The sequence below is a fragment of the Schistocerca piceifrons genome, chromosome 1, assembly GCF_021461385.2.
Source record: "Schistocerca piceifrons isolate TAMUIC-IGC-003096 chromosome 1, iqSchPice1.1, whole genome shotgun sequence".
Lineage (NCBI taxonomy): Eukaryota > Metazoa > Arthropoda > Insecta > Orthoptera > Acrididae > Schistocerca > Schistocerca piceifrons.
Genome location: NC_060138.1, coordinates 1,095,816,300 through 1,095,888,388, shown reverse-complemented (window position 1 = coordinate 1,095,888,388; position 72,089 = coordinate 1,095,816,300). Strand labels below are relative to the sequence as shown.

At 41.1% G+C, this 72,089-nt stretch overlaps 1 protein-coding gene across 1 annotated transcript; it reads right to left on the bottom strand.

Annotated features, from left to right (window-relative positions):
* Nucleotides 1-33,753: 33,753 nt before the first annotated feature.
* Nucleotides 33,754-52,689, bottom strand: LOC124777871 (dentin sialophosphoprotein-like). Its single transcript, XM_047253414.1, has 3 exons — nucleotides 52,564-52,689; nucleotides 44,106-44,186; nucleotides 33,754-38,670 (listed from the first exon to the last, which is right to left on the bottom strand). Exons 1-3 carry the CDS (start codon nucleotides 52,687-52,689, stop codon nucleotides 33,754-33,756), a joined length of 5,124 nt encoding a protein of 1,707 aa, XP_047109370.1.
* Between the last annotated feature and the right edge of the window lie 19,400 nt (nucleotides 52,690-72,089).

Below are 72,089 nucleotides of genomic sequence, written 5' to 3'. Positions count from 1 at the left end.
TATTATTATTATTATTATTATTATTGAAAAGACAGCTGTTACAACATATTTCGGCCTTTTCCAGAACTGGTTCATGCCCTTTGGCCTCCGCAATGCTGCACAAACTTGGCAGAGATTCATAAACAAGGTGTTGTTTCATCTGGATTTTTGTTTCGTTTACTTGGACGACATTCTTATTTTCAAAGACACTCTTTCCACTGCCGGTGTTGAACTGAATAATAAGAAGCTCCAGTTACACCAGACTTCGGTAAGATTCTTAGGCCACATCGAGTCAGCTAAGGGCCTCACTCCTCCTGAGGATAAAATCAAACCTGTTCTAGATTTGCCACACCCTCACTCATTTAAGGAGCTGCGCAGGCTCATCGGAACAGTTAACTATTATAGGAAGCACTTCCCTGCCGCAGCCGAGGTTCAGGCTCCCCTAACAGACACCCTTGCTGGCAAAAATACGACCGGTACCCGCCCGGTCCCCTGGACCCCTGCCATGGAACAAGTTTTTGACAAACTGAAGCAACTACTAGCAAATGCAGTGACTGTTGCCCACCCACATCCAGACGCTACATTTTTTATTACCGCGGATCCCAGTGATACCGCAGTAGGTGCTGTCCTCAGCCAAACCATCGAAGATACTACCTCTCCTTTGCAGTTCTTTTCTAAGAGGCTCAACGGCACTCAATAAAAGTACACAGCCTTTGATAGGGAGCTCTTGGCAGTATACGAGGCTGTGAAACACTTTCACACTGAGGTTGAGAGTAGGGACTTCTATATTTTAACCGACCATAAACCTTTGGTTGCTGCTGTAAAGAACCCCCCGACCGACTCTCCACCTAGACGCTTCTGTCATTTGGACTTTGTATTGCAAGTTACCTCTGACATACGATACATCAAGGGTGCAGATAATGTGGTTGCAAATTTTTTGTTTTGTGTCAGCGCTCTCACATCTCTGATAGATCTCTCTAACTTGCTTCAGCTGCAGTCTGCCGACACGGACACTATGGACCTTATTTCTCATCACAGCTCGTCACTCAAACCTGTGCGATCCACCTTTCCCGGTGTCATTGGCAAGGTTTGGTGTGACGAATCAACTGGTACACTGCGTCCCTTCATACCCAAACCTCTACAGAGACAAGTGTTCGACAAATTACACAACCTAGCTCATCCAGGTGTGAGAGCCTCTACCAGACTTATTTCAGATCACTTTGTCTGGCGCGACATGCATCGTGGCTGCCAGGCCTGGGCCTGTGCCTGCATTCCGTGCCAACAAAATAAAGTTTTGCGGCACACATCGCCCCCACAAGGCAGCTTCACTGCTCCTCCCAGTCGCTTCCAGCACATTCACATCGACTTGGTGGGCCCCCTCACCCCCTCTGAAGGTTACAGATACGTGCTATCTATTATAGACACAACCTCTCATTGGGTAGAAGCTGCACCGCTACCCAATATTACATCTGAATCAGTGCCACAATCGTTCATAGACACTTGGATTTCCTGCTTTGGCTGCCCTGTTTACTTGACGACTGACCAAGGCCGTCAATTTGGGTCTGCCTTGTTTTCTGAACTATGTAGGCATCACGAAAATTCATTCAACAACATACCACCCCCAAAGCAATGGCCTTGTGGAACGTTGGCATACGACGCTTAAGACGGCCCTACGTTGCCATGGCCTCCTTTGGATGGAAGCACTGCCATTCGTCTTACTCGGTTTGCGGACCACTTTCAAGGAAGACCTTAAAGGCTCAGTGGCCGAGTTCGTCTATGGCCAGTCCCTTACACTGCCAGGTGAACTTGTTGCTCCTACTCCAGTCGCCAAACCGTCTGAACTGCCGTCCTTGGTAGAATGGGTGAGGTTACACTGTAACAAGCTTCAACCGCCGCCCCCTTCCAGCCACACTCCGCCGCACACATATGTTCCCAAGCCGCTCAACACCTGCAAATTTGTTTTCCTTCGTGATGACACTGTAAAAGCCCCATTACAGCGCCCTTACACAGGCCCATACAGAGTTTTCAAATGAATCAGTTACACAATGGACATCGTAATTAAGTGCTCAGTAACTACTGTCTCCCTCAACAGGGTTAAACCCGCTCGCGTCGAGTTTTCCCCTACCTCACCCACCGTTGAAGAGACCACGCTCTCTGGCCACCATTGGCCTTCTTCCTCTGCTCATGATTCAAGTAAACTCACGCCTAAACTGGCTCCATCAACAAGCCCACACTCATTCTGGGGTTTTCCGCCTCCTGGCTCCCATAGCAGAGGCCCCAGCCCCCAGGGCTCTAATATAACAGTTCCATCTTCGTGCGACAGCACACCGTGCCGCTCTTCTAACCGGTGCAGCCCGCAGGTTCCTGCCACGCCCACTCAGACCTCACCGTCTGACCCTCACCCCTCTACTCGCAGCACACCGCCCTTACTGTGCTACGGTTTCCCACCCCACCGGCTCAGCATACCTCTCCGTTAGCAGGCACCACTTACAAGATCTCTATCCATGTTCATCCTAATAACATTTGTGGTTTATCTGTCATTGTTAGTGGTGATACCACATTAGTGCTGCTTGCGTGTGACGATTCGTGTGACTCATTAGGTGGAGTGTCAGGACATGTAGTGAAGTGTTTCAAAATCTCTCGAAGTGCTACGTGTGGCAACCTACATGCTTACGTTAGGCCAAGTGGAAAGGTGATCATTAGGTTCCCTGCCGACGACACCCTTCCGCACCAGCGCTCCCACACTGGCTGACGACTATGACCGCCGACGTCACTTCAAGACTTCAGCATCAGCATTCCAGGATTTGCTCCACATTCTCCTCCCACAAGGCCCATGCAGTTAGACACGGAGGAACTCATTGTAACCCACTTAAACTCTCGCCAACCCCCACCTCCACCTTCGGGTACGTACTCCATACTGCACGGGGGGGGGGGGGGGGGGGGGTTGCTATGTGGCGTCGATCCATGGATCGATAGACCAGAACATCATCATATGTGTATTATGTCTTCGAGTTGATCTTTGTTTGTATAGTTCCGGGATCTTAGTTCCCGCCTAGTCTTAGAGTCTTCGAGCTGTATGTTTGTTGTGTAATAAAAGTATTGACGATTAGAAGGGAGAACCGTGGTCATTACCTTACCACCTTGACACTCCTTTCAGGCTGATGGACAGATAGTTGTTGAGAATGACTTTTTGGTGGAAATATCTGTTGCTCCTAATATACTCTGCATGAATATGAAAATAATAAATTTTCTTTGGTGTAGTTCTGTGTATCATTATTATTATTATTATTGTTGATGTTTTTGCTATAATGATATGTCAATGGCCTCCATCTGTAAGAAAAATACATGTGAGCAGAAGCTTGTTTTCAGCATTTTATGATGTTGGGTCATATTGAACCGAACAGTACATATGTATAGTAAAAGTGAACAGAACAGCAGGGTAGCTTTGGTGCTGGGTACACATTTTTCTCTGTCTTGATTACATTTCGTGCTTTGTTTATGATCTCTTCTTCACTGCTGTTTTGAAGTGAGTTCATCCCTATGTGGACGAAAACACCTTGATAGTTTTCATTGCAATTTTCCAGTGTTGTCTGCATGTGATTATTTAACTGATTTATACTTATCCCTGGGTGGATGTCAGTTTTAGTAGTCAGTACTTTCTTTGTTACTTTCTTGATGCTTTCTTCCTTTGTTTTGTACATTTCTGCAATCCACCTATATTTATTTCTAGGTTCGACATATTTTGTATTTCTTTCTACATCACCTTTGTCATTAGTATTGCTTATTTTGATTGCATATCACTTTTAACACTTCGAATCTGACTGATTTTTTGCCCATTTTCCATCACTGATTCACTGTTTCCATGAATCCTTAAACGTTTTTCATTTAATAGTTTTGTGTTTTCTCTCTTCAAGATCACTAATTGTTTTAGTCTCAATGTCACTCTGCAGTAACTTGATAATTTCATCTTTTGAATGTATCATATTGAGAAAATCTTCATGTTCATCACTAACACAGTTATGACATGACCATTTAATATCATCATTTATAAACCTGAGATTCACATTCACACACTTTTCATGTAACCAGAAGTTACATTTCTCACACAGGGGGCAGTGAAGTGAAATGGAAAGAAGACAAGGATTCTGGTCAGATGACTAAAGGGTAATAACAGAAAATAGTATAGTGGGAGTAGGTTTTGTTATGAATAGGAAGGTACGGCAGAGAGTGTGTTACTGTGAACATTGCAGTGGTAGGGTTGTTAACAGAATCAACAGCAAACCAACATCGACAATGATAGTTCAGGTATATATGTTGACATTGCAAGCTGAAGGTGAAGAGATAAAGTATATGAGGATTCTGAAAGGGTAATACAGTACAAAAAGAGAGATGAAACTCTTACAGTTGCAGGGGACTGGAATTCGGTTGTAGGGAAAGGAGTACAAGAAACAGTTACTGCAGAATATGGGCTTGGGACAAGAAATGAGAGAGGAGGAAGACAAATTGATTTCTATAATAAATTTCAGCTAGTGCTTGCGTTAAAAAGGGTGTAAGACAGGGATGTATGGTAGTCTCTCACCTGTACTGTTCATCCTGTACATAAAAGAAGCAATGGTGGATATAAAGAAAGATTCAGGAGTGGGATTAAACTTCAAAGTGAAAGGATATCAATGATACGATTCACTGATGACATTGCTATCCTGACTGAAAGTGAAAAAGACTTACATGCTATACAGAATGGAATGAACAGTCTAATGAGTATGTAATATGGACTGAGAGTAAATCAAAGAAAGATGAAAGAAAAGAGAAGTAATAGAAATGGGAACAGCAAGAAACTTAACATCAGAATTGGTGGATACACAGTAGATCAAGATAAGGAATCTGCTACCTACGCAGCAAAGTAACCAATGATGGACAGAGCAAGAAGGACATCAAAAGCAGATTAGCACTGGTAAAAAGGACATTAAAAGCAGATTAGCACTGGTAAAAATGACATACCTGACAAAGATAAGTTTACCAATTTCAAACATATGTCTTAATTTGAGAGAGAAATTTCTGAGAATGTACATTTGGAGCACAGCATTGTATGGTAGTGAAACATGGACTGTGAGAAACCTGGAACAGAAGAGAATCAAAGCTTTTGAGTTGTGGTGCTACAGATGAATGTTGAATATTTGGTGGACTGATAAGGTAAGGAATCAGGAGGCACTGCACAGAATCAGAGAGAAAAGGAATACATGGAAAAAATTAACAAGAAGAATGGGCAGGACAATAGGACATCTGTTAAGACATCCAGGAATAACTGCCATGGTACTAGAGGGAGCCGTAGCAGGGTAAAAATGGTGTAGGAAGACAGAGATTGGAACACATCCAGCAAATAACTGAGAACCGAGGTCACAAGTGCTACTCTGAGATGAAGAGGTAGACACAGGAGAAGATTTCATATTGGGCCACATCAAACCAGTCAGAAGACAAAAGACAAAAAAAAAACGTCAAGTGAGTTGTATGTTTCCTCTTGGTTTTGTGGATGGTGTGTTCTCTAAAACCCCGATTTTCCACAGCTGTCTCATTTGTTTCATTTTATTGTTGGAGCAAGAGGTTATTATGTTGTTTTTATTTTGGTTCATGTTTACTGACATGTGTATGTAATGAGGATATAGTCACCATTTTGCATACTTTGTAAGTAGGTGTTTCTGTCATATTGATAAGGTATTTGGGCCAAAGTAGACGGGTGGAATCAGATGGTTCCCTAATGCCACTGAACCTAAACATTTCAGCAAATGATGGTGTTTCTTCTGGTTCAGTTTCTCAGGATGAGGCTATTGTTGCTACCATCCCTCATCAACATGGTTTAATGTACAACTAGTGTGTTAACAAAGAGATAAGAAAAACAAATGCAAGAATAAAATTTTTATGTTCAACTTATGAAAAATGTTTAATTTTAGATATAGGCACATTCCATAAGACCACGAACACTAAAAATGGACTATCTCTGAACTATGTGGGTAAGAGTTTTCTGTTTGAAAACCTAAGAAAATTGATTAGAGGAAAGGTCAAACTCAGACGCTTAATATAGGAAAACAGTTTGTTATAGAGTCAAACTGTCATCCCTTCTTTTAGTGCAAACAGGCTTCATTGTGCAAGCATGAAGGCAAAGGACTTACTGATAGCATCAAGATACACAAAAAATCTTCCAAAATGTCCAGTACATCACTAACTAAATAGAACAAGTTGATGAAATTCTAGGAGAAAGTAAACCGCATTTATATATTATGAATGAACTAGAATGCAAGAATGAAAAGGCTTGTAGTTTTCAGTTAAACAACTACAAAATTATGAGTGAATATTACAGAAAGATACGCAAGGGTTGGTGTTTATGTTAGAAATAAAATTCATTGTGAAGACACTGATTGGATTGATAATCTTGTAATGGAGATAGCCTTTGAAGCAACAGCAGTTAAAATTAAGATAGGCAAAAACAGTGTAATAATTACTGGCCTGTATAGGTCCACAATCAAAAAACATCTTATAAGAATAGGAGATGTAGATGCAGACTCTTTAAGCTATAATATAAATTATCTCAGATATTCTGACCTGTTGCATTGCTATAAGCACATGAAAATAAATGAGGAACCAACCTGAATAACACATAACTTGCAATCCTGTACTGACCTTGTTTTACAAATCTAGATACACTACTGGCCATTAAATTTGCTACATCAAGAAGAAATGCAGATGACAAACCGGTATTCATTGCACAAATATATTATACTAGAACTGTCATGTGATTACATTGTCATGCAATTTGGTTGCATAGATTTTGAGAAATACGTACCCAGAACAACTACCCCTGGCCATAATAATGGTCTTGATAGGCCTGGGAATTGAGTCAAACAGAGCTTGGATGGCATGTACAGGTACAGCCACCCATGCAGCTTCAACACGATACCACAGTTCATCAAGAGTAGTGACTGGCGTATTGTAATGAGCCAGTTGCTCGGTCACCATTGACCAGACGTTGTCAGTTGGTGAGAGATCTGGAGAATTTGCTGGCCAGGGCAGCAGTCGAACATTTTCTGTATCCAGAAAGGCCGGTACAGGACCTGCAACATGCGATTGTGCATTATCCTGCTGAAATGTAGGGTTTCGCAGGGATCGAATGAAGGGTAGAGCCACGGATCGTATCAAATCTGAAATGTAACGTCCACTGTTCAAAGTGCCGTCAATGCGAACAAGAGGTAACCGAGACAAGTAACCAATGGCACCCCACACCATCACGCCGGGTGATATGCCAGTATGGCAATGATGGATACATTCATCCAGTGTGTGTTCACCGCGATGTCACCAAACACGGATGCGGCCATCATGATGCTGTAAACAGAACCTGGATTCATACGAAAAAATGACGTTTTGTGATTCATGCCCCAGGTTTGTCATTGAGTACACCATTGCAGGTGCTCCTGTCTGAGGATGCATCTACATCTACATCTACATTTATACTCCGCAAGCCACCCAACGGTGTGTGGCAGAGGGCACTTTACGTGCCACTGTCATTACCTCCCTTTCCTGTTCCAGTCGCGTATGGTTCGCGGGAAGAACGACTGTCTGAAAGCCTCCGTGCGCGCTCTAATCTCTCTAATTTTACATTTGTGATCTCCTCGGGAGGTATAAGTAGGGGGAAACAATATATTCGACACCTCATCCAGAAACGCGCCCTCTCGAAACCTGGCGAGCAAGCTACACCGCGATGCAGAGCGCCTCTCTTGCAGAGTCTGCCACTTGAGTTTGTTAAACATCTGCGTAACGCTATCACGGTTACCAAATAACCCTGTGACGAAACGCGCCGCTCTTCTTTGGATCTTCTCTATCTCCTCCGTCAACCCGATCTGGTACGGATCCCACACTGATGAACAATACTCAAGTATAGGTCAAACGAGTGTTTTGTAAGCCACCTCCTTTGTTGATGGACTACATTTTCTAAGGATTCTCCCAGTGAAACTCAACCTGGTACCCGCCTTACCAACAATTAATTTTATATGAACATTCCACTTCAAATCGTTCCACATGCATACTCCCAGATATTTTACAGAAGTAACTGCTACCAGTGTTTGTTCCGCTATCATATAATCGTACAATAAAGGATCCTTCTTTCTATGTATTCGCAATACATTACATTTGTCTATGTTAAGGGTCAGTTGCCACTCCCTGCACCAAGTGCCTATCCACTGCAGATCTTCCTGCATTTCGCTACAATTTTCTAATGCTGCAACTTCTCTGTATACTACAGCACCATCCGCGAAAAGCCGCATGGAAATTCCGACACTATCTACTAGGTCATTTATATATATTGTGAAAAGCAATGGTCCCATAACACTCCCCTGTGGCATGCCAGAGGTTACTTTAATGTCTGTAGATGTCTCTCCATTGATAACAACATGCTGTGTTCTGTTTGCTAAAAACTCTTCAATCCAGCCACACAGCTGGTCTGATATTCCATAGGCTCTTATTTAGTTTATCAGGCGACAGTGCGGAACTGTATCAGACGCCTTCCGGAAGTCAAGAAAAATAGCATCTACCTGGGAGCCTGTATCTAATATTTTCTGGGTCTCATGAACAAATAAAGTGAGTTGGGTCTCACACGATCGCTGTTTCTGGAATCCATGTTGATTCTTACATAGTAGATTCTGGGTTTCCAAAAACGACATGATACTTGAGCAAAAAACATGCTCTAAAATTCTACAACAGATCGACGTCAGAGATATAGGTCTATAGTTTTGCGCATCTGCTCGACGACCCTTCATGAAGACTGGGACTACCTGTGCTCTTTTCCAATCATTTGGAACCTTCCGTTCCTCTAGAGACTTGCTGTACACGGCTGTTAGAAGGGGGGCAAGTTCTTTCGCGTACTCTGTGTAGAATCGAATTGGTATCCCGTCAGGTCCAGTGGACTTTCCCCTGTTGAGTGATTCCAGTTGCTTTTCTATTCCTTGGACACTTATTTCAATGTCAGCCATTTTTTCATTTGTGCGAGGATTTAGAGAAGGAACTGCAGTGCGGTCTTCCTCTGTGAAACAGCTTTGGAAAAAGGTGATTAGTATTTCAGCTTTACGCGTGTCATCCTCTGTTTCAATGCCTTCATTATCCCGGAGTGTCTGGATATGCTGTTTCGAGGCACTTACTGATTTAACGTAAGACCAGAACTTCCTAGGATTTTCTGTCAAGTCGGTACACAGAATTTTACTTTCGAATTCACTGAACGCTTCACACATAGCCCTCCTTACGCTAACTTTGACATCATTTAGCTTCTGTTTGTCTGAGAGGTTTTGGCTGCGTTTAAACTTGCAGTGAAGCTCACTTATCTTTCGCAATAGTTTCCTAACTTTGTTGTTGTACCACGGTGGGTTTTTCCCATCCCTCACATTTTTACTCGGCACGTACCTGTCTAAAACACATTTTACGATTGCCTTGAACTTTTTCCATAAACACTCAACATTGTCAGTGTCAGAACAGAAATTTTCGTATTGATCTGTTAGGTAGTCTGAAATCTGCCTTCTATTACTCTTGCTAAACAGATAAACCTTCCTCCCTTTTTTTATATTCCTATTAACTTCCATATTCAGGGATGCTCCAACAGCCTTATGATCACTGATTCCCTGTTCTGCACATACAGAGTCGAAAAGTTCAGGTCTGTTTGTTATCAGTAAGTCCAAGATGTTATCTCCACGAGTCGGTTCTCTGTTTAATTGCTCGAGGTAATTTTCAGATAGTGCACTCAGTATAATGTCACTCGATGGTCTGTCCCTACCACCCATCCTAAACATCTGAGTGTCCCAGTCTATATCTGGTAAATTGAAATCTCCACCTAAGACTATAACATGCTGAGAAAATTTATGTGAAATGTATTCCAAATTTTCTCTCAGTTGTTCTGCCACTAATGCTGCTGAGTCAGGAGGTTGGTAAAAGGAGCCAATTATTAACCTAGCTCGGTTGTTGAGTGTAACCTCCACCCATAATAATTCACAGGAACAATCCACTTCTATTCCGCTACAGGATAAACTACTACTAACAGCGACGAACACTCCACCACCGGTTGCATGCAATCTATCCTTTCTAAACACCGTCTGTACCATTGTAAAAATTTCGGCAGAATTTATCTCTGGCTTCAGCCAGCTTTCTGTACCTATAATGATTTCAGCTTCGGTGCTTTCTATCAGTGCTTGAAGTTCCGGTACTTTACCAACGCAGCTTCGACAGTTTACAATTACAATACCGATTGCTGCTTGGTCCCCGCATGTCCTGACTTTGCCCCGCACCCGTTGAGGCTTTTGCCCTGTCTGTACTTGCCCAAGGCCATCTAACCTAAAAAACTGCCCAGCCCACACCACACAATCCCTGCTACCCGTGTAGCGCTTGTTGCGTGTAGTGGACTCCTGGCCTATCCAGCGGAACCCGAAACCCCACCACCCTATGGCGCAAGTCGAGGAATCTGCAGCCCACATGGTCGCAGAACCGTCTCAGCCTCTGAGTCAGACCCTCCAGTCGGCTCTGTACCAAAGGTACGCAGTCAGTCCTGTCGACAATGTTGCAGATGGTGAGCTCTGCTTTCATCTGGCTAGCGAGACTGGCAGTCTTCACCAAATCAGATAGCCGCCGGAAGCCAGAGAGGATTTCCTCTGATCCATAGCGACACACATCATTGGTGCCAACATGAGCGACCACCTGCAGATGGGTGCACCCTGCACCCTTCATGGCATCCGGAAGGACCCTTTCCACATCTGGAATGACTCCCCCCGGTATGCACACGGAGTGCACATTGGTTTTCTTCCCCTCTCTTGCTGCAATATCCCTAAGGGGTCCCATTACGCACCTGACGTTGGAGCTCCCAACTACCATTACGCCCACCCTCTGCGTCCGCCCGGATCTTGCAGACTGAGGGGCAACCTGTGGAACAGGACAGGCAGCCATGTCAGGCCAAAGATCAATATCAGCCTGAGAAAGAGCCTGAAACTGGTTCGTCAGACAAACTGGAGAGGCCTTCCGTTCAGCCCTCCGAAACGTCTTTCGCCCCCTGCCACACCTTGAGACAACCTCCCACTCTACCACAGGTGAGGGATCAGCCTCAATGTGGGCAGTATCCCAGGCAACCACAGTCGTAGTTCGATTGGGGGATGCGTGGGCCGAGCTGGCCGTCCCCGACAAACCCCCATCCGGACCCCCAGAGTGATGCCCATTGGCAACAGCCTCAAGCTGTGTGACCGAAGCCAACACTGCCTGAAGCTGGGAGCGAAGGGACGCCAACTCAGCCTGCATCCGAACACAGCAGTTGCAGTCCCTATCCATGCTAAAAACTGAACTAATCTACAGAGAGCGCAAACAAATCGACACAAAATTTAAATGGTTATTAAAATACAAAATTGCCTAATAAATGCAGTAATGCTGCTACTTTCGCACTGCTGACACACTGCTTGGCGGAAGGAGACTACGTGATTTTACACTATTCAGGTACTAAAACGTGATGCTACAACTCTCAAATACTATAATAAGCCCGAAATTTATGAATTAAACAATGCAAGTACCAAAAACACGCAAGGAAATTAAGAATTAAACTATGTAACAAATGCGTGAGCTAGCAGTATACGACTTGCTGCTGCAGCTGCTTATCCAACGGCGGCAGGGAGCACACTGACTTTGACCAACCGACACTGGCCGTTCAAAACAAAAACAGAAGACAGACGACTACGCAAATTTACACTATTCAGGTACTAAAACGCGATGCTATAACTCTCAAATACTATAATATGCCCGAAATTTATGAATTAAAGAATGCAAGTACCAAAAACAAGCAAAGAAATTAAGAATTAAACTATGTAACAAATGCGTGAGCTAGGAGTATACGACTTGCTGCTGCAGCTGCTTTTCCAATGGCGGCAGGGTAACCGCAGCCATGGTCTCTGAGCTGATAGTCCATGCTGCTTCAAACATCATCGAACTGTTTGTGCAGATGGTTGTTGTCTTGCAAACGTCCCCATCTGTTGACTCAGGGATCGAGACGTGGCTGCACGCTCCATTATAGCCATGCAGATAAGATGCCTGTCATCTTGACTGCTAGTGATACGAGGCCATTGGGATCCAGTATGGCGTTCCTTATTACCCTCCTGAACCCACCGATTCCTTATTCTGCTAAGAGTCATTGGATCTCGACCAACGCGAGCAGCAAAGTCGTGATACGATAAATCGCAATCATGATAGGCTACAATCCGACCTTTATCAAAGTCGGAAACATGATGGTACTCATTTCTCCTCCTTACACAAGACATCACAATGACATTTCACCAGGCAACGCCAGTCAACTGCTGTTTGTGTATGAGAAAGCGGTTGGAAACTTTCCTCATGTCAGCACATTGTAGGTGTCGCCACTGGCGCCAACCTTGTGTGAATGCTCTGAAAAGCTGATCATTTGCATATCACAGCATCTTCTCCCTGTCCATTAAATTTCACGTCTGTAGCATGTCATCTTCGTGGATATGGTGGTAAGAACAATTGAAATGTATCTCTCAGAACATAGGGCTCTATCTATAGAGTTTAATACAGACCACAAGATAGTTCTGCAGAGTGACCTACTCACTTATAAAAGGAAAATCAACTGTAATAAAGTTAAGAAGGAACCTGCACAAAGAGACAGGTGGAAGATATACGTACTGTATAATATTAATGGAAAGTGGGGCTTTTTCAATGAAATATTTAATGATAGTTTCAATTGGGTATCTCCAACATGAAAAAAAGAACTAAGAAATCAGATCACACAAAAAAACTTAAAATTCTACCAAAAATACACAAATCAAAAGAAAATACGAAAGACCTATAAATGCTGTTCCAAGATACAAAACTGCAGTACTTCCTAACAAACAACAAAAGGAGCAGGAAAACATACAGAGAATCCCTGAAGAAACTAAAATCAAATCATTATGCTTAACAGATAAGTAAATCCAGTAATGTTAGCAAAACAGACTGGCACATTGTACACAAAGAATGGGAACATAGAGAGAATTCAGACTGCACCAATACAGTACTAGGAGAAAATGGAATATTGTGGAATGAGCCAAAGACAGTATGTGATGGCTTCATAAAACATATTAGTAAGACATGCAGAGAAGAAACTGATGAATCAGCACTACAAATAACCTCAGTTAAAATCAGTAACTAATTTTTCCTGAGGAGTGTAACTGAATATGAAGTCATGAAAATAATATCAAAACTCTGAATAAAAACATTTAGTGGTTGGCATGAGATATCATCTACATTACTTAAAAAATGCAACAGTGAATTAATAAAACCAATAACATATTTAATAAACAGTTTACTTGGCCAGTGACCTTTCCTGAACTTTTAAAAATTACTGAGATAAGACCAGTGTATAAAAAGTGTGCAACTACTAACATAAATACTTACAGGCCAATCTAATTGATTTCAGCAATTGGAAGGTTGCTTCAAAGAGTAATTCTACACTAAATAGAATCCCTCTTCTGCAAATGAAATGTTTTATACAACTTGCAGCATGGGTTCTCAAAAGGATGATTGACAATAACAGGAGTAGCAACTTTTTCCAGAGCAACTTTTTCCATAGCAAATATTTTCCATGAACTGCTGAAGAGACTGGATAAAGGAAAAAAAAGTTATTGGCAATTTTCTAGATTTGTCTAAGGCATCTGATTCTGGGTATAATGCAGTACTATTATCCAAGTTAGAAACTTACGGTATAGGCGAGGTAGCACTAAAATTCTTTAGTGCGTATCTCCAAGACAGAAGACAGTGCACTGAACTAAGTTATAACAATGAAATTAATATCCAAACAGTAAAATCAGCATACAGAACTCTGAAATGTGGAGTCCCACAGGGAAGAATACTTGGACCATTCTTGTTTCTTGTGTATATATTTGTAGCAGTAATGATATTACGGCGAAATAATAACATTTAACACCACTTTATCATAGTTATATACTTTATTCGCTTTGTGATCACAAAACGTAACAACACAGAACAAAATTAGAAATGAAGTGAGTTCAAAGATCATCATGAATAGAGATCACATGGATCAGTGTATCAAACACCCACAGAGGCTCCCTCCCCCCCTCCCCTGGGAGTGTGGAGCATGGTGTAGGAGCAAAAGGAGAAGGGAATTTTATCAGGGAGGCAAAGGAAGACACAACGTAATCTCTCATCCACATCAGCTGACACTGGGGACGACCATGGGAGAGTGGGATCTGAATAGTATGGGAATTGAGGGACTGGGGATGGTCACATAGAATGACAATTGACAGTATGCCATCCTCATCGATAAAAGCTCAAAGGGAGCCTTTGACAAAATCTTTGGGTAAGTGAAAAGTTTGGATGAGCATGAGGTTAACATCCTTAAATTTATATACATGAGAAGGTGCATAAAAAACAAACAGATAGTGATGATGACATTGCACTGAAATGTCATCCACTGGGAATGCCGAGACGTCAACAGTAAATGTGATCATAGTTGAGTGCGATGTTGGCAGTGAGAAGAAGGGTACAGGAAGTTTATCACATGCATCACTGTCACTAGGAGAGACACAACCACTAACACTGGTTCCACAAGATGTAAAGGAGGATGGGAGGAAAGTGCCTGTTGAACACGCACTGGGAACTGGTTCAAAAATGGCTCTGAGCACTATGGGACTTAACATCTATGGTCATCAGTCCCCTAGAACTTAGAACTACTTAAACCTAACTAACCTAAGGACAGCACACAACACCCAGCCATCACGAGGCAGAGAAAATCCCTGACCCCGCCGGGAATCGAACCCGGGAACCCGGGCGTGGGAAGCGAGAACGCTACCGCACGACCACGAGATGCGGGCCGAACTGGTTCACTTGTTGTGTTGACAGTTGGAGGAAGCTCTGAGGCCCTGTCATTTGAGATGTGTTCAGTGAGAGACTGTTTGTGGTGTGCCATTTAGCAAGATGGTCATAGAGTTTGCAGCGTGGTTGAGAACCCAGTGAGATCATGAATAGGGTGGAGTAAGAACCAGACGAACAGTGTCATCTTCCAACATAATAAACTCACACTCTGCAATTTCCTTCTGGAAGAAGACTGGTGGACGAGTATGTGCTCTTGGTTGCGGTATGTGTATACACGAGATATGAGAGCAAACTTGCTCAGTTATGGAGGGTAGCTTCTCTTCATGAAGAGAAGTAGTGTCCTTGACAAATTCTGCTGGGAGCACTAGGGGTTTGCCTTAAGGGATCTCTGCCAGAGAGGCCTTTAAATCGTCTTTATATGCTGTGCGAATGTTTAGCAGTACTCCCGTAAGTGCATCTGACCAAGAGTTAGAGTGGCACATTAATACTGCCTTTAGTGTGCGGTGCCAGCCTCCACTAATCCATTACTTTGGGGGTGGTAGCTGTTGTATGGAAACACTTGGCACCGCATAGGACACACAATCATTTGAAGAGTATAGATTCGAATTGTCTGCCCTGATCTGTGGTGATGGATGCAGGGCAGCCCAAATGAGAGAGCCAGCAGGTAATGAATGCTTGACCCACAGTGTCCACCAAGATATCATTCAAAGGAACCACCTCTACTCACCATGTCATACAGTCAATGACTGAGAAAATGTAACGGTGACCATTGGAAGGGGGTATAAGATCCATATGTACATGTTTGAAACCATCCCTTCGGTTTTCAATGTGTCCGAGGGGGATGTTCATGTCAATCAACTTCAGCCTGTTGGCAAGATACGCAGGCTTATGCCCACTGATGACAGTCATTCTTGATGTGTGGCCAAAAAAAATGTTCAGGTGTACTGTTGCTCTGATGCTCAGATGAGCTAGACCGTGCAGCGGAGAGAAAATGGCCTGTCGAAGGGGACAGGGTATGAGTGGTTGTGGTATGTTATTCAAAGTGTCACAAAGAATCAGTTGTATGACACCAGGGAAAGGGCGTGGTGGAATGTGGAGAGAGGTGGAGTTGATAGTAACTAGCGACTGTATCTCTGGATCAGTAGTTTGCAGTTGCACGAGCTCCATTTGATCGATAAGGCTCGTAACAGTATTAATGAGTGACATGTAGTCTGCTACAGTGTTATCTGTGCCTCTGATAAAATGTATGTCTGTTGTACATTGGCTGGTGAAATCCATATCCATGGAGCGACGTGAAGGGAGATCACTAGCAGGATAATGCAGCGCATCAATTAGGGGATGGTGATCTGTGTCAGTAGTGATGTCATGTGTGTCAATATGCTCTCAGAAATAGGGTATGATTCATAAATGGCCTGTAGCTCCCTATCAAATGCCGACCACTTAATGTTGAGAGGTGGATAGTTTTTTTGAAAAGAAACATAGTGGTCAAGAGTCTTTGTGAAGGTGTTGCTGCAGCACGGCGCCTATCACGGTGTCACTGGCATCTGTAGTGATTGAGATAGGCGCATCGGCATTGGGATGGGGTAGTGTGACTGCATTAGCTAGGACCATTTTTAGGCCACTGAAGGCACGAAGTCATGTCCTGGGTCCACGTAACCTTGCGATCGCCCAAGGTATGTTTGACTTTCAAGGTATCAATTAGAGGAGACTGCAGGGAGGTGGCATGAGGGATGTGTTGCCTGAAAAAGTCGATCATGCCCAAGAAGCTACATAGGTCACAAAAAGTGACAGATGGCGGTAAGCATGAATTGTGAGCAACATGTTCAGATGTGGGGCTTATGCCTTCAGAGTTCACTGTATGGCCCAGGACTGTAACTTCTGGCTGGTGCAACTGGGATTTGTCCTTGTTTATCTCCATGCCATTATCTGAGAGCACACAGAGTACGTTCATTAGCAGAAGTGGAGAAAACTAATATGTCATGAAGGTAAGCATAACAAAATGGGAACTGGTGAAATAATGAGTCTATATAATGTCGCCACGTCTGAGCTGCATTTTTAAGTCTGTAAGGCATTTAGCAATGTTGGAACAACCCAAATGGGGTTACAACGGCTGTCTTAGGAATGTTGTCTTTGTGCATTTGAATGTGATGATATGCCTTATGACAGCCAATGATGCTAAAATGCCAAGCACCATGTAACTGCAACGCAAAATCTTGGATGTGGAGGGTGGGGAAGTTGCCTAAAACGATGTGGGGATTGAGCCTACAGTAATTTCTGTAAAGTCAGAAGGATGAGTACTTTTTGGGGACGAGATGAACAGGTGATGTCCAATTACTGTCAGAAGGTTGTAAGATTCCTGAATACATTCTTTTGCAGCACGAAGTTTCTTAACAGATAGACGGCGTGCTTTTGCACGGACAGGGGGTTCTTCCATAGTATGTAGCCTATGACGTATATTGTTCTTAATAACTTTAATGGATAACCTCGCCGGGCCTACATGAGCAGAAGGCACTCCAGAGCAGGGAACAACATCACACGCAGCACTGTGAAACAGAACTGACCTGTAGAATAGGTGGTGAAGGTGATGAAGGTTCTGTGCCATCAGGTACCATGTTGTATGCAGAGTCAGCACAGTGAGAAGGGCTTAGTCTGCATTGGCAGTGTGCAAGGTGCCACAAGGGTGTGCGGGCTTGATGTGAGCATTTGGGACAGTGTTGTTAGTAGTGGCTGTGTAGCTCATCGGTTTGACAGCTGTAGAGTGAGCATAGTCTGCCGATGTGGAGGAGATGGATTGCTTGCTGTGGGAGCAAGAAGACAGTTCACATTGAACTTGCCCGCAGAGAGCAAGAGCAGAGCAGTAGCTGGCGTTGTAGTGGTGGTAACTGCTAAAAGTGCTGCGATGGTCATTCATGCATGTGCCAGGTCCATGGAAGTGTTGGTGATTGGTGTCTGCAGTGATGCATTGGCCGCATGTAGGGTTGCAATGTCATGTCGTTGATTGAGTAGCTTGCCAATGAATCCCCAGGTCTGAAGTGAGGGATGTGAGTTCAGCCAACTGTCATGAAGGGGCAGCCATTGTTGCTCATGAATGTGTGGTGGTTGTGTTGAAGGAGACCTTGATGTGTGTTTCAGAAGAGTGATGGGGCAGCATTCCCAATGATAAATTTGGAGAGAGGCCATAGTGTCATAAAAAATCAATGTCCAACACTATCTCATCAGTGTCAGCCACATTGAATGTTCATTGAAAACAAAATTTTGGTTTAAGTTTGAGGTGAAGGTTTGTGGAGCTATAGACGGTGACTAATGGCTTGTTTGCTACTCACAGTGTCATGACGGAAGGTGTCAGTGGTGAAGCTGACAACGCTGGAAATATGACGTTGGTATCTGCACCAGTTTTGATCAGGTAGAATGTGTCACTGATGAGGACACTACATACAGTCTGCCCAGAGGTAGTTGTTTATTGTGTGACAATTGGTGTTGCTGCAGGCACCCTGTAGAAAACAAATAAGATGATGCGCCTAACTCATCCGCAACAGAAGTTTGTGTGCAGGGCACATGCTGGACAACACTTCTGAGCTGCATCTCTGTGATGTGACTGGTACCAACACAGCAGATATACAGGATATGGCTGTAGTTGCAGCTGTAATTGCAGCACCAGAATCAGGTGAGGCGGAGAGGGTGCCTGGGTGAGGAGGTGTGGATGGGGTGGCCAGTTTACCGCTATGGTCACCAGGTAGTGCCTTGACTGAGGTTGTCAATTGGATGGCCTCGTGTGGCCTCGCATGAAAGTAGGTGCTGGGATGTGTGTAGTATTGCCAACTGTCAGTGAAGAACCCTGCAGTGTGGTGATTTGTTCACATCTGATGATTTTATAGGCATCGTCTGCTCTCTGTAGGTGCATCTCTAATGGGTCGATGGCATGTGATAAAAGTTGCAGCTGGAGAGCTTCTGGTATTTTCACTATCCATAGCGACCACAAAGCAGCGTCAGACAGGAAGGAGGGATTGATTGATGCTCAGATCTTTGCCCACAACTGCGATGGCATGAGCTCACTAAGCAATACTTCCTGCAGTATGTGATTAATTGCTTCTTGTGGAGTTCTTAACAAGCACTTGAGAATAATAGATTTTTTGTGTTTATAGCGGTCTCTCATTGGTGCTGTGAGGATGAGATCAGATGTCAAATCCGTGTGCTTGTGCAGAGCTGCAATCAAAGATACGAACAGCATTTCATTGAATAAGACTCCATGGATGTTGAAGATACTGTCCACAAGAGCAAACCATGTCTTTGGGCTATCCTAGTTAAGTGGAGACAGTTGTGGTAGACGTCCTGAAAGAACATGCAGGACCAGAGCAGTGAACACAGACGGTGTTGCAGCAGCCTGCAGAATATCTGGACATTCGAATTTACACTATTCTTGATGCTTGTACATATAAACCAATGTGGTAGGTGTGGTTGCAGGGATGACTGGTGGGGTAGAAATGGCCATGGCTGCCAGAGATTTGCTACACATGACACAGTACACTGTGGAGGTTTGTTTACTAGTTCTGATGCACTGGGAATGCTTGCTCTAGGAGCAGTAGAGTCACTTTATTAATAAAAGGTCACTGTTCAAGTACCATTGCTGTTGCACTGAATTGAATACTTATCGTTTATTGTTGTATTCAATGATGTTATGCGAATCTGCCAGTAGTGTGGCACCATGGTGCAGAGCCGACGGCATCATTTGTAGGTTAGAATTTGAAAGGGTAACAAATGGATTTTGTGACACAGCAGCATTATCATGCACTCAGAAACCTGTCGACTGAATGGTGTATTGAGTAAGTTGTCCTTGAAAATGTTTACCGGACATAAGAGAATGTGCAGTGATGCCGATTGTCTGTGAACTTTGTTAAGGAAGTTGTGACGATGCTACTGAAAATTGGTCAAAGTCCTCTATTTTTGCATCATTTAAAGCACTTCTTTTTGAGTTAAAAAAACCCACATCTTTTTGAGGAAAATTCATTTATACATACTTATTTACATTACATGTTAACTTGCCACAGGCTAATGTTATTTGAAAATACTCCATATTACATGGCTTTGAAGTTTAGCAATAAAATCTGTTCAAAGTCGAAGAACTGCTAGCTAGAATCCACCTGCACAAACATTGAAAAATATTTAAAAAACAAATGCTACTGCAGTGTGGATGATTTTATAAACAAGGAAGACAAGTAGGAGATATTACATTTGTTTTGTTTTCCTGTCTTTTCTACATTACGTTCTATGTGTATGCTTATGTTCCGTTTTAATGGAGGTATATGTTCTTTTTATGTGTGTCCATACTTGCAAACTATGTATCATGAGAACTATGTATTTAAATATTTGGATGTAAACATATATCCTACTTTTATGAAAGTATGTGGTCTTTGAGGTATGTACATATTTACAAAACTACAGAAACAAAAATACTTTAAAAGAATGATTTCAAACCATGGCGGAAATTTTAAGAAAACGGAAAGAATCCAACATGTAATTATCTTTTTACTTTGTAATGTGCTTCTGGGAGCATCCTTGTTGTTGTTGTGGTCTTCAGTCCTGAGACTGGTTTGATGCAGCTCTCCATGCTACTCTATCCTGTGCAAGCTTCTTCATCTCCCAGTCCCTACTGCAACCTACATCCTTTTGAATCTGTTTAGTGTATTCATCTCTTGGTCTCCCTCTATGATTTTTACCCTCCACGCTGCCCTCCAATACTAAATTGGTGATCCCTTGATGCCTCAGAACATGTCCTACCAACTGATTCTTTCTTCTAGTTAAGTTGTGCCACAAACTTCTCTTCTCCCCAAACCTATTCAATACCTCCTCATTAGTTATATGATTTACCCATCTAATCTTCAACGTTCTTCTGTAGCACCACATTTCGAAAGCTTCTATTCTCTTCTTGCCCAAGCTCGTTATTGTCCACGTTTCACTTCCATACATGGCTATGCTCCATACAAATACTTTCAGAAACGACTTCCTGACACTTAAATCAATACTCTTTATGTTAACAAATTTCTCTTCTTCAGAAATGCTTTCCTTGCCATTGCCAGTATACATTTTATATCCTCTCTACTTTGACCATCATCAGTTATTTTGCTCCCCAAATAGCAAAACTCTTTTACTACTTTAAGTGTCTCATTTCCTAATCTAATTCCCTCAGCATCATCTGACTTAATTTGACTACATTCCATTATCCTCGTTTTGCTTTTGTTGATGTTAATCTTATACCCACCTTTCATGACACTGTCCATTCTGTTCAGGTGTTCTTCCAAGTCCTTTGCTGTCTCTGACAGAATTACAATGTCATCGGCGAACCTCAAAGTTTTTATTTCTTCTCCATGGATTTTAATACCTACTCCTAATTTTTCCTTTGTTTCCATTACTGCTTGCTCAATATACAGCTTGAATAACATCGGTGAGAGGCTACAACCCTGTCTCACTCCCTTCCCAACCACTGGTTCCCTTTCATGCCCCTCAACTATTATAACTGCCATCTGGTTTCTGTACAAATTGTAAATAGCCTTTTGCTCCCTGCATTTTACCCCTGCCACCTTCAGTATTTGAAAGACAGTATTCCGGTCAACATTGTCAAAAGCTTTCTCTAAGTCTACAAATGCTATAAACATAGGTTTGCCTTTTCTAAATCTAGCTTTTAAGATAAGTTGTAGGGTCAGTATTGCCTCACATTTTCCAACATTTCTATGGAATCCAAACTGATCTTCCCCGAGGTCAGCTTCTACCAGTTTTTCCATTCATCTGTAAAGAATTCGCGTTAGTATTTTGCAGCTGTTACTTATTAAACTGATAGTTCGGTAATTTTCACATCTGTCAACACCTGCTTTCTTTGGGATTGGAATTATTATATTCTTCTTGAAGTCTGAGGGTATTTCGCCTGTCTCATACATCTTGCTCACCAGATGGTAGAGTTTTGTCAGGACTGGCTCTTCCAAGACTGTCAGTAGTTCTAATGGAATGTTGTCTACTCCCGGGGCCTTTTTTGACTCAGGTCTTTCAGTGCTCTGTCAAACTCTTCACGCAGTATCGTATCTCCCATTTCATCTTCATCTACATCCTCCTCCATTTCCATAATACTGTTCTCAAGTACAGCACCCTTGTATAGACTCTCTATATACTCCTTCCACCTTTCTGCTATCTCGTCTTTGCTTAGAACTGGGTTTCCACCTGAGCTCTTGATATTCATACAAGTGGTTCTCTTTTCTCCAAAGTTCTATTTAATTTTCCTGTAGGCAGTATCTATCTTACCCCTAGTGAGATAAGCCTCTACATCCTTACATTTGTCCTCTAGCCATCCCTGCTTATCCATTTTGCACTTCCTGTTGATCTCATTTTTGAGACGTTTGTATTCCTTTTTGCCTGCTTCATTTACTGCATTTTTATATTTTCTCCTTTCATCAATTAACTTCAATATTTCTTCTGTTACCCAAGGAGTTCTATTAGCCCTCGTCTTTTTACCTACTTGATCCTCTGCTGCCTTCACTGCTTCATCCCTCAGAGCTACCCATTCTCCTTCTACTGTACTTCTTTCCCCCATTCCTGTCAATTGTTCCCTTATGCTCTCCCTGAAACTCTGTACAACCTCTTGTTCTTTCAGTTTATCCAGGTCCCATCTCCTTAAATTCCCACCTTTTTGCAGTTTCTTCAGTTTTAATCTACAGTTCATAACCAATAGATTGTGGTCAGAGTCCACATCTGCCCCTGGAAATGTCTTACAATTTAAAACCTGGTACCTAAATCTCTGTTTTACCATTATATAATCTATTTGATACCTTCTAGTATCTCCAGGATTCTTCCATGTATACAACCTTCTTTCATGATTCTTGAACCAAGTGTTAGCTATGATTAAGTTATGCTCTGTGCAAAACTCTACCAGGCAGCTTCCTCTTTCATTTCTTAGCCCCAATCCATATTCACCTACTATGTTTCCTTCTCTCCCTTTTCCACTTTCGAATTTCAGTCACCCATGACTATTAAATTTTCGTATCCCTTCACTACGTGAATAATTTCTTTTATCTCATCATACATTTCATCAATTTCTTCATCATCTGCAGCGGTAGTTGGCATATAAACTTGTACTACAGTAGTAAGCGTGGGCTTTGTGTCTATCTTGGCCACAATAATGTGTTCACTATGCTGTTTGTAGTGGCTTACCCGTACTCCTATTTTTTTTTTTTTTTGTTCATTATTAAACCTACTTCTGCATTACCCCTATTTGATTTTGTGTTTATAACCCTGTGTTCACCTGACCAAAAGTCTTGTTCCTCCTGCCACCGAACTTCACTAATTCCCACTATATCTAACTTTAACCTATCCATTTCCCTTTTTAAATTTTCTAATCTACCTGCCCGGTTAAGGGATCTGACATTCCACACTCCGATCCGTAGAATGCCAGCTTTCCTTTTCCTGATAATGACATCCTCCTGAGTAGTCCCCGCTCGGAGATCTGAATGGGGGACTATTTTACCTCTGGAATATTTTGCCCAAGAGGATGCCATCATCATTTATCCATACAGTAAAGCTGCATGCCCTCGGAAAAAATTACGGCTGTAGTTTCCCCTTGCTTGCTTGCTCTCTATATCAATCATCTTTTCAGTGGAATGAGATCTGCAGTTGATCAGTAGAGTCTTTGACCGGTATAAAAAATTCCTGGGTCCTGGGTTCAAACCCAACAACTGCTTGAATTTATAACAAAAATCACCAGTAATGGCGTGCAACCAAAGCCTTCCAGCATGAAACGTCATCCTCATTCTGCCAATGGCCTTGTCAAAGGGGGCAGAGAAGTAGACAGAGTATGAGGGCACTCTCTTGCCCTTCAGACGGAAAACTGCCCCTAAAATGTGGAAGAATCAGCAATAATCAGTGCCATGAGGATGCAAGAAGACTGAGTTAAAGACATACAACCTGTATCCTCAGGACATGTGGTTTGTAATTGAAAAAGTGTCATGATGATCTCTCCATTGGCAAAAGATTCCACATTAATCCCTCACTCAGATCTCTAGGAAGGGATTGCCAAGGATGAGGTGCCCATGAGGAAAATATGTCATAACCAATGACAAGATAACATTCTATGGTCTGGAGCTTGGAATCTCAGACATTGGAACATAGTTGGAAATCTATAATATCTAAAAAAAGGAAAATGCAAAGGCTACATCTAGTGGGGATCAGTAAAGCGAAATAAAAAGACAGTAAGGATTACTGGTCAGATGAATATAGAGTAATATCAACAGCAGCAGAAATAGCGTTATTTTCATCAAATTCTACAGCAATCCAATACTGAAAACAGTAGTTCGGGTACACATACCAATGTTGCAAGCAGAAGAGGAAGAGACAGAGAAATTACATGAGCATACTGAACAGGAAATTCAGTGTGTAAAGGGGGAATTGAAACATGATTGTAGGGAAAGGAATAGGAGAAAGGGTTAAAGAATAATACGGGCTTGGCACTAGGAATGAGAGAGAAGAAAGACTGAGTTCTGCAATAAATTTGAGATGGTAATAGCGAATACTCTGACCGAGAATCACACCTGTAGACACAGGAAGATCACAACTTAATTACATTATGGTCAGAGGTTATAAAATCAGATACTGTATTGCAAGTTATACCCAGGTACAGATATAGACTAGGATCACAATTTAGTAATGATGAAGAGTAGACTGAAGTTTATAAGAATCATACAGGAGAATAAGTGTGGAAGGAAGTGGGATACTGAAGTAGTGAGAAAGAATGAGGCATTTTAAGTTCACATGTGGATACTGTTCTAAGGAATACCAGAGCAGGCAGTTTGGTTGGAGATGAGTGAACATGTCCAAAAATGGCAATCATAGATGCTGGACAAACAAACATAGGCACATGGAGGACTACTGCAAAGAAATCTTGGATGACAGAAGAAATTGATGAGAGAAGAAATAAACAGAAAAGAGAGGGCAGCCAATGAGAAATGGGTGCAGGAAAGATGTGAAGAAATTAAAAAATAAATGATCATCAAGAGGACTGAAGCATCATAAAAAAGTCAAATAAAGCTATGGTGAAATTAAAAGCAAGTGTGGTAACATCGAGAGTGCAATGGAAATTCTGCTATCAAATGCAGAGGAGAGGGTGGATGAGTGAAAAGAATACATTGAGAGAACTTATCTGAAGACACGATAGAAGAAGAAATTGTTGTTGATAGTGAAGACATGTGAGATCCAGTATTAGAGCCAGAACTTAAAGGAATTATGGATAAGTTGAGATCGAATAAGGTAGAAGGAACATATAACATTCCATTGGAATTTCTAAAAATCATTGAAGGAAGTGGCAACCAAACAAATGTTCAAGTTAGTGTGTGAATCTATGAGACTGGCAATGTATCATAAGATTTTTTTTAAAAAAAAGAATCATCCACACAATTCCAAAGATAACAAGGGCAGAGAAGTGTGAGAACTATCGCACAGTCAACCCAACAGCTCATGTATCCAAGCTGCTGACAAGAATAATATACTGAAGAATGGAAAATAAAACTGTGCATGTGTTAGATGATGATCAGTTTGGCTTTATAAAAAGCAAAGGCACCAAGGAGGCAATTCTGACATTGCAGTTGATAATGGAATCTCGAGTGAAGAAAAATTAAGACGTGCTGTAACCGTGCAGGTGGATCTTTTCCAGCTGTTGTGTTTTTCTTCTCGCCAAAAATTATTGCTATTATTTCTTTCTTTTCTCAGACATTACGTCTGGTCAAAAATGGAAAGTGACCTTGATCAAGTGTGACTTCCTTTTAACTGTACGGTATATGTTACATTGCATTTAGGAACTTTCGGGTAATTGAACATGTATCAATAATTACAGATTTCTGTAGTTGTATATATAGGTTTGGATGTAGCTGTATTGCGTTGATGTACTGGTGGATATTGCGTAGTATGACTCCTGTGGTTGATAGTACAATTGGTATAATGTCAACTTTATCCTGATGCCACATGTCCTTGACTTCCTCAGCCAGTTGGATGTATTTTTCAATTTTTTCTCCTGTTTTCTTCTGTATATTTGTTGTATTGGGCATGGATATTTCGATTAGTTGTGTTAATTTCTCCTTTTTATTGTTGAGTATGATGTCAGGTTTGTTATGTGATGTTGCTTTATCTGTTATAATGGTTTTGTTCCAGTATAATTTGTATTCATCATTCTCCAGTACATTTTGTGGTGTATACTTGTATGTGGGAACGTGTTGTTTTATAAGTTTATGTTGTATGGCAAGTTGTATTATTTTTGCTACATTGTCATGTCTTGTGGTGTATTCTGTATTTGCTAGTATTGTACACCCGCTTGTTTGTGATCTACTGTTTCTATTTGTTGTTTGCAAAGTCTGCATTTATCTTTTGTGGTATTGGGATCTTTAATAATATGCTTGCTGTAATATCTGGTGTTTATTGTTTGATCCTGTATTGCAATCATGAATCCTTCCATCTCACTGTATATATTGCCTTTTCTTAGCCATGTGTTGGATGTGTCTTGATTGATGTGTGGCTGTGTTAGATGATACGGATGCTTGCCATGTAGTGTTTTCTTTTTACAATTTACTTGCTTTGTATTTGTTGATGTTATGTGATCTAAAGGGTTGTAGAGGTGGTTATGAAACTGTAGTGGTGTAGCCGATGTATTTATATGAGTGATTGCTTTGTGTATTTTGCTAGTTTCTGCTTGTTCTATAAAGAATTTTCTTAAATTGTCTACCTGTCCATAATGTAGGTTTTTTATGTTGATAAATCCCCTTCCTCCTTCCTTTCTGCTTAATGTGAATCTTTTTGTTGCTGAATGTATGTGATGTATTCCATATTTGTGGCATTATTAAGTGCTTCTAGGTCTGTGTTACTCCATTTCACTACTCCAAATGAGTAGGTCAATATTGGTATAGCATAAGTATTTATAGCTTTTGTCTTGTTTCTTGCTGTCAATTCTGTTTTCAGTATTTTTGTTAGTCTTTGTCTATATTTTCTTTTAGTTCTTCTTTAATATTTGTATTATCCATTCCTATTTTTGTTCTGTATCCTAAATATTTATAGGCATCTGTTTTTTCCATCGCTTCTATGCAGTCGCTGTGGTTACCCAATAAGTAATCTTCTTATTTAGTGTGTTTTCCCTTGACTATGCTATTTTTCTCACATTTGTCTGTTCTGAAAGCCATATTTATATCATTGCTGAATACTTCTGTTATCTTTAGTAATTGGTTGAGTTGTTGCTGCCAGTAGTTTTAGATCATCCATGTATAGCAAATGTGTGATTTTGTGTTGGTATCTTCCATTAATATTATATCCATAATTTGTATTATTTAGCATGTTGGATAGTGGGTTCAGAGCAAGGCAGAACCAGAAAGGACTTAATGAGTCTCCTTGGTATATTCCACACTTAATCTGTATTGGCTATGATGTGATATTATTTGAATTTGTTTGGATATTAATTGTGGTTTTCCAATTTTTCATTACTATGTTTAGGAACTGTATCAATTTAGGATCTGCTTTGTATATTTCCAATATTTGTATTAACCATGAGTGGGGTACACTATCAAAAGCTTTTTGGTAATCAATGTATGCGTAATGTAGCGACCTTTGTTTAGTTTTAGCTTGATATGTCACCTCTGCATCTATTATCAGTTGCTCTTTACATCCTCGTGCTCCTTTGCAGTAGCCTTTTTGTTCTTCATTTATAATTTTGTTCTGTGTTGTACGTGTTATTAATTTCTGTGTAATGACTGAAGTTAATATTTTGTATATTGTTGGTAGGCATGTTATGGGGCGATATTTTGCTGGGTTTGCTGTGTCTGCTTGATCTTTAGGTTTCAGATAAGTTATTCCATGTGTAAGTGCATCAAGGAATGTGTATGGTTCTGCAATGTAACTGTTAAATAATTTAGTTAGATGTGAATGTGTTGAGGTGAACTTCTTTAACCAGAAATTTGCTATTTTATATTTTCCAGGGGCTTTCCAATTGTGTGTAGAATTAATTGCTCAGGTGACTTCATGTTGCAAAGTTATCACTTCAGCCATTTGTGGTATCATCTTGTATGTGTCTGTTTCTGCTTGTATCTACCGTGCAAGTCTGTTATGTTGTACCGGGTTTGACCATATGTTGCTCCAGAAGTGTTCCATGTCTGTTATGTTTGGTGGATTGTCTATTTTAATATGTGTGTTATCTATTGTATGGTAAAATCTCTTTTGGTTTGTGTTGAATGTTTGGTTTTGTTTCCTTCTATTTTCACTTTTTTCGTATCTTCTAAGTCATTTGGTCAATGCTTGTAATTTCTGCTTCTTTTCATCTAATTGCTCTATCGCTTCTTGTTGAGAGATTTCGCCTAACCTTTTTCGTTTTTTGTCTGATATTTCATTTCTTATAAATTGTGTTAGCTGTCCGATGTCTTTTCTCAGTTTTTCTATTCTAATCTGTAGCCTGTGTTGCCATGCTGGTTTTGTGGGTTTCTTCTGTGTATTGGTTGGTTCTGATCTCTGCCTAGTGTGTATATTTAGTGTAGTGAGTGCTCCTATATAAACCAGTAGTTGTAACTCTTCCATAGTTGTATTTTCATTTATTTTGTTGTGTATGATTGTGTTGATAGTTGTTATATTTGTTTCAACTTGTGGGTTATTAGGTGGTCTATGCAAGAATGGTCTAATGTCTGTATTTGTGTCTTCTATGCATGTCAGCTGAAATTTTTCTTCTATATCTAACATGTGTGTCACTTCGTGTTCTATTTGTGCTTGTTCTGGTGGCCGTCTTAAGATTTTGTTTTCCTCTGACTGTTTAATTGATGCATGTTGTTCTTCGTTGCTGTATATGCTGCATATGTCTGCTTGTGTCTGTATATGTGTGGATGGATATGTGTGTGTGTGCGAGTGTATACCCGTCCTTTTTTCCCCCTAAGGTAAGTCTTTCCGCTCCTGGGATTGGAATGACTCCTTACCCTCTCCCTTAAAACCCAAATCCTTTCGTCTTTCCCTCTCCTTCCCTCTTTCCTGACGAGGCAACCGTTGGTTGCGAAAGCTTGAATTTTGTGTGTATGCTTGTGTTTGTTTGTGCGTCTATCGACGTGCCAGCGCTTTCGTTTGGTAAGTCACATCATCTTTGTTTTTAGATATGACTGAATATTTATATAGATTCTCTCAGATATTCATTGTAGATAACTGCATTGTCCCCAAAAAGCTTGATTTTACTATTAGTACTGTCTGCAAGGTCATTAATATACAACATGAATAGCAAGAGTCCCAGCACACTTCCCTGAGGCACACCCGAAGTTACTTCTACATCTGATGACGACTCTCTATCCGAGATAACATGCGGTGTCCTTCCTACCGAAATGTCCTCAGTCCAGTCACAAATTTCACTTGAAAACCCACATGAATGTACTTTTGGCTACAAGAATAGGTGTGGTGCTGAGTCAAATGCTTTTTGGTAGGAAACATTGCATCTACATGGTTACCTTGATCCAAAGCTCTCAGTATGTCATGTGAGAAAAATGTGAGTTGTGTTTCACATTACTGATGTTTTCAAAAACTGTTCTGGTTGGCATTGCGGAGGTCATTGTATTCAAGATATCTCATGATGTTCGAGCTCAGAATATGTTCTAAGATTATACAACAAATCAGCATCAAGGATACTGGACAGTAGTTTTGTACATCACTTCTACCACCCTTCTTGTAGATGGATGTGACCTGTGTCTTTTTCCAAGGACTGGGCACCATCTTTTGTTCAAGGGATCTATGATAGATTATAGTGAGAAGATGGGCTAAGTCAGCCGCAAGTTCAGTGTAGAATTTGACAGTGATTTTATCCAGCTCTGGAGCTTTGTTCAGTTTTAATGATTTCATCTGTTTCCCAACACCACTGATACTAAAACTGATTTTATTCATCTTTTCAGTGGTATGAGGATAAATTGGGCACTTCTCCTTGGCTTTCCTTTGTAAAGGAACATTTGAAAATGGAGTTCAGCATTTCAGCTTTTGCTTTGCTGCAATTTCAGTTCCTGTTTCATTCATTAGGGACTGTATACTAACTTTGGTGCCAATAACAGCCTTTTTACATATGACCAGAATTTCTTTGGATTTTGTGAAATGTCATTTGACAATATTCTGCTATGGCAGTCATTGAAGGCATTACTCATTGTTTTCTTGACAGCCAAATGTGTTTCATTCAGCATCTCTCTATCTACAATAGCCTTACACTTTATTTTACACCTATTATATATAATCTGTAAGTTTCTTTATAGTGACTGTATACCATGCAGGTTCCCTTCCATTGTGAACTGTTTTAGTGGGTATATATCTATCCATAGTTCCTCTACATGCTCCTGGCTCCTGACCTGTGCTGAAAGTTTTAAGTTCCTCATTGAGATAACACATTACTGATTTTTTTATCTAGTTCACAGAAAAAATTATCTTTCTACTTGTTTTAGTTTACTTTTGTACTTTGATAAGCATTGGTTCCACAACCTCATCGTGGTCACTGATACCAGTTTCAATGTGGACATCCTCAAAGAGGTCAGATCTATTTGCTGCCATTAGATCCAATATATTTCCATCAAGAATGGGGTTCCTAACTATATGTTCTAGGTAGTTATCACGGAAGGTATTTAGTAAAATTTCACAGGATGTCTTATCACACCCACCACTAACAAAATTGTAATTTTCCCAATTCATGTCTCCACCAAAGATTACAGTGTGATTGGGGAACTTACAATTGAACTGAGGTTTTCTCTGAAGTTTTTGACTATATCAGGAGATGAGCTTGGTGGACAATAGGCTACCTTTATCATTTTATGCCCACCCCTGATGATGGGTCTTGCCCAAACAATCTCACATGCAGATTCAGTTTCTATCTAAGTGGATTTGAGTTTTTTGTCTATTGTGACAAATATGCCACCTCCATTTCCCATTTGCCTATTCTTCAATAAACATTTAATTTTCCCCCAAAAACCTCACTGCTATCAATTTCAGGTTTTAACCAACTTTCTGTACCTAGGATGTGAGCTTCAGTGCTTTCAGGAATGCTTCTAACTCTGGTACTTTCTTATGAATACTTCAGCAGTTTACCATTAGAATTTTAATACTCTCACCTGTGAGAGGCATTTCTTTTACTCTGATACTTCAGGGTTTCCTGTAGCCATTGTTATCTGGATTAGATGGAGAGCTACTTAATCTGAAAAACCCTTGCGTGCACTGCACACACAGTTAGCTACCTTAGTAGCAGCCTCTGAGGCGTAGTGCGCACCTGACCTATTTAGGGGACCCTATACTTCTCACCCTATTATGCCAGTCCAGGAAGTCACAGCCTAGTTTGTCACAGAACATTCGAAGTCTCTGGTTCAGTTCTTCCCCTCGACTCACTATCAAAGGGATGATTAGTTCTGGGACAATGCTGCAAATGGTGAGCTTTGTTGAAACTCCACACATAAAGCTAGTCTTTTCAACCTTCTCTGCCAGTCACTGGAATGACCCAAGAATGACTTCGGAGCCGAGATGATAGGCATCATTTGTTCTAATATGTGTCACAATGTGCAGTTTGTTGCACACTGTTCCCTCAATGGCTCCTGGAATAGGCTCTTCAACATACTGAATGAGGTTGTCAGGCATACACAGTGAGTGCACCTTGTGTCCTTTCCTGTCCCTAATTGCCATTTCCCTAAGGGATACCATCATTCATCATATTTATGAACTACAGATGATAACAGCAAAGTTACAGAAAGACAATAAAAGGTAAACTGACTGACTGGCAAAATGAACAACGTAAAAGTAAAAGACAGTGTGTCTGGGAGTAGAGAGCACAAAGTGACAGAAAATGATGGCTTTCCACCTGAAATGCTAAAAGTTAATGAAAATACTGAGTTCAAAAATGGACAAAATTAATAATGACATTGGTAGTTTAAATTAAGATATACACAATATGTGCAACAAATTAGGTATTGGAATTCAGAATATGCAACTAAATGAAGATGTAAGAGAAAATTCATGTTCGAATTTAGAAATTTTTGTCACTGATGGGCTGTCAAAGTGAAAATCTAATAGATAACAAATGTAATAATGAGATGCAAGTTGTAGATTTCTCTCATACTACTTTAATAATGACATTGGTAGTTTAAATTAAGATATACACAATATGTGCAACAAATTAGGTATTGGAATTCAGAATATGCAACTAAATGAAGATGTAAGAGAAAATTCATGTTCGAATTTAGAAATTTTTGTCACTGATGGGCTGTCAAAGTGAAAATCTAATAGATAACAAATGTAATAATGAGATGCAAGTTGTAGATTTCTCTCATACTACTTTAAGTGAAGGAGTACAAACTTGTTCTTTTGATGATAGTATTGAAATAGTATCGGAATGATGGTAAAAGTGCACTTACAGTGTCACCAGCTTTTGTTTTGCATACTGCAGTTGGTAACTGTTTGTACAGTCAGTGATGTAAATATGGCAAAATCAATGAGAAGTTAGGATCTGATAAAAAGTCATGATGTGAAGTGTGTGAAGGTACCTGTTGACATAATGGAATATATTGTGTTGTCTTATAAAACAGAATATTCTGTAATATTTAAAATCTATTCTTAGGTTCCCATGTAACCACAACCTCAGAAGTCAGGACATTTTGAAAATACTCCAAAAGGTTTTTGAAAATCATTGGGCTGCACTACAGATCAGTCCATCCCCACAGCCAATTTTCCTCCAGTCACATTCATTGTCTTCACCAACTCACAATTGAGCCACATTATTTCAATCTAACCTATGACAATCCCAACACCACAGAGTGGTCTGCCAGTACAACCAGTTTTCTTACACTCTCATTTGGTTGCTTTACAAACTCACATCCAAGCTGTTTCATCTGAACCTAACCTAGACCTTGGGCTACACTACAGATTAGTCCATTATCACAACCAGTTTTCCAGCAACCACATTTGTTGGCATCATCAACTCACCATCAAACTGGAATACAAAACAATGTCAGAGGACACCTAGTCATATACTGAAAAACTGGCCATAAGGAAAAAATGATCACCATGTCAGCCCATGGCGTCATTTGAGTATGGTATGGTGTGAGTCGAAATCAGAACACTGACCTCTCCTGGCCTTACAAATTTTGCACCCGCTACTTCTCATTCAAGTAGCTCCTCAACTGGTATCACGAGACTTTGTGGATTGCAGTCCAGTATTACCATCAATGCAAAATCCGTAGCAGCGTCGGAAATAAAAACTCGGTTACTACTTATGGCACTCAGCCGCACTGACTACTCAGTTATACAGGCAGACTTACACTGTGTGGCAGAACATTCAATTCATTCATTCCACCTGATACAAGGCTAATTTATTCACTTCACAAATGGCATCCAAAAAGATATCATTGTCAGTGACATACAAATATTATCTAGGAGAAGCTAGGTTAAATAAAGCAATCAAACCAGTCAAAGAGTAAAACTTCTGAAAGAAGATTTGTTGCAATATTAAGATTTTCAAGGTATATATTAGAGAAGGCTAACAAAACTATATACCTTTGTAAATATCTCAGAATACCTAAAAACATTATCACCCTATCACCCTGTATGTATAAAAAATGGTGACCCACTTCGGCCCACCTGCCACTTATTTCTGAAGCAATATCTTCCACACATAAACAGGTGGAGAAAGGATCACCTACAATGAATCAGTAAGTAAAATAAATGTGGATTTAAATTTATGTGTGCAGAATGTTACTACCAGAACAGAAAGATATAGTAAACTCATAATAATGGAACATAAAATGAAAATTTTTATTCAAAATACATGGAGCAAAGACAAATAATTTAGATTCAAAACAAAACACATTATTTCAGTTTCACTTTTTTGTAAATGCACATTTAGCTGGGGCTCCAGTTAGCGAAAAAGCTGCAGCGAAAAGGTCGAGGGTCTGCGAAATTGATTACTTGTCCCTCTGAAGGAAAAGCTGTTTCTTCAAACAACACCTCTGTGGAGGCATGAGAGACAACCACATCAACATCTCTAGAAAGGTCAACACCTACTACATCATCAACTGCATCCTGATTATCTCCTGCGGCATCACCATTTTTGTCATCACCAATGCATTCCAAATCATGCCCACTATTGCAGATGACATCTGCAGCATCGTTTGCTCCATCGTAGATCTCACCTTCAAAAAGACCACTTTCACTAAAGCCATTAGTTTTCAGATCAAACTCTACATTGCAGCTGACACCTTCCACATGATTGACATCATCAATGGTGTTGCCTGCATTATCATTACTTTGATAAGAGCTGTTGGCTTCCGAATCATGCTTTTCATTGTGGCTGACAGCTGCCTTAACATTGTCTCCATCAGTGCTGTCACCTGCAGCATGTTCACTTTGATAAGTGGCTTTTTCTTTCAAATCATGGACTTGATTCTGTGTGGCACCTGCCTTATCATTGTCTCCATCAGTGCTGTCACCTGCAGCATGTTCACTTTGATAAGTGGCTTTTTCTTTCAAATCATGGACTTGATTCTGTCTGGCACCTGCCTTATTATCGTCTCCATCAGTGCTGTCACCTGCAGCACGTTCACTTTGACAAGTGGCTTTTTCTTTCAAATCATGGACTTGATTCTGTGTGGCACCTGCCTTATTATTGTCTCCATCAGTGCTGTCACCTGCAGCACATTCACTTTGATAAGTGGCTTTTTCTTTCAAATCATGGACTTGATTCTGTGTGGCACCTGCCTTATTATTGTCTCCATCAGTGCTGTCACCTGCAGCATGTTCACTTTGATAAGTGGCTTTTTCTTTCAAATCATGGACTTGATTCTGTGTGGCACCTGCCTTATCATTGTCTCCATCAGTGCTGTCACCTGCAGCATGTTCACTTTGATAAGTGGCTTTTTCTTTCAAATCATGGACTTGATTCTGTGTGGCACCTGCCTTATCATTGTCTCCATCAGTGCTGTCACCTGCAGCATGTTCACTTTGATAAGTGGCTTTCTCTTTCAAATCATGGACTTGATTCTGTGTGGCACCTGCCTTATCATTGTCTCCATCAGTGCTGTCACCTGCAGCATGTTCACTTTGATAAGTGGCTTTTTCTTGAAAATCATGGACTTGATTCTGTGTGGCACCTGCCTTATCATTGTCTCCATCAGTGCTGTCACCTGCAGCATGTTCACTTTGATAAGTGGCTTTTTCTTGAAAATCATGGACTTGATTCTGTGTGGCACCTGCCTTATCATTGTCTCCATCAGTGCTGTCACCTGCAGCATGTTCACTTTGATAAGTGGCTTTTTCTTTCAAATCATGGACTTGATTCTGTGTGGCACCTGCCTTATCATTGCCTCCATCAGTGCTGTCACCTGCAGCATGTTCACTTTGATAAGTGGCTTTTTCTTTCAAATCATGGACTTGATTCTGTCTGGCACCTGCCTTATTATTGTCTCCATCAGTGCTGTCACCTGCAGCATGTTCACTTTGATAAGTGGCTTTTTCTTTCAAATCATGGACTTGATTCTGTGTGGCACCTGCCTTATTATTGTCTCCATCAGTGCTGTCACCTGCAGCACGTTCACTTTGATAAGTGGATTTTTCTTTCAAATCATGGACTTGATTCTGTGTGGCACCTGCCTTATTATTGTCTCCATCAGTGCTGTCACCTACAGCACGTTCACTTTGATAAGTGGCTTTTTCTTTCAAATCATGGAATTGATTCTGTGTGGCACCTGCCTTCTCATTGTCTCCATCAGTGCTGTCACCTGCAGCATGTTCACTTTGATAAGTGGCTTTTTCTTTCAAATCATGGACTTGATTCTGTCTGGCACCTGCCTTATTATTGTCTCCATCAGTGCTGTCACCTGCAGCATGTTCACTTTGATAAGTGGCTTTTTCTTTCAAATCATGGACTTGATTCTGTGTGGCACCTGCCTTATTATTGTCTCCATCAGTGCTGTCACCTGCAGCACGTTCACTTTGATAAGTGGATTTTTCTTTCAAATCATGGACTTGATTCTGTGTGGCACCTGCCTTATTATTGTCTCCATCAGTGCTGTCACCTACAGCACGTTCACTTTGATAAGTGGCTTTTTCTTTCAAATCATGGACTTGATTCTGTCTGGCACCTGTCTTATCATTGTCTCCATCAGTGCTATCACTTGCAGCATGTTCACTTTGATAAGTGGCTTTTTCTTTCAAATCATGGACTTGATTCTGTGTGGCACCTGCCTTATCATTGTCTCCATCAGTGCTGTCACCTGCAGCATGTTCACTTTGATAAGTGGCTTTTTCTTTCAAATCATGGACTTGATTCTGTGTGGCACCTGCCTTATCATTGTCTCCATCAGTGCTATCACTTGCAGCATGTTCACTTTGATAAGTGGCTTTTTCTTTCAAATCATGGACTTGATTCTGTCTGGCACCTGCCTTATCATTGTCTCCATCAGTGCTGTCACCTGCAGCATGTTCACTTTGATAAGTGGCTTTTTCTTTCAAATCATGGACTTGATTCTGTGTGGCACCTCCATCAGTGCTGTCACCTGCAGCATGTTCACTTTGGTAAGTGGCTTTTTCTTTCAAATCATGGACTTGATTCTGTGTGGCACCTGCCTTATCATTGTCTCCATCAGTGCTGTCACCTGCAGCACATTCACTTTGATAAGTGGCTTTTTCTTTCAAATCATGGACTTGATTCTGTGTGGCACCTGCCTTATCATTGTCTCCATCAGTGCTGTCACCTGCAGCATGTTCACTTTGATAAGTGGCTTTTTCTTTCAAACCATGGACCTGATTCTGTCTGGCACCTGCCTTATCATTGTCTCCATCAGTGCTGTCACCTGCAGCATGTTCACTTTGATAAGTGGGGTTTTCTATCAAATCATGGACTTCATTCTGTGTGGCACCTACCTTATCATTGTCTCCATCAGTGCTGTCACCTGCAGCATGTTCACTTTGATAAGTGGCTTTTTCTTTCAAATCATGGACTTGATTCTGTGTGGCACCTGCCTTATCATTGTCTCCATCAGTGCTGTCACCTGCAGCATGTTCACTTTGATAAGTGGCTTTTTCTTTCAAATCATGGACTTGATTCTGTGTGGCACCTGCCTTATCATTGTCTCCATCAGTGCTGTCACCTGCAGCATGTTCACTTTGATAAGTGGCTTTTTCTTGAAAATCATGGACTTGATTCTGTGTGGCACCTGCCTTATCATTGTCTCCATCAGTGCTGTCACCTGCAGCATGTTCACTTTGATAAGTGGCTTTTTCTTTCAAATCATGGACTTGACTCTGTCTGGCACCTGCCTTATCATTGTCTCCATCAGTGCTGTCACCTGCAGCATGTTCACTTTGATAAGTGGCTTTTTCTTTCAAATCATGGACTTGATTCTGTGTGGCACCTGCCTTATCATTGTCTCCATCAGTGCTATCACTTGCAGCATGTTCACTTTGATAAGTGGCTTTTACTTTCAAATCATGGACTTGATTCTGTGTGGCACCTGCCTTATCATTGTCTCCATCAGTGCTGTCACCTGCAGCATGTTCACTTTGATAAGTGGCTTTTTCTTTCAAATCATGGACTTGATTCTGTGTGGCACCTGCCTTATCATTGTCTCCATCAGTGCTGTCACCTGCAGCATGTTCACTTTGATAAGTGGCTTTTTCTTTCAAATCATGGACTTGATTCTGTGTGGCACCTGCCTTATCATTGTCTCCATCAGTGCTGTCACCTGCAGCATGTTCACTTTGATAAGTGGCTTTTTCTTGAAAATCATGGACTTGATTCTGTGTGGCACCTGCCTTATCATTGTCTCCATCAGTGCTGTCACCTGCAGCATGTTCACTTTGATAAGTGGCTTTTTCTTTCAAATCATGGACTTGATTCTGTGTGGCACCTGCCTTATCATTGTCTCCATCAGTGCTGTCACCTGCAGCATGTTCACTTTGATAAGTGGCTTTTTCTTGAAAATCATGGACTTGATTCTGTGTGGCACCTGCCTTATCATTGTCTCCATCAGTGCTGTCACCTGCAGCATGTTCACTTTGATAAGTGGCTTTTTCTTTCAAATCATGGACTTGACTCTGTCTGGCACCTGCCTTATCATTGTCTCCATCAGTGCTGTCACCTGCAGCATGTTCACTTTGATAAGTGGCTTTTTCTTTCAAATCATGGACTTGATTCTGTCTGGCACCTGCCTTATCATTGTCTCCATCAGTGCTATCACTTGCAGCATGTTCACTTTGATAAGTGGCTTTTTCTTTCAAATCATGGACTTGATTCTGTGTGGCACCTGCCTTATCATTGTCTCCATCAGTGCTGTCACCTGCAGCATGTTCACTTTGATAAGTGGCTTTTTCTTTCAAATCATGGCCTTGGTTCTGTCTGACAGCTGCCTTGTCATTGTCTCCATCTCCGCTGTCACCTGCATCATTACTAGCTTTGTAACGTTCACTGGCTTTATAATATTTCCCCCCACTTATGTTGGCAGATGCTGCTTCTGTATCTCTGTAACCTTCAGTAGCATTAAGTGCATTGTGGCCATTGCTATTTGAGACACCATCTTTAACCAAAGTGCCCCATGCCACATCATAAATACTATTGCACCTGACATGTTCTGTGTCATGATATTGAGTTTGGTCATTGCCCTTCACATCTTTACTTCCATCATGGAGATCTCTTGCCACGGAATAAGCTCCTCCATAGCTGTTACCTTGAGTTTGATCACCCCCAGCCTGGCTGTCACCTTCCGCGTCCTCAGCTCGACGTTGGTCACTGTGTGCCACAGCTCTTTCGGCCTTCGTTTCGTCCTGTTAAATGAAATACACGTTACATTAAAAAGATGTCTTTGTATTATACTACACATGCTTGCAGAGAAATACAATAAATTAACATGTTGTTTCTAATATTAGTGTTTGGGAAGACTTAAGAATTGATATGTGTAAATGGTGGGAAGAAAGTTTGTTTTTGTAGTTTTTGATCTGAAACCTTTTCATTTGCTACAAAGACAGTGTTCCCAACAACATTCACCAAAAAGTGAGTTACATTGTGCACCGCACTGCAAGACGTGTTAACATTGTTTAGGAGACAGTTCCTGCATATATTTCATTTAACTGTCAGACATTATGCCCTGAGTGAGCTATGTGGAGATCCTCCATAATTTTGAATATAGTCTAGCCACTGAGTCTATTACTGTCAGAGGAAGCTTGCAAGACTAAACGCTAGAAAAACGAAGGATTTTTTTTTATATATAGGCTGGTCTCCACTTTAGGGTTTTATGTGTTCCCTTCTGCCCTTGCAGACACCATTCAGCAGCAGGTGACAATCTATCAGGAGCTTATCAATAAATAGAATCTACATACAATATCAGCCACACTGAACAATTGTGCATTTGAAACAACACCGAAGAATGTGACACAGATGAGTGCCTTTACCTATATATTCACCTCCTCCTGCAACATAAGACCCAGATTCCAATAATGATGGAAGTACAGGGCAAATATCAGAATGGACACTCATTCTAGTCTCAGAACTGTATAACAGCTTCTTCTCTATGTTGAATCTACAACCTGCACTGTCTGCTCTACACAAAACACTTCGTCAGTCAGTCAGAGTACACCGTGGTGTGTGATGCCCACTAAGCACTGAGACAAAAGGACCTTTTATATGTACTTCTGACAAATTTTGAACAGGGGTTTACTGTCTGGATTTATGGTCGTAAACAGCTATGACAGTGTTCCAGCACCAAAGTAAGACCTCTAGTGTGGATTCACGAAATCAGATGGTTAATATTCCATTTTCGGTCTCTGTTTTAGAACTACCAGTCCACATTTGACAGTGTTAAGGGAGTGATATAAGAGTCTTCCCTTCGTTACATCACTTTGAATCTTCCTCAATCTGAAAAATTAAATGATACCAACTGGTACCAGCTGGGGACTTCATGAGCATCTGCCTATATTGTTGCGTTCGCCTTTGTCTGAATGGTATATCAGATACCAAGTTGACTCTCACCAACTTCCATGATAGAGCGTTACTTCCCACAGTAGCGTTGTGAGTACAACGCTCTTTATTACAGCCTTACATACACACATCAAAAAACGTTTTGCATCACCCTGGTTTCCCAGAACTCCTGAAGATAGACGTTGACTGTAGATATTGTATCACAGACATAGTCCCTTTGACTGTTCAGAGATGTCACTAAACCCGCCCAAAGACATAAACAACCGTGCATGAGCAGCGCCTATTAGATGGAGGGGGTTCGACAGCCGATCAGTTCCAGTCATTCCACCAGGAAGGAGATACATGGCTCGTGTTGCCTTTACTTCAACCATGCCCAGTCTATACCGCAGTTCGATCGCGTCCGCATTGTTACTTTATGCCAGGAGGGCCTTTCAACAAGGGAAATGTCTAGGCCTCTCCGTGTGAACCAAAGAGATGCTGTTCAGACATGGAGGAGATACAGAGAGACAGGATCTGTCGATGACATGCCTCGCTCAGGTCGGCCAAGGGCTACTATTGCAGTGGATGACCGCTAGCTACGGATTATGGCTTGGAGGAACCCTGACACCAATGCCACCATGTTGAATAATGCTTTTCCTGCAGCCACAGGACTTCGTGTTACGACTCAAACTGTGCGCAATAGGCTAAAGGATGTATAACTTCACTCTCGACGTCCATGGCGAAGTTCATCTTTGCAATCACGACACCATGCAGCGTGGTACAAAAGGGTCCAACAACATGCCAAATGGACTGCTCAGGATTAGCATCACGTTCTCTTCACCTGGTCAGGCTGAACGCCTTAAACACACTGTCCAGCGAGTGCAGCAAGGTGGAGGTTCCCTGCTGTTTTGGGGTGACATTATGTGGGGCCGAGGTACGCCGCTGGTGGTCATGGAAGGTGCCGTGGCGGCTGTACAATACATGAAAGCCATCCTCCGACTGATGGTGTAACCATATCAGCAGCACATTGGCGAGGCATTCGTCTTCATGGACAACAATTCGCGCCCCCATCGTGCACATTTTGTGAATGACTTCCTTGAGGATAACGAGATCGTTCGACTAGAGTGGCCAGCATATTTTCCAGACATCAACCCTATCGAACATGCCTGGGATAGATTGAAAGGGGCTGTTTATGGAAGACGTAACCCACCAACCACTCTGAGAGATTCACGCCGAATCGCCGTTGAGGAGTGGGACAATCTGGACCAACAGTGCATTGATGAACTTGTGGATAGTATGCCACGACGAATACAGGCATGCATCAATGCAAGAGGACGTGCTACTGGGCATTAGAGTTACCGGTGTGTACAGCAGTGTGGACCACCATCTCTGAATGTCTCGCTGTATGGTGGTACAACATGCAAGGTGTGGTTTTCATGAGCGATAAAGAGGGCAGAAATGATATTTATGTTGATCTCTATTCAGATTTTCTTTACAGGTTCTGGAACTCTCGGAAGCGAGGTGATGCAAAACGTCTTTTGATGTGTGTATGTTTGTTGCACATTAAGAAGCAAAGTTCAATGATCGTTGTCTACGAAAAACTTGTATGAGTTCAACTCTTTATCCAGACTAACAAAAACGTTTTACCGATAATTTTAATCAATCATATTGTTGAGAGATGGATGTGATAGCTGGCCTGACTCATGGCACAAACGTTCGCTCAGTCGAGCTGCTCTTACGTCATGACCTGAAATGTCTTAATGTAGCTATCAGATGGAATGATGCGGTGTTAGAAATGGTGGTGATGCCAGCTGACTTCGTGCATGTGCTTCTGCTATTCGGGACTGCCGATGTAAGGAGCTTTGCTAGCCTTTTTCTACGAGACTTAACAGTGCTTCATCAAAATATGCAAGTGATAAAAAATAAAATATACGAGAAGTTGACCCTCAATCCTACAAATGCGACGTATTGCATCAGTGAGAACTGACGTAGAGGCAAAGAAATAAAACATATATTAGTATCATTGTATGAAAGAACAGACTCTTAAGTGTAGAACTTCGTCAAACGGTAGAGGAATATCCATTTAAGTCAGAAAGGAACAAAGCTGATAAAGACAATCACATTGAATTAGCAGATAATGAAATAATCAGGCTCAGAAATATAAAGAAATTAATAATTTTCTTTCTGTGTAGATCACCTAATGGTAGTGAGTGTATTTTTTAAAATCATGTAATGGAAGTTGTAGATAAAATATCAACCACGAAATAAAGATCAACCACAAAACAAACTTAATTCTGCACAGAAATTGCGAACATTAACACCAATGTCACGGATGAAATGAGTTGCATTTTCAAACATCCATCACAACTTTGGTTTGTCACTATTGGTGAACAGTGAAAGGACAGGATTATTAATCTCGTGCAACAAATAAGGCAGGAAAAAGATTACGTAGCTGTAGAAATACTTAAGATTCTCACAGCTGATTATTATTAAATCAAGAGTGGAAAAAAATTCCACGCATTAAAGGCGTATAAAAGACTTTCATCTGAACACAAAGTGCAAGTTTTGTTAAGAGAACTAGGAATCTGAAACTAAGATGAAATGTACAGAGAAATCAACATTACCACAAAATATTATTTACACTGAACTCTGAAAAGACACCTTCAAAAGTACCCACATGTGGCAGAAAAACGAGTGGATAACGGAGGGCATTAGGAAGTCCTCAGTTCCAGGAAAAAAGAGTCGTAATGAGGCAGAGTATGCAAATTTTTACAGCAGCTACGAAATGATTTGTAGGATGTTCCTGAATACTGTAAAATACATATCTAGCTTAAGGCCCAAGAGACAAAAGTGGTTGCTTGGGGTCGCAAGATGAGGGCAGCATCTGAGGCATCAATGTGTAAAATGCGTCATAATTAGCTCCGAAAACTGGCTTTGGTTAATGTTTACAAGGGAGGGTGGCAGGGGCCACCAAACGATACGTCGCTTTTGTGAATAAATGTTCTTTAATCGGCATTGCACCCTTAAAATCCAGCTACAGGAACTAGAATCTAAATAGTCAAATGAGTGTGAATTCCTAAGAGACCAAACTGCTGAGATCATCGGTCCCTAGGCTTATACACTACTTAAACTAAACATTTAGCTACAATATAGCAGGTCAGCAACTGGAATTCCATAAATTATCTGGGACTAGGCATTAGGACTGATTTAAAATGGAATGACCATATAAAATTAATCGTCGGTAAAGCAGATGCCAGACTGAGATTCACTGGAAGAATCCTAAGGAAACGCAGTCCGAAAACAAAGCAAGTAGATTACAGTACACTTGTTCGCCCACTCCTTGAATACTGCTCACCGGCGTGGGATCCGTACCAGATAGGGTTGATAGAAGAGATAGAGAAGATCCAACGGAGAGCTGCGTGCTTAGATACAGGATCATTTAGAAAACGCGAAAGCGTTACGGAGATGATAGATAAACTCCAGTGGAAGACTCTGCAAGAGAAACGCTCAGTAGCTCGGTACGGGCTTTTGTTGAAATTTCGAGAACATACCTTCACCGAAGACTGAAGCAGTATATTGCCCCCTCCTAAGTATTTCTCGAGAAGAGACCATGAGGATAAAATCAGAGAGATTAGAGCCCACACAGAGGCATACCGACAATCTTTCTTTCCACGAACGATACGAGACTGGAATAGAAGGGAGAACCGGTAGAAGTACCCAAAGTACCCTCCGCCACACACCGTCAGGTGGCTTGTGGAGTATGGCTGTAGATGTAGATGTTAAGAAGAACACGCTCACCCATGCCCGAGGGAGTACTCGAACCTCCGGCGGTAATGGCCCCGTAATCCGTGACGTGGCGCCTCGAACCGGGCTGCCACACCGCGCGGGTGACCTTTCTAATAGCGTTAGTCATGAAGAAAAAATACTCTCTGACGATGACAGCAACATTATAGCCAAAGAGAAAACAAGTGGTTCCTAATAGAGTAGAAATTTTGACACCTGCTGATGGATACGAAGGACGGACTAAGCTAACGTACAGGCAATTGGATACGTGTCTCGGTCAACATGTTCTTTGCTTACTGTTAAGAGGTACATCGGTAGGAAGATTCAGAGGGTAGACGGTAAAGGGGAAGCAGCAAATCGAAGACTTGTTGTTACTAAATGCCACTCATCAAGGAAGCTTTACAACCTGCACTATGTGTTGTACCAAATTACATTGTGATGTGATAGCCAGTGGTAGCAATAAATGAAATTTGTGTGCTCCTAGGCATTACCGTTGAGTTTTACGTTCCTAGGCATCGCTTACCTGTTGATGATCACTTCCTTCATCTTCGTCTGCCTCACATTCTCGGCAAGGACACAATATCCTCTTCCAAAGAGGAGCCATCTGCAAAGAGAAGACATCACCTCAGGTGTTGTTCTGAATCTTTTGCATATTATGTTGTTTTGAGGTCGTTTTCCCTTTCAGATGCCACATTCACAATGGAGCATCGGAGAAATATACTGTCAGTAAGCAAAAATGGCTCTGAGCACTATGGGACTTAACTTCTGTGGTCATCAGTCCCCTAGAACGTAGAACTACTTAAACCTAACTAACCTAAGGACATCACACACATCCATGGCCGAGGCAGGATTCGAACCTGCGACCGTAGCAGTCGCGCGGTTCCGGACTGCGACTGTCAGTAAGCCTCCAAAACAATTCGTCTGCAGCTCGTGGTCTAGCGGCGCCGACACTGTAGCTCAGTGTGTTCGGTCAGAGGGTTAGTTACCCTCAGTATTAAAAAACTGAGTGAACGGGTCAATGATCACTTGATCATGTGTCATAGGACGTCCGCCCCCACAAATTCAACGAACAATAACGAACAAAATGAGATCAGAAAAAAAGTGGCTTGCGCTACTGCCCCTGGATCACGTGGTCCTGGGTTCGATTCCCGGCCGGTTTGGGGATTTTTTTTTTTCCGCCCGGGGACTGGGTGTTTGTGTTGTCATGAAAGTGGCGAGATTGGACTGAGAAAAGATTGGGAATTTGTATGGGTGCTGTTAACCATGCAGTTGAGCGCCCCACAATATAATCATCGAGAACAAAACAGATTTCTCTGGTTTTCCTGTCTTTGTGACTGTATGTGCCAGTACTTGGAAGGAAACGTGTCACTTGAACTTTCTGAGGCGTACGCTCATGTAATCTATGTAGTGGTGCACACCGTGAAGCAGACTGCTTCCCTCGTGGCGCCTACTGCTGAATCTTGATGAGCATAGTCATGAAGCTCTTGTGGTCACTAAACGAAACCGTGACGAAATGTGCCGTGCTTCTTTCGATCTTATCGTCTGCCTTTAATATCCTACCTAGTAAGGGTCCCACAATGACGAAAAATACTCATAAATGGGCCCAACGGCTGTCGCCTGAGCTACCTCCGTCATGTATGAATGAAGTCACCACAGGATACTTACAATAAACCCCAGTGTGGCACGTACTGTTGTTAGAAAAATTTCATATCGGTTTCCACGTTAGGCCGCTACTCACGGATACTCCTACCTACTTTTCGGTTTATGCTGTTCACAGTGGGTTATATCCAGCAATAATAATTGAGCTGTCACGCCCATTTGTGTACAGTATCTAACAGTGGTTTACGCTAAAGTTCAACTGGAAGTCCCTGTACCAAGAGTCGACCCTGGGCAGATCTTGCCGCATTTCTCTAAAATTTTCTTTCATTTCATCTTCTCTATTTATAACAGTACCACCCGCGGAAAGCGCCAAGTAACTTCTGGCGACATACAGGAGAGCATTTATCTGTCCCCTAAACTGAAATGGACTTCCAGGACTCTCCTGGGGTACGTCTGAAGATGATTTTACACTTGACTGATACGCCCCATTAATAACGACGTGTTGATTTCTGTCTGCCAGGAGGCCCTCCGTCTAGTCAGGAGTCTGGCCAAATATACTGGAAACTTGTTATTTCTTCTCTAGATGACAGTGCGGAATTGTATCGACCGACTTCTGCAAGTCATGGAACACGGCGTTAACTTGGGTGCCGTCATCTGCTGTCATCTCGATCTCATGAAGGAACATAACGAGCTGGGATTTGCAAGACCTCTGTTTTCACAGTCCATCGTGAGAACTACAGAGGACATATTCATTCTCCGGAATGGTTGCCCTTCGGGGAAACAAGACAGACCTAAAGGCAGAAGAATCAGCAATCATCAACGGCATGAGGATGCGTAAGGCAATGAAAACCACTGTATTACACACACATATTGTGTAATCGCCAAGGCGTGGGTTTGTAATTGAAGAAGTGTAATGACGATTGTAACCTCCCCCTCACTTATCGACCTCAATGACAGTGAAAAATTAAACCGCGTGTACCTAATGGAAATTTGGGAAAAACAATCGTCACCGAAGTTAATCTGTCGGTAAAGAGGGAGGAAAGGGTTACATCTAAATTGAAAGGAAAAATGCAAATGAAATTGGTGGGAATTAATTTTACGTTGACAATTAATTGACGTTAATTAGATATTTTTAGATTTGGGGAATATTACGGTCGCCAGTCCTATGGACAACTACTATAATAACTGAAAATGAAAGATTAATGCACATATAATTAGCACTAAAAGCGTGGCAACTGAAGGTTGACACGTGTTGTGTGAAAACTGAATGTTTGTCGGAAGTAATAAATTTCGCTACACTCTGAGTTAGTTTAGCAAAAGAAAGTTGAAAGTTAATTTAATGACTGAAATTAATAGTGAACTTTGTTTCTGAAGCACTACGAAATTCAATAAAATAAGGTTAGTCTTGGGCTACCTCAACAGTCATTTCAAAAGCTACTTGAATCTACGCAATTTAGAAATAAGAGATTTAACTTTGAACTTGAATTACATGATTTTGAACATTTAACAATAGTAAAATTTAGTACATACCAAGCTGAGCTGAAGTCACAGATAAGCTAAAATATGGTAACAAAACTCGCACTCTTAATTTCTGCTTGTGTAATCTAAATATTGTAGCCAGCTATGAATACTTTAACTGAACTTTGAAATTAAAGCAGTGAAATGGAATGATATTACTTTAATGCTGGCGTATGAATTTCAACGACACTCCGGTTCATTCCAGAGAAGGAAGGGACCCTGCTTGGTAATGCAATTGGGACAATGAGCAACAAAGGTTCATGCTAAGTTGCTGTATTTTTGTGATGAAACAGTTTGAAAAGCTGATGTCTGCATATAGTTCTAAGACTTTACGTGCTTTTAGTCTTCCTTGTTGGCTGATTGAAGGTTTGCAGTCGTCGATCAGGGAGGTGGGGACAGTTACTCATTGTCGGCTGTCGCTGTTGCAGAAGCTGGATGCTGGCGCGCCTTCTTCTCGACACGGTCACCAGGCGAAACGGGCTCTTGATGTGCACCAGCTAATGCTTCCCGTCCGCGACACCGTGTCAGAAACTATCATAGCAAGTCGAGCGCAATTACATGCTGCCAAACCCCGAAAGCGCGGCAACTCACTGGAGCGTCACACAACACTCCTACTCCAGCGCCCTACTCCAGCCAGACTCTCCTCTGCCCGCGCTCCATGCGGCAGAGATAACACTACCAAAGATCCTAAATACTTTGGTTCTCCACACGACCTATCGATATATAATATATAATTGGTTTGTTTTGTAAATATTATTTGTATTTTTACGCTGGGTCTTGCCTAAGGAAAACTATGCAATCGAACGACTACATCGATAGGTCGTGTGGAAAATATATATATATATATATATATATATATATATATATATATATATATATATAAGCAAAACAATTACAATATATAAAGACACAGAAATGTCATATCTTCAGGTAACAAAATAAGGAAAACATTTATAGTACAATAGATGGAAATAGGAGGATATGCGTTTCCGGCGTTACACGATCTCCATGTCGGCAAAATATTCCGGAATGGTTGCCATTCGTATCTCTGGGAGCGGCTGCCAAGGGGAGGTGGCCATGAAAAAAAGACTGAATAATCGATGAAAGGATAACGTGCTACGAGTCGGGACGTGGAATGTCAAAAGTTTGAACGTGGGGGGGAAGCTATAAATCTGAAAATGGAATGAAAAGGTTCAATGTGGATGTCAGTGAAATGAAATGGAATAATGTCAAATATTTCCTGTGAAATGAATATAGGGTAATATCAACAGCAGCAGAAAATGAAATAACGAGAGAAGGGTTTCGTTATGAATAGAAAAGTAGGACAGAGAGTGAGTTGCTGTGAACAGTTCAGTGACAGATTGTCCTCATCAGAACAGAACAGCAAACTAACACCGACAGCGATCGTTCAGGTATACACGCCGACGTCGCACTCTGGAGATGAAAAGATAGAGAAAGTGTGTGAGGGTATTGAACGGGTGATGCAGTACATAAAAGGAGATGAAAATGTAGTCATGTGTGACTGGAACACGGTTTTATGGGAAGAAGTAGAAAAACGAGTTACTTGAGAATATGGGTTTGGTACTAGAAATGAGAGAGGAGAAAGACGAATTGAGTACTGCAGTATATTTCAGCTAGTACTAGCCAATCCTATGTTCAAGATTCCAAGATTCACAAGAGGAGGAGGTGTGCTTGAAAAATGCTGGGAGGATTTCAATTACTTTACCTCGTGGTCAGGCACAGATTCCGGAGTCAGATACTGGATTGTAGTCGAACACAGGAGCAGATATAGATTCATATCACATTTTAATAATGATGAAGACTATGCTGAAGTTTAAGATAAATGCGCAAAAAAGTGGGTTACGGAAGTACTAAGGAATAAAGGGAAGTTCGTTAAGGCTATACTACTGCGATAAGTAATAGTTCTAACATTCCTGCAAATAATCGAAGACATCGAAAAATCAAGACGCACTCATGGGATCTGTCGACCAGGAAAAAGCATTCGAGAATGTCAAACTGTGCAAAATGTTGGAAATTCTGAGAAAAATAGGGGTAAGCTATAGGGAGAGACTGGTAATACACAACATGTACAAGAACCAAGAGGGAACAATAAAATTGGAAGACAGAGCACGAAGTTCTCGGACTAAAAAGTTTGTACGGCAGGGTTGTGCACTTCGCCCCTACTGTTAATTTATACATCTAAGAGGCAGTGACAGAAATAAATGAAAGGTCGAAGAGTGGAATTAAAATTCTGAATGAAGGATATCAATGATAAGATTCGCCGATGACACTGCTATCTTCAGCGAAAGTAAGGAAGACTTACAGGAGATGTTGAATTAAACGAAAATCGAAGAAAGACGAAAGTAATGAGAAGAAGCAGAAATAAGAACAGCGAGAAACTTAACATCAGGACTGGTGATGATGAAGTAGATGAAGTTAAGGAATTCTGCTACCTTGGAAGCAAAATAGCCCATGACCCGCAAAGCAATGGGGATATAAAAGGCAGACCAGCCATCGGAGAGGGAAATCCTGACTGAAAAAAGCCTGCTGATCGAACATCGATCTTAATTTGAGTAAGAAGTTTCTGAGAATGTATGTCCGAATCACAGCATTGTATGGTAGTGAATCAGGGACAGTGGGAAAACGGGAACAGAAAAAGAATCGAAAAATTTGAGATGTAGTTTTTCGGAACAATGTCGTAAATTAGGGACTGACAAGATAAGGAACTAGGAGGTTCTCTACAGAATCGGCAAAGAAAGAAACGTAGAGAAAACATTGATAAGTAGAAGGAACAGAATGGTACACACCGGTTAAGACATGGCGGCATAACTTCCATGGTACTAGAGAGAGCTGTAGAGGTAGGCAAAGATTGGAATACATCCAGAAAATAATTGAGAATGTTGGTTGCAAGGCTACTCTGAGATTAAGAGATTGGCAATGGAGAAGAATACGCTGTGGGCAGTGTGAAACCAATCAGAAGACTAATGAATCACAAAAATATACAGAAACCAAACATCTTACAATTTTTGATTACGTTGGTAAGTAGAAATGCTTATTTCGAACTCATTGGACATTTCTCGCTGTGTCAAGCTTATACTTGTTTTGCCTTCATTGATGTTTTGATTGTGATTAAGATTTTGATTTCCTGAAGTATGCTTTCATAGTAACTTCGCGTCACAAGTATTGAATAAGAGGTGCTTTCGGATTTTGCTTGATACTGAACGATATTTACGTTTCTACAGCGTACTGTACAGTACTCTGATTTTTCTCTCTTGATAGTACACCTTGACAGCCATAAAAATGGATGTCTTTTATTGACTGTGCAGGTAATCTGCTGTCTGTTTATTGTTGCATTTGATAAAGGCAAATATTTTCCCAGCTATCGTAACAGTCCTAAATAAATGTCGCGTGACGAGGGCCTCCCGTCGGGTAGACCGTTCGCCTGGTGCAAGTCTTTCGATTTGACGCCACTTCAGCGACTTGCTCGTCGATGGGGATGAAATGATGATGATTAGGACAACACAACACCCAGTCCCTGAGCGGAGAAAAATCTCCCACCCAGCCGGGAATCGAACCCGGGCCCTTAGAATTTACATTGTGTCGCGCTGACCACTCAGCTACCGGGGGCGGACGTAACAGTACTTATAAAGCCTGTAGTAAATGATGACATAACACTGGACACAGATTTCCTGCATTAACTGAGCAGAAGATTTCGTGTTTGGTTGTCGGCGGAAGATGAAAGACTTAAAGCTAGTGAGTCGTTTTTCTAAACAAAGACCGAGAAAGGTGGCACAGTTGTTATGACACAGGAAGCGCCTTTTGGAGTTCGGCGGTTCAAGCCGGCCGGAGTGGCCGTGCAGTTCTAGGCGTTGCAGTCTGGAACCGTGCGACCGCTACGTTCGCAGGTTCGAATCCTGCCTCTGGCATGGATGTGTGTGATGTCCTAGGTTAGTTACGTTTAATTAGTTCTAAGTTCTAGGCGACTGATGACCTCAGAAGTTAGGTCGCATAGTGCTCAGAGGCATTTGAACCATTCGGCGGTTCAAGCACCGTCTTGCCATCCAGATTTACGTTCGCGGGGTTCGCCGCAATAACTCGAGGGGAATGCTAGGATGGTATCTTTGAAAAGGATACGCTCGATTTTCTTCCTCACCCTTCTCCAGTCTGATCCTGTACTTCGTCTCTAACGACTTCGTCGTCCCTTTTTTACATGCTTGGTGTAATTTTCGATAAAGCTATCATTCCACATAAAACTCTGTAGTTGGCACCGGTTTTGGTCACCTGAGTGTCTCAGTGAATATCCGGTAGATTGAAATTCCCCCGCTTTACCATATTATGATCTGGAAATTTATGACCGGGACTCTACAAATTTTAAAGCTTTTTCTACTGAATGAATGGGTTTTTAATGAGAAAATGGGCCTTACATTCCAGATCGCCTCCTTATTCGAAATCCCATTAGTGTATGCAGGTATCAAGACGGAATGGAAAGTGAAAAGTTGAGTGGTCACTGCAAAAGATGGCCATGTTTATTCCAGATCAAAAAATTCAGCTCTCCGCATAGGAAATCCATACTACCTGCTTGGACAAACAGTCTGATGAACCCAGAATGCCTCAGTCGTGTCTGTACTTTTGTCGTCAACACAATGCATCCTATTGACAGAGTTCATAACGTAATAGCGTGAAGATGTCATCTGTTACTAGAAATTTAGGATGCCCCGAACCAGCTGAGACCCAAGTCACGGTCTCAGCAGCGTTGGATGAACTACGTCGTGCCTATTTTTGCTGCTTTAAATGGTTTCGGACCGTGGCCCATACAAACAAACACGAAGTTACGCAAGTGTGAGACGAGATTAACTTGAAGGGTTTTCGTATATAAGACGTAGAACATAGAGAAAAAGATTAGCATGATAATTGCACAGATTGATAGCGTGGATATAAATAAAACGAGTGTTGCATCGTTTACAATGATTATTATTCCGCACACGAACTGAAATTACGGAATCAAACAGGGAAGAAATAAAAACTTAAATTAGTGTTGAAGTATCTTTTTAAAAAGACTAAAGAACTAAAAAATACGATTTCAGGCTCGAATGTTCGTACAATTTCTCACTAATAGGGTGAGAGGTCATCAGTACAAGTGCTCCCTTTTCGAAAATGTTTTTGTTGTTCTTCCAAAAGTGATTCCACAATTGGCTTTAACCAGTATTTTAATATATCGGTGCACAATTTACAGATAGAATTTAAAATAATTATAACTCTATAGTTTGTGGGTTTATCGGTTTCGCCATCGTAAACATAGAAGAGATAGTGGCCGTTAACCTTGCATCGGGGATCCACATTGTAAGCCAGTAGATCTTTAGTAGAAAAAGAAGAAGAAGACGGAGTTTGAATAAAAATACACCATTCTTTACGAGTTTTATATTTATGCCCTCTGTTTTTATTATTTGGATTTTTTATTAATGTCTCTTACTCTCCTAAATTAAGGTAGTCAATATTTTTTACTAATTCTCCACTCCTAATTTCAGGATTAGTACAAATATCTGCCTCAGAGTTAAACAAAATACTTTTATAATGCTCAGTTCATCCATATGTGTTATCACATCCATTCGGGAGTTGTCTCTTTCTGTTTTATTTATATTCATTAATAATTTATGGGCGAAGTGTTGACTCCCATACACATCATTTTTCACCTCATTCACAAATTTTTACCAAATGTCACCCTTTGCTGTTATTGTTAGGGGTTTTGCAATATTTCTATAAGCTACGCAGTGTTGTCTAGCTGGATCCGTCTTAGGCTTTTCAGTTTCGTTGTACCATGTTCTCAGATCTTTCTTTCGCTTCTAGGTGATTTGTTTGCCCATTACCTCGTTTACTGCTTCTTTCATACAGTTCTTTATATCCTGACTTTCCTCATTAGTATCTTTCTTTTTGTCATTCTCTACCAAATATCTGTTTAATCTTTGTTGATAGAGGTCTGTAATTTCCTTCATTTTCTATTCTAGCTGTAAACTGTTTCTTGAGTTTTGACCATATACTTCTTAGAAGTATTTTAAACATCAGCAGATAATGATTGCTCTCTCTCTCTAGGCCTATATGCTGTAACATTGTCCACTAGAATTTCTCCTTTTCTATCATCTACCACATAGACTATGACTGATCTAGAACCTCTGCCAGGCCACGTGTACTTTGAATATCCCTTTCCATATCGAGTGTATTAGTTACCTTAAAGACGTTATATGTGCAAAATTCTCACATGAGTCTCCATACAAGTATAGTATATCAGTTTTATTAACCTCTTTGATAACAGATTGTAATTTCTGGTAGAATATTTCCATCTCTCCTTTTCTGCCTTCTTCTGAACTATAAATCCCTACTATCGTCATATGTCCTCTGGCTATTTTAAAACGGACTGACATAAGGTTATGCTGTTATTCTTTATTTTTCATTTCTGGTCTACCATTATTGAAATTCCTGCTTTCGCTCTTATATTTTGTGACACTACTCGTACAGTGGATGACACTTTCTGCGCAGTTTCGGCAGTTTAGCGAGCGCGACTTCATTTTTTATGCCGATGTTGCCCATTATCCACTGGAGACAGATCGATTTTTGAAGGTCTTTCGGTGTAGCAAAATAGCTCGCGACGTACAGCGGTGGACAGTTTGCAGTTATTCTCGAAGTGGTCCCGAAAGGGATAACTGAGCAACCAAGGAGTTTGTCGAATTGCAGCTCTGATGCATATAGTACGGCCTGTAACTGAGAAATAACTCAGCTGTTAGCACGGGCGTTCAGTTCGCACCAAGAAGTGTTGCCTTTGCCTTACCGCCTCATCAAATATTTCAGCTGCTTTAGAGATGCCTAGTATTTCCTAGTCATCGACTGTCATTTCCAGGCTTTGGCGACGTTTTCGACAAACAAATCAAATAATATGTAACGTTATTAACCACATGCAGAACGCATCATTAAATCAGAGGGCTCGCTCAGCCTCACTAAAATACGCCACTGTTAGATATCTATAAAAGGAAGCTGACTCCACTGATGTCAATAACTACTGGTCAGTCTCACCCCTTATATCACTTTCGAAAACCTCCTACGAAGGTAACGTACTTAATGGCCATCACTCAACTGTGCTGAAGTACTATATTTACTTAATTGCGCTTTGAAGTTCAAATGGGTTTCACTACTGTGGCATCGCTATACTTCTCTAAACGGACAATAAAAATTTTAGATGAGTTGTTGGATCCGTCAGCAACTTCACGGATGCATATGATTGTGTTAGTCAAAGCATTCTGCTAGCGAAATTATGTTTCTCTTCGATGTTTCTCTTCAATTAAGTTTCTCTTCATACTTAGCAAACAAGACGCAGAATGTTGCACAGAAAAGTTCGAGTAATACGAAGGGGAACGCTATGTCATGTGCATGGGTAGAAAGCCACAATGGGCATTTTGCACTGTTCGAGCATAGACCCATTAATTTCTTTGCTCTGTGCTAATGATGTACCATTTTATTTGAATCAGGAGAGATCATTAGTACATTTAGAATATTATAAAAACATTATTTTCGAGCTGAGTAAAGACAGACAAACAGAGAAAATAGCAAGAGAAATGGGTTGTCTTTAAAGTGCGAGAAAACACAGTTCATCCACATTTGTAATTTCGAAAGGACCCCACCTCCTATTGGTAAAGTGAGACAACAAAAACTAATAAACAGGACAGAGAGTCCTAAGATCTTGTCTATACCTTTCGATAAAAATGTAAACTGAAAAGAAAAAAAAAACATATGAATCTTTACGTTCATCTGTTTTTTGCCCTAAGAATAATTACTAACTTTGTGAACACAGAAATCAGTGAGTTAATGTATTTTAAATATTTTCATTCACTTATTTCATAATCTGCTCATGGAAATAAAGTGTTTCGAAGACAGAAGAAATGTATTCCAGCGTAGAATAACATCGTATCTCCTTAAAAACTCTCTTTTACGACAGAGGAATCCTTCAATACAAACAAGTAGTCAATCATCAGCTACTGCAACACTACTAGATATATTTATCTTTCGGACTTTCCCATGCGTCTCAATACTCTGCTTTTCCTATCCAAGTTTGGCCTGTTTATTTATATATGCCGTCAATCCATCGTCCATTAAGTCATCCTCCAGTACAGTATCTGTTCTGGTCATAAGAGGATTCCATAAGTGGCTCCTATAATCGAGAAACTTTGACGTTAATTACTAACTAAACTGTTGACTGAGCTAAAAAATGGAAGAGGAAATTTCATCTGCAGGTTATATGTACCCTTTGCAGGTGATATTTACGTACACACTGAAAACCGTGTGCATTCGGCAAACGGCCTGCAATCACCAAGGTCTCTCCCGGCCCACCTCGGCAAATGTTTTGAATTTCAAAGCAACTCTTCTGCGGATTTCGTTTATCTTCCGAACTAAAATTTTTCACACGAAAAACGTGTCTACGCTCTTGCAGCCTGCTACATTACAGTTCCTGCTGTACTTCCAATAATATTCATAATAACATTTCGGCCTGTAAGATTTTGTTTCCTGTGTACGTGTGGTTTCTCTTTCGATAAGGAAACGTCTTTTGCTGTCTCCAATACTCGACAAATTCTCCCCTGCAGGAAGAGACCATCGAGAAATGTGGGCGCTTGTAATACCTCTGCGTTTATACCTAAAGGTTTCGGGATTACAGCCACATGATGTCGATATCTTGCCACGATAATTCGGCTGACAACATTCGGCTATCTTTAGAAGACGGCTGAATGGTTGTAAGTCGATATTTTGAAACGTGGAAACCATGGTCATCCGGTTTCAATCCCAAAACTTCGTGGACATCCATTACGCTGGGAGAACGCCAAAAATCGCCTCTCTCTGATTCTTTATATTTCGTTATCATCACTCGTACATCTTCTTTGACTCTGTAGGGGACTTTTTCTATCGAATGCTAGCGCTGCTTTTTCGTATTGTCAACCTTTTTGTGATCATTGATCCGAGACTCCATTAATGCTTTGGCTAATGATTCCCGATCAGTAGGTAATAGCCCAGATTTTTTCTTAGTGCGGAAATACAGTTCGTTATTTATTTCGTTTGCTGCCACGTTGCAGGGCATTCTCCATATATCTTTCACCAATTATTTCCAGTGATTCATCTCTTTTTCGTATTGTTAATTGACACTCGGGTTATCCTGCTGCTTTCTGGTATGTTGTTCTAGCTAAACCCGCTTTCAGTTGTTCTTCCACTATATCAAAACCTGAATTTGGCGTTAGCATGCGAAGTGAAAACGCGTTTGCTTCTACACCCAGATATTGCCCAAATCTTTAGACCTGCAAGGTAAGGCTGTATTTTCTGAGCGTACTGAAAGTACATGTTAGTCAACTAACAACAGCTCATTTCGTCTAAGATTAATCTTTAGTATTTCCGTCGCAAACTCTACATCTGTATACTGTGAAGGTATGGAATTTAGCTGCGTTAAATTCGGAATTCTTCCTTTCAGCGTTGGAGACGCGACGTTTCCTGTACCCTCATCATCCTTAAATGAGCATGCGGGTCTATAATCAGTTCTTAATAAAGTTTACGTGACAAAATGTCACACAAAAGCGTCTTTTTTACTTTTATCATATTTTGTATTAGTCAACTATAGGTTTCGAATATTATAATTTGTTTGAAATACTCCTTGGGCGGCGTGTGGCACTTGCAGTTCGTCAGCAACCGTCCCTCCCTCACAGCAGGTGCTGACTGGAGCTATCAACATCACACCATATTCCAAGTAGGGCATCGGAATACTAAACTACAAGAGTCACCAGTGAAGACTCAAGAAAGCAATGTCAACAACGTTGACTCGAAATTCTTTTAAAATTTGAAGTTAATGTGAGTATGGCATCAGTTCAATATACATCATCTCTGTGCAAAAGAAAACACTAAATGTAGATTGTTATATCGTCGAAAATCACTCTGAAAAAGTAGAAACAGAAGAACAGTTATTAATTAAGGTTTTATGAGGATACCCTTATCGAGATTATATATGCTATTTCTACCACGAACCCTTTCAGAACACACTCCACAAAACACTGCAGAGTCACTCCACTTCCTATTCCATTTGCAAATCAGTCTGTATGCCCCTGTACGAGCTATAATCTCACTTATTTTGTCCATACGATCCTTATGCGAGATGGACTTGCAGTACTGCCCGTCGGTTTTGACCAGTGCCGTAGCGAACATGCGACTTACGTTGTAAAGGGCACGGTGACTATAGCGTCATAACATTCGCGATATTTTGAAATGTAAATGTCACAGGCAGTTTTGGTTACCACAGTTCACTACACTGGGAAAAATAGTTCGAATTGCAATTATTATAATCAATCACACATAAACAACATAAACATAATACGCATCTGTAGTTGGAGTCACGAACGATAACGGTCGAGTTAGGTTCGTTCTGTGCACTTACGTCACACATTCGCCGAAAGCTAATGAGCATTCAATAGTTTTGTGAGCGCTCTGCTGTTAATGCCATAGCTAATGCGAGCATTAAACGTGATCGTAGCGAGTTGTTTGGTGAATTTCTATTCCATTCGTCGCGTATTGTCATCGCTGATGGTGGTGGTTGGTTGGTTGGTTTGAGAGAGGAGACCAAACAGTGTGGTCTTTGGTCCCATCAAATTAGGGACGAAGGAAGAGGGAAATTGGCCGCGCCTTTTCAAAGGAACCAGACCGGTATTTGCCTGAAGCGACGTAGCGAAATCAGGGAAAACCTAACTCTCGAATGCGAGTCCAGTATGTTAACTACTGGCCCACCTCATTCGGGGTGGTGGTGGTAAGTGACAAATTCTGCAGAAGCAAGCGAGAGACATAATTTGCAGGATATACACTCTCTTCAAACGGAAACCACGCCCATGCGCGGACCGCAACTGCCGTTTGGAATAGTGAACAACGCAATCCGGACCTGTGCCTCGACCATGGGCGAACTGCCATAGCTAGTGGATCGGACTATAGTATCGCTAAATATAGCACCACATCTGCAGTGGGGACCATAATACAGAAAAGGAATTAAAAACGTCTTTATCACAAAGAAAAAAAAAAGACTGACAAATCGACTAAATACTGTAATGCCCTCATAAAAAGAAGAGATAATATTTTGTTTCCCATAGTAAAGTCATCAGAACATGAAAAAAATTGTAAAATCATTTCGGAAAGATGTCTATATGGTACGATAAATGGGAATTGACCATACATAATGAAAAATATGAGATCATCCACATGAGTACTAAAATGAATCTCTTAAATTTGGGTTCCCCGATAAATCACACAAATCTGAAGGCTATCAAATGGTTCAAATGGCTCTGAGCACTATGGGACTTAACTTCTGAGGTCATCAGACCCCTATAACTTAGAACTACTTAAACCCAACTCACCTAAGGACATCACACACATCCATTCACGAGGCAGGAATCGAACCTCCAATCGTAGCGGTAGTGCGATTCCAGACTGTAGCGCCTAGAACCAGTCGGCCACACCGGCTCTAAAGGCTATCAATTCGATTAAATACCTAGCAGTAAGAGTTCCGAACGACTTAATTAAGAATGATCACACGGATAATGTTGCTGGGAAGGTGAACCAAAGATTGCCTTTTATTGGTAGAATACACAGAAGATGCAAGAAATCGACGAAAGAGACAACACTAATGTTGTCCGTCCTCTTCTAGGGAATTGCTGTGTTGTACGGGATCCTTACCAATGGATTAACGGAGGACATCGAGCAAGCTCAGAGAAGGGCAGCTCGTTTTATATTATCAAGAAATTGGCGAGATACTGTCACAGGTATGAGATGCGAGTTGGGATGCCGGTTATTCAGTTTACTGACGAAATGTCAATCACCAACTTTTCCCACTGAATGTCAGGATATTTTATTGTTGGCAACCTACATAGAGAGAAATGACCATTGCAACAAAATAAGAGAAATCAAACCTCGTGTAGAAAGATTTAAGTGTTCATTTTTCCACACGCTATTCGTTAGTGGAACGGCAGCGAAACGGAGCTTTCGATGAAGCCTCTGCCATGCACTTGAGTGTGAACTGTAGAGCAATCATGTAGGTGCAGAAGTAGATACCCATCAGAAGTTTAAAAAATGTCGAAAGCAATGAAAATATGACATCAAATTGCGCTATAAAAGATGCAGTTGTAAATGCATCCCAAGAAGTGGCGTCACGTTAGATATTACCAGTACGTCACTGCTCAAAGCCGGTGGATAGTATCGAGAATTTCTCTTGACCCGACTCTAGAGCCAGCAGAATCAAACTGCAGTCTGCCGCAAACGCTGGTCATCTCTTCTCTCCAAGGATTCGTGCCTAAACTCACTTTCGTTCTTCGGATGCTCCATTCGGAAATACAACAGGAAACATACTGAATAATAGTGGTACTAGATGTACCCTCAGCCACATACCGTAAGCTGGCTTGCTTGGAATACACTCACCGTGTACATGTAGGCTCCATGTACGAGATAGACTGTTTCCTGTCTTTTTCATATTTGTTACCGGTGCTCCATCTCGCATCCCTCGCCTTCCTTATTCGCCTGTTCCACGTTTAACTACGCAGTCAGCCATAAGCTGTGAGCCGCTGTGCTGACTCACCGTCCCTGGTGTCCGGACAGCGTCTTCACCTCCTCCTGCGTTCCAGCAGAAGTCGTCGACAACAGTTAGCTTCTCGTAGTGAACACTGCCGTCACTGAGCAGTTCTCTGTCACCAGTACCGATCGTATACAGATGGTAACTTCTCACAAACTTAAGCTGTAGCTTCGTGAACGAGTCAGTGCAAGGGATCAAAGCAGCCAAGTGTTTCTATGCAACGACACGGGTCAAGTCGCGCGGTTTTCCATTGTTGAGACCGTCGATGGGACGGAGGCTACAAAGCGACGATCCATTTTGACTAAACCACTGCGACCCACTGATCTGACTGTACATAAATGGTTCGCTGTAATCATAGTTCTTTGGAATAATCACAGCATTCAAGACATTAATCAAACGACTGACAGGAGAATTCTTTTCCTAAAATGATGAACAAACTGATACATAGTTTAAAAGTGTACTTTCATATTCACCGTTTCTGTTTATTTTTGTAAGAGAAGTTTCACTGCTCAAGGCTGTTGAAAGTGGTGCTGGTGTGCAGCTAAAAGTGAGCTTAGACCCAAGAGCGACAAAGAATGAAGGAATAAACCTTTTACCTTTGGGACAGTGTTCTTCCAGCTGCTCTGATGCGGCCATTACTCCTCTCCTACACTGACCTCTTCGTCTCAAATCAGCACTTACACGCAAAATATTTATTAACGTACATCTAGATCTACATCTGTTCTCTGTTAACCCTTGTGAAGTACATGAAAAAGCGTGTGCATCCCATTGTACCAGGTTTTAGGGCTTCTTCCCGTTCCATTGATGTGTAAACTGGACATCAGCTCTGGGAGATAGTTGAGGATGAGAAATAAGCAGTCAACAGTTAAACACTTTACAGCATTGTTTGTTGTGGAAAAACGATCTCATAATGGAAACCTTAGAACATACAAGAATCAAAACATAATGCCAGTAATTTCAACTATTAGTATTGTCGTATTACACTAAAAACTAAACTCCTCCCGAACAGGCCAGGATGCCCAGAGGTACCGACCAGCCATCGTCTCATCCTCAGCCCACAGGCGTCACTGGATACTACGGATATGGAGGGGCATGTGGTCAGCACATCGCTCTCCCCGCCGTGTCAGTTTCCGAGACCAGAGCCACTACTTCTCAATCAAGTAACTCCTCAGTTTGCTTCACAAGGGCTGAGTGCCAACACCGCTCGGCAGACCGGATGGTCACCCACCCACGTTCTAGCCCAGCCCGACAGTGGTCAACGTCGATTATCTGACGGGAACTGGTGTTACCACTGCAGCAAGGCCGTCGGCAGTATTATCATATACAGGACATTAAATAAGTTGACCATATACAGGAAGGAAAAAGTTTTGCATGGTTTTCATATGAAAAGCCACATCCTTAAGATAACATTCTGAACATATTATTTTTCATTTCCCTTGACACACTGTGATAATCTACCATTCAGAGATGGTTTCAGCTTCAATATCATCATCATGAAGTTAAGCTTTCATCATTGCAACACCCGTGAATACCCTCTGTGTGATGAACACATCCTCTTTTGCTGCCATTTTTTCACATCCTGACTTTTTACCTTCGGAATTAGCAGCTGACTTATAAGTGGGCCAACACCATATTGAATTTCAGTATTACCAATGGAGGGCGCCACGGACTTACAAGTCATTTTCAGCCAGGTGTCTGGATGCTTTTGATCACATAGTGTAGCTCCATTTTGCAGTGGACGGTATGCTTTAACGACGAGGACACGCGAAAAGTTTACGAACTTAACCATTTCGGAAACGCGTCCGCCGTTGACCCCAAGTCAATGATCATGCCGTTCTGAACATTAGATAAATCACTCGGTTTCCGCATTGCGACATTGGCTGCACTGTTTTCCGCATCCGCTCGACACGCTTTATGTACCCTCCTCCGAGAGAGGTTTCGGAGTCTTTAGCACACTGGACTCGCATTCGGGAGGACGACGCTTGAAAAGCGCTTCCGGCCATCTTCATTTAGGTTTCCCGTGATTTACCTAAGTCGCTTCAGGTAAATGCCGAGATGGTTCCCTTGAAAGGGCGCGACCGACTTCCTTCCCCGTCTTTCCCTAATCTGATGGGACTATGACCTCTGCTATGCACTTTAGTGTGTACTGTAGAGCAGTTTTGTAGCTGCAGAAGTAGATACCCAGCAGAAGTTTACAAAATTTCGAAAGCAATGAAAATATGACATCAAATAGTGCTATAAAAGATGCAGTTGAAAAAGCAGCCCAAGAAATGACGTCACGGTAGACATTACCAGTACGTTGCTGCTCAAAGCCGGTGTTATAGTATCGGGAATTCCTCTTGACCCGACTCTAGAGCCAGCAGAATCAAACTGCAGTCTGCCGCAAACGCTGGTCATCTCTTCTCTCCAAGGATTCGTGCCTAAACTCACTTTCGTTCTTCGGATGCTCCTTTCGGAAATACAACAGAAAACGCACTGGATAATAGTGGTACACACCGTAAGTTGGCTTGCTACGAATACATTCACCGTGTACATGTAGGCTCCCTATCCGAGCTAGACTGTTTGCTATCTTTTTCATTTTTGTTGCCGGTGCTCCCTCTCGCATCCCTCGCGTTCGTTATTCGCCTGTTCCACGTTTAACTACACAGCCAGCCATTAGCTGTGAGCTGCTGTGCTGACTCACCGTCCCTGTGTCCGGACAGCGCCTCCGCCTCCTCCTGCGTCCCAGCAGAAGTCGTCGACAATAGTTAGCTTCTCTTAGTGAACACTGCCGTCACTGAGCAGTTCGCTGTCACCAGTGCCCCTCGTATACAGATGGTAACTTCTCACAAACTTGAGTGATAGCGTCGAGAACGAATCACTGCAAGGAATCAAAGCAGCGAAGTGTTTCTATGCAACGACACGGGTCAAGTTCCATTGTTGAGACCGTCGACAGGGATGGAGGCTACGAAGCAGCAATCCATTTTGACTAAACCATTGCGATCCACTTGTAACAACACTAACGCTATACTATTGTACTTATAATAAATTTTTCCCCTGAATTTCAATAAATTAGCCTAATCGATGTTCTGTTTTCATTTCTTCTTTGTTTCATGCCATTATGTTGAAGAAGATATAAACAATTTTCGATGTGAATTTTAATGTTTATGTTCAATTTCCAGCAATGTTGTAATCGAAGGGAAGTGGAACTAATGTTGAAACTATTGTAAGATGTGAAAATTGTAATTGTATGCCTGGTCCATACGTAGGCAATGTATTAGGATATGTGGAATGCAAAACCTTTGGTGAATACCCTGTCTGTAGGGGAGCGGTAAAAGGTGGAGGCAGGCGAGCGCGGGAAAATGCACATGGGCGCGGTACGGCACAACGGGCTCAGCAGTGGTAGTCGGAGTTGGGCGTCGGTCTAAGAAACACGTTCTGGATCGAGGAGGCTCTCCTGGAAAACGTGATTTCGTTGAGCCTCGGATGCGCCGTTTCCGACGCCTATACAGCATGGCAATATTCCATAGGCACTAAATGGAAAAGTATTGCGACGCTATGAAGAAGTGAAGTGCCAATATTTCAAGAGCCATTGCTGTAAATGCATGTGTGCTTTGTGCCTCGCCATCTCGCCGCCTGCCGACCGCCTCATCGATACGAACAGGTTGAAACTTTTAGTACTGTATTCGTGTGGGCCAGTGTCACTTTTGCTACATACTGGTCAATAACAACTTAAATTTTACCAGAACTGTCCTATCAATTAATTATCCTCACAACTAACCTAGACAGGGTCCTTTCCACATGTTGTGCAATCCGAGTGTCCCAAGATGAAGATTTAAAGTTTATGTTAATAATAATTACCTGCAGACCTATCTATGTTAGAATGATGTTTAAAGAACTTTGTTGTTAATGAAATACTGGACGAATAATATAGGTCTGACCAAGTTGGAGGATAATGTTGAAATTGGTTTAGTAATGAAGTTTATTAAAATTGAGACAAAAATAACGGTAGTTAAATGAGCAGGAAATAAGACTAAAAGAGCGGTAAATCATATTTTGGAAATCTTGAATGCTTAATGCTCTCAATAATCAAACTTTCACTACAGTGATCATAATAGATACAGGGCCCTCCCTTTTTTTTCCTTTCTATTCATTTGAATTCTGAAGTGTACTGAACTGATTTGACCAGTAAAGTTAAAGTCAATATAAAACCTAAATTTATCAGTGTTTTACCCTTCCTAAAATTGACATTGAATGTGTGTTTCAAAAGTGCTATTTGTAGGGTATCCTATGCCTGATTTCAGTCGGATCAATAGACAAAACGCAGTTTGTAGTAATCATTATAGTGTAATGTTGTGTATTTATAGCTTGTCCAAATTAGTACAGAAAGTGAAAATATTAGTTCAGTAGATTTTTCTGGTTCTAAAGTTTACCATATAATGCAGTATTACTACGTGTTGTTATGCTTGTACGTACATCCACTTGTACAGGGAAAAAACTCACTTAATGCCTAATTAGGCCGGCGACCGTATTATTAACAATAGGTAGCATCTGCTGTGTTGTTTCTTGTCCGTCCTAACGTATAGTTACACTTCAGACTTGCTTGACGTATCATTGTGGTTACTGAGTGAGTATAAGTCCGATTTTGCTTCCATTCAGGTACACGCGGTCAACATATTTACTAAAATCCTTTCTTATAAGGTGAAGCCCGTCAAGTTACCATAGTACAGGCTTTAAAGAGTTAACGTACGCCAGAGCGTGGACGTTACACACTGATCTGACTGCACATAAATCGTTCGCTGTAATCATAGTTCTTTGGTGTAACCACAGCATTAAAGACATCAATCAAACAACTGACAAGAGATTTGTTTTCTTAAAATAGTGAACAAACTTACACATAATTTAAAAGTGTACTTTCATATTCACAGTTTCTGTTTATTTTCGTAATGGAAGTTTCACTGCTCAAGGCTGTTGAAAGTGATGCTTAATGTGCAGGTAAAAGTGGGCTTTGATCCAAGAGCAACAAAGAATGAAGACCAAACAGCGAGGTGATCGGCCTCATCAGATTAGGAAAGGACGGGGAAGGAAGTCGGCTGTGCCCTTTCAGAGAAACCATCCCGGCATCTGCCTGGAGCGATTTAATGAAAAAAGAATGAAGGAATAAACCTTTTTCCTTTGGGACAGTAATCTTCCAGCTGCTCTGATGCGGCCATTACTCCTCTCCTACACTGACCCCTTCGTCTCAAATTAGCACTTACACTTAAAATATTTATCAACGTACATCTAGATCTACACCTGTTCTCTGTAAACCATTGTGAAGTACATGAAAAAGCGTATGCATCCCACTGCACCAGATTTTAGGACTTCTTCCCGTTCCATTGATGTGTAAACTGGACATCAGCTCCGGGAGATAGTTGAGGATGAGAAATAAGATGTCGATAGTTAAACATTTTATAGCATTGTTTGTTGTGGAAAAACGATCTCAAAATGGAAATCTTACAACATACAAGGATCAATACATAATACCAGTAACTTCAACTACTAGTATTACCATATACAGGACAATAAATAAGTTGAGCATATACAGGAATGAAAAAGTTTTGCATGTATTTCGTATGAAAAGCCACATCCTTAAGGGGGGTAGGACGTCAAACGGGCCAACTTGGAGCAGGAGAGGCACCACAGGACATTTCAATTTCCACTGTCTATACTTTTACAAACAAATTCATAAAACTTTGTCAGCACGACCAGGAAGGATTCAGAATTTACACTCATAGCAGTGGAAGTTCTAAAACATAACGAAGTAATTTTATTTACGAGTGAAATTTCATCATTTTTTTCACTTACCAGTGGCAGCATTTGTTGCTAAAGGTACACATTTATTCATAACTAAGACTGATTCTTCGATGAAATTTGCACAGCATACAAACCATACGTAAAGGTGTATGAAACTCTAGAATTTTCCAAATCTATTAAAAACTGTGGTGAAAATTGAGGTAATTAATTATAAAATTTGTGTTTTTTGTAAACACGAAGTTTAAAATATAACAGTTCATTCGTTTTTTCATAAATTAAGTAATTTCTAGAGTTTCATACACCTGTGAGTATGGTATGTATGCTGTGCAAAATTCATCGCAGAATCTCTCTAACTTACGAAGAAAAGCGTACCTATAGCAACAAATGCAGCCATTAGTAAGTGAAAAAATGATGAAATTTCGCACGTAAAAAAAAATTATTTTGTTATGTTTTCGAACTTCCACTGCAATGAGTGTGAGTCCTGAATCCTTCCTAATGATGCTGACAAAGTTTTATGAATTTATTTATAAAAGTGTAGACACTGGAAATTAAGATGTCCTGAGATGCCTCTCCTGCTCCAAGTCGGTCCGTTTGACGTCCTACCCCCCTTAACATAACTTTCAAAACATATTATTTTTAATTTCCCTTGAGACACTGCGTTAATCTAACCTTCGGAGATGGTTTCAGCTTCAAGATCATCATCATGAAATTAAGCTTTACTTATTGCAGCACCCGTGAATACCTTCTGTGTGATGAACACATCCTCTTTTGCTGTCATTTTTTCACATCCCGACTTTTTACCTTGGTAATTAGTAGCTGGAATAGTTTTAAAATTACCGTCATCGTATGACGTATCTGTATCGGAAACATATCGTTCTAACAAGTCCAGGATTTCCTTGACGTCATGGTGCAAGTAGCTCTAAGCACTATGGGACTTAACATCTGAGGTCATCAGTCCCCTAGACTTAGAAGGACGTAAACCTAACTAACATAAGGACATTACACACATCCATGCCCGAGGCAGGAGTCGCACCTGCGACCGTAGCAGCAGCGTGGTTCCGGACTGAAGCGCCTAGAACCGCTCGGCCACAGCACCCGAGCCTTGACGTGATCTGGACTTGTTACATCATACAATTTTCTGTGATGTATAAAGAAACATAATTTTATGAAACTGCCACTTGTATCACTGAATGAAAATTACGTGAAATACATCAATAATTACAGGACAATCTCATTAAAATAATGTATGTTATGTTAGCACTAAAATATTGTATGTTACGTTATGTATGTATGCTATTAAGCAAAAGAGAGCTGACATGTCACCTGAATAAACGTAATGAGTGAGTAGTGTACTGAAAACCGCACCTTACTTGGTAAAAAAATATGACCACCGAGTCCAGATGTCCAGAATTTTGGACAGACATTTACTGTCACAACAGCTCAGATTTGTTAGTAGTCTCATGTCTACTACATCAAACTCAGTCTTCACAGATGGCTCTTTCTCAATATACTTTTTGCACCAGAAAGTGCGGAACTGCAGTAATAAGTACGTAAATACGACTTCCTGGAGCACTTTGCAGTGGGTCCACCATACTGACTGTTTTCAGATGTAGGACACCATTCTAGCGTCAGACGGCATCAAGAAGCATAAAACTAAAAGCGACAGATGTCCATTGAACAGGCCACTGAGTATCAAAGATGAACGAAATTATTTAGTGTTACAAAATGTATAAAACGTCCATGTCCAATAAATTGAACGCCAGGTCTGAAAGGGTTAAACGCCTCCTTTCGCTGTAGTTAATACTGCCTTCGCAAACGATACGGCAGTATATTCGAAGATTCATCACTTAAACTTGATTATAGAGACTTTTTACGTAGGTTTCCACGGTATGGTTTGTGTCTATCTTCAAGTGTCTGAATGTTCATTTCTTTCAGCAGTTACGTGACACTCTCCCATGGGCCAAAGAACTCTGGGCTCATTCGTGCTGCCTTCTTTGTATGAACCCAGTAACCCCTGTTCTACTTGATATTGGCCGACTCTCTTGAGAAAGATTCCATGATTGTTAGCAGGAGTGTTTTGTATCCTCGGTCTTCTTTATATATTGACTTGTAACTTGGAAAGTAATGTTATTTATTACTTATTATCTGAACAGCAAAGTAATTGTCATACAATAATTGTTAATTGAGTGTCTTCAGCATAAACTAAACATAGCTGGTTAATATTCTGTTACATATTACTATTCAACTGATCCAGTAAAATAACTGGAAAAGCCACAACGAATGCAACATGTTCGATTACTTACAAAGAATGTACGCAATGTTAATGTTATCTTGGTCAATGGATTTTTAGTGTCTTGGAACAGTAACCTGAAAGAGTTAAGATATCCATTTGCTTACTTTCTATTGTAAAGAACCACTTGTTCTGGCTGATGAACTTGTAATAGTTTGATTCATCTTGGTTTTCGAGAAAGTTAGCTGTTCAAGTTTCATGCCAGGTTCAGTCAATGACGTTTCAGTCGAGATCCAAAAATAATTTGGCTATTCCGCTTCAGGACTGACTACACTTTGTTTTCATCATTTAATATTTTTATAGAAATATTTTCGTAAGGTAAGACTGTACTTTAAAATAAGATGTCGCCCCAGTTGTGAATACGGGCTCTGTTTTAGGGGATAATTCGAAGCTATCTAAAAGGTAAGCAAGTATGCTTTCATGAAAAGTGTTTTGACAGTGGCGTCGATAGTACCCAGTAGATGCTTCATAAAATGAAGATAGCCTTTACAATTGCTTCGACAGGTGTTAGAACATCGTTACGCTCTTAAAAATAGAGATCGTTAAAGTAATTCTTAAATCAGTTGGTGAATGATATAAGGTTATCATCGGTAGTGTTAAAGGGTCACTTTACCTGGCTATTCTTGTGCATAGCCTTCATGTCTGTGGCAATATAACACTGCAGGAAGGTAACGAAAGTTAGCGATCATGACTTAACACTAAATAGGTTACAGCTAGAAGCAAATAAAGAAAAATAAGTAAAAGGGATGGTTGAAAAGTGGAAAAAAAAGCTGGTGTTCCTATATAATTTCAAGTACAATTCTTTTAACAGCATCGCTTTTCAACCATGGAGAAAAGCAGGAATCGATTGTGGAAATTTCAGACTAGAAAAGAATGAACATTTCAGATGTTAGAAGTGTTGTTATTGTTGTGGTCTTCAGTCCTGAGACTCGTTTGATGCAGCTCTCCATGCTACTCTATCCTGTGCAAGCTTCTTCATCTCCCAGTACCTACTGCAACCTGCATCCTTCTGAATCTGTTTAGTGTCTTCATCTCTTGGTCTCCCTCTACGATTTTTACCCCCCACGCTGCCCTACAATACTAAATTACTGATCCTGCCTCAGAACATGTCCTACCAACCGATCCTTTCTTCTAGTCAAGTTGTGCCACAAACTTCTCATCTCCCAGATCCATTAAAATTCATATGATCTACCCATCTAATCTTCAGCATTCTTCTGTAGCACCACATTTCGAAAGCTTCTATTCTCTTCTTGTCCAGACTATTTATCGTCCATGCTTCAGTTCCATACGTGGCTACGCTCCATACAAATACTTTCAGAAACGACTTCCTGTCACTTAAATCTATACTCGATGTTAACAAATTTCTCCTCTGCAGAAACGCTTTCCTTGCCATTGCCAGTCTACATTTTATATCCTCTCTACTTCGACCATCATCAGTTATTTTGCTCTCCAAATAGCAAAACTCCTTTACTGCTTTAAGTGTCTCATTTCCTAATCTAATTCCCTCAGCATCACCCGACTTAATTCGACTACATTCCATTATCCTCGTTTTGCTTTTGTTGGTGTTCATCTTATACCCTCTTTTCATGACACTGTCCATTCCGTTCAACTGCTCTTCCAAGTCCTTTGCTGTCTCTGACAGAATTGCAATGTCATCGGCGAACCTCAAAGCTTTTATTTCTTCTCCATGGATTTTAATACCTACTCCGAATTTTTCTTTTGTTTCGTTTACTGCTTCCTCAATATACAGATTGAATAACATCGGGGATAGGCTATAACCCTGTCTCACTCCCATCCCAACCACTGCTTCCCTTTCATGCCCCTCGACTCTTATAACTGCCATCTGGTTTCTGTACAAATTGTAAATAGCCTTTCGCTCCCTGTATTTTACCCCTGCCACCTTCAGAATTTGAAAGAGAGTATTCCAGTCAGCATTATCAAAAGCTTTCTCTACGTCTACAAATGCTAGAAGCGTAGGTTTGTCTTTCCTTAATGTAGCTTCTAAGATAAGTCGTAGGGTCAATATTGCCTCACCTGTTCCCATATTTCTACGGAATCCAAACTGATCTTCCCCGAGGTCGGCTTTTACCAGTTTTTCCATTCGTCTGTAAAGAATTCGCGTTAGTATTTTGCATCCGTGATTTATTAAACTGATTGTTCGGTAATTTTCACACCTGTCAGCACCTGCTTTCTTTGGTATTGGAATTATTATATTCTTCTTCGCCTGTCTCATACATCTTGCTCACCAGACGGTAGAGTTTTGTCAGAACTGGCTGTCCCAAGGCCGTCAGTAGTTCTAATGGAATATTGTCTACTCCCGGGGCCTTGTTTCGACTCAGATCTTTAGAAGTGATCCATTGGTATACTTAGTCCACCAAGACAACCGGCAGGTTCAGCGGGTTGCAGAAGCGTTAGGTTGCAGGGAGCGCATCTTCAGGGACTACATACAAGATGCCCACACGACAACGACAACACATAGCTGTTTACGTGGGCAACTCCATCATCCACAAGGACAAGCGGCGTCCGATTCGCCTACAGGCAGCGCATATATCGCCTGTTAGACGTGCAGTGAAGACGGTCATAGTTGCTTTCGCCGTGTCAAGTGTCTGCGAGGAGGCCGTACCATTTCCATCCGCCCATGCTGTATTTAAGCAGCCGTACCGCCCCAGAGAGTTCCAGCCACCATAACAGTCAGGACACAATGTATTCGAAGCCACAACGAGCTGCCAGCCGTCAGCTGCGAGCCTCTGCCTCTCAGACATTGGCCTACATGGACTCTGGGCATTAGGACCTGGTCTCCGCGGTGTTTATCGGCTTCAGTGATTGTGGTTAAGGATAGCCACCCCCACAGCGGTCCGTCTCGTTTAGGATTGTAGTGTTTACACTCAGCGATGACTGAGGTCCACCGCGGCCATACTTACTTCAGAAATTTGTATCTTTGTTACGTTCTCCAAGATGATTATTCCGTTCCTTGTTTTGATCAAGAAGATCAATTCTTTATGTTGAATTTATCTTGCATTTCGCTTCAGCTGTGGACTGTAGTTGTGAATCATTTATTTCAAGCTTGGTAAAATAAAGTCTGTTTGAGTTTATTTCGATTTGGTAATCCCGTCTTGTATTGTGAGCCCACGTAACGTCACTAAAAGAGGAAAGTAGTGGGACTTTTTTAAAAACTAGCTGTTCCCGACCAGGCAATGCTATGGCTGACTCTGGTTAAATGGGAAAGAAAGAAAAGAGAAAGCACAGGCTTCTAATGCCTTTGAAAATTGGATATATGGCCAGTTTCCTTCTATTGAGTTCTCTGTCCATCACTTACTTTCCCCTGGCTCTGTCCATCTTCTCCTCCCCCCTCTCTCTCCACCTCTTTCTGCACCCTCTCTCTGCCCCGTCTCTCTCTCTCCATCTGCTCATGCCCCCTTTTACTCTCCACTTCTCGAAGAATAAAGCGTACTTCGAAGATATTATGGTTTCTTTTTTGTTTAGAGTACCTTACATGTGAAATAAATAACGTATAGTTTTGTAATTTTCGTAATTTATAGAAAATTTATTGACCTACAATCCGGTGTCCTGACGGATGGTAAAATTGTGCCGAATAGGCGGGTATTGAGTAGTTTTCGGCTATCGGCTTAATCCCTGCTACAAGTTCTATAAACGCAGGTTTGCTTCTTTCAGTTTTTCCTTTATTCTGTCTATTTTCTAAGATAAGTCGTAGGGCCAGTAGTGCCTCGGATGTTATTCGAATTCCCTGGTTCCCCAACTGTTATTTCCCGAGGTCGGAATCTTTAAGATTTTCCATTCTTCCTTATAGTATTCATGTTAGTATTTTGCAACCATGAATGATTAAACTAACGCTATGGTAATATTTACACTTTCTATTCTTATTGATACTTCTCGGTTATTATGCTATTGTATATTACCTGTTTTTTCGCTCATAGCTTATACCTTTACGAAAAATGTGATAAAGCGAGCTGTTGCTGTATTTGCTGTAAGGGACGTCAAGACAATGTAATGTGTAGACTGCTAAACGCATATGTGTCTGTGAATCATTAGAAAGACAAGATCGTTTTCATTTCTGTAGAACTATAACAGAAAGATCAGGTTTAGTTATTCTTTCCAACTATTTATGAACAGTGTATTAGTTTTACAAACAGTATTCTGGCATCAGTGTAAATTATTGTGGACTGATCGTTCCCTGTAATTTTTATCACTGGGAAAATAGTCTTGTTTCTTACTTAATTTTTGGACAGTAGAGTAACTCGAGTGCAACATAATTTTTAACTGTTTGCATTCAACACAAAGTAAACACGGCTTGTTAACTTTCCGTTGTATATTTCGGTTCCATTGCTTCGGGGAAAATAACTGAAAAAGCCACAACTGGTAGCACAATTACCAGATTTGCTCACTTACAAAGAATGGTCCCAGTGTCCATGTTTTCTCGATTAAGTGTTTTTTAAATGGTGTAGTGACTTGAAACAATTAAAGCGTTTCACCTGCTTACATTTCATCATGAAGAGAATCAATAATTTTGACTGGATAAAGTGTTGACCCTGTGTTTGCTTGAAACATCATGGTTTCCACCAAAGTATACTGGTCAAGAGTCTCATGCCAATGACTCTTCAGTCGAGATCCAAACCTAATTTTCGTATGTCCCTTCAGGACTGACCGCTTTTTCTTCATTATTTAATCTTTTTACAGAGGAAAGT

What these genes read in the sequence shown, in the direction of transcription:
- LOC124777871 (XM_047253414.1), bottom strand. Translation starts at nt 52,689, where the DNA reads ATGAAGGAAATTACAGACCTCTATCAACAAAGATTAAACAGATATTTG. An exon ending in TGAAAGAAGCAGTAAACGAG is followed by an intron (nt 44,187 to 52,563) that starts GTAATGGGCAAA and finishes TTCTCTTTGCAG; the next exon opens with ATGGCTCCTCTTTGGAAGAG. An exon ending in AAGGAAGTGATCATCAACAG is followed by an intron (nt 38,671 to 44,105) that starts GTAAGCGATGCC and finishes TTCATTTAACAG; the next exon opens with GACGAAACGAAGGCCGAAAG.